Source organism: Semicossyphus pulcher, unplaced genomic scaffold, assembly GCF_022749685.1.
Source record: "Semicossyphus pulcher isolate SPU_LCO1_2020_fin unplaced genomic scaffold, fSemPul1.0.p SCAF_6, whole genome shotgun sequence".
Classification (NCBI taxonomy): domain Eukaryota; kingdom Metazoa; phylum Chordata; class Actinopteri; order Labriformes; family Labridae; genus Semicossyphus; species Semicossyphus pulcher.
The window spans coordinates 31789321-31858932 of NW_027211737.1; the positions used below are offsets into that span (position 1 = coordinate 31789321).

The 69612-nt window shown below is 44.2% G+C and overlaps 6 protein-coding genes across 7 annotated transcripts in view; 5 read left to right on the forward strand and 1 right to left on the reverse strand.

Annotated features, from left to right (window-relative positions):
• Positions 1-4014: 4014 nt before the first annotated feature.
• Positions 4015-9760, forward strand: LOC138610068 (glutamic acid-rich protein-like). The gene is made up of 4 exons (XM_069682760.1): positions 4015-4120; positions 4225-4566; positions 5861-6139; positions 7049-9760. The coding sequence occupies exons 1-4, from the start codon at positions 4015-4017 to the stop codon at positions 8728-8730; spliced, it is 2409 nt and encodes an 802-aa protein (XP_069538861.1). The 3' UTR covers positions 8731-9760.
• Positions 9761-10030: 270 nt separating this feature from the next.
• Positions 10031-18108, forward strand: LOC138610413 (glutamic acid-rich protein-like). Of its 2 annotated transcripts, XM_069683166.1 has the most exons (6): positions 10031-10074; positions 11267-11369; positions 11497-11835; positions 13571-13849; positions 13933-14100; positions 14798-18108. In XM_069683166.1, exons 2-6 carry the CDS (start codon positions 11273-11275, stop codon positions 16477-16479), a joined length of 2565 nt encoding a protein of 854 aa, XP_069539267.1. In that variant the 5' UTR covers positions 10031-10074; positions 11267-11272; the 3' UTR covers positions 16480-18108. The 2 variants fall into 2 exon arrangements, with proteins under 2 accessions (XP_069539267.1, XP_069539268.1); XM_069683167.1 differs by lacking the exon at positions 13933-14100.
• Positions 18109-20160: 2052 nt separating this feature from the next.
• sncaip (synuclein, alpha interacting protein) lies at positions 20161-37096 on the forward strand. The gene is made up of 12 exons (XM_069683165.1): positions 20161-20207; positions 24438-24525; positions 25735-25807; positions 25963-26543; positions 26757-26925; positions 27010-27293; positions 27438-27617; positions 28152-28265; positions 32860-32985; positions 33608-33777; positions 33894-33983; positions 34643-37096. Exons 2-12 carry the CDS (start codon positions 24469-24471, stop codon positions 35646-35648), a joined length of 2850 nt encoding a protein of 949 aa, XP_069539266.1. The 5' UTR covers positions 20161-20207; positions 24438-24468; the 3' UTR covers positions 35649-37096.
• LOC138609690 (keratin-associated protein 4-3-like) lies at positions 30133-31934 on the forward strand (the record flags this gene model as incomplete). The annotated part of the gene is given in 5 exon segments (XM_069682335.1): positions 30133-30198; positions 30421-30428; positions 30430-30643; positions 30950-31027; positions 31881-31934. Coding segments are annotated over 5 exon segments (420 nt in total), but the record flags the coding sequence as incomplete, so codon positions are not given.
• A 13597-nt stretch (positions 37097-50693) lies between the features above and the next one.
• On the reverse strand, positions 50694-56266 carry rnf214 (ring finger protein 214). The gene is made up of 6 exons (XM_069683119.1): positions 55975-56266; positions 53974-54203; positions 53728-53861; positions 53063-53291; positions 52712-52921; positions 50694-52472 (listed from the first exon to the last, which is right to left on the reverse strand). The coding sequence occupies exons 1-6, from the start codon at positions 56087-56089 to the stop codon at positions 51717-51719; spliced, it is 1674 nt and encodes a 557-aa protein (XP_069539220.1). The 5' UTR covers positions 56090-56266; the 3' UTR covers positions 50694-51716.
• Positions 56267-57151: 885 nt separating this feature from the next.
• snx2 (sorting nexin 2) overlaps positions 57152-69612 on the forward strand; it is a 30250-nt gene continuing 17789 nt past the window's right edge. Inside the window, exons 1-6 of the mRNA XM_069682806.1 lie at positions 57152-57346; positions 64781-64880; positions 66559-66719; positions 66843-66909; positions 68174-68217; positions 69126-69267. Coding sequence (XP_069538907.1) covers positions 57248-57346; positions 64781-64880; positions 66559-66719; positions 66843-66909; positions 68174-68217; positions 69126-69267 — 613 coding nt within the window. The 5' untranslated portion in view covers positions 57152-57247. The remainder of the gene's footprint in view (positions 57347-64780; positions 64881-66558; positions 66720-66842; positions 66910-68173; positions 68218-69125; positions 69268-69612) is intronic.

Genomic DNA, 69612 nt, shown 5'->3' on the forward strand with positions numbered 1-69612 from the left:
TGTAGTGGACACATACGTTCTGTGAGTCTACATGTCTCCCCGTGCACCCATGGGTTTCCTCCCACAGTCCAAAGACATGCTCGTCAGGTTCACTGGTGACTATTTTAAAAAATAAATTGCCCGTAGGTGTGAATGTGAGCATGAAAGGTTGTCGGTCTCAGTGTGTCAGCCCTGTGATTGACAGGCGATCAGTACAGGTGTAACCCCGCCTCTCACAAAATGACATATAACCGCTGGCTGCAAGAGAAGCCCTTAAAGCCCTTGTTGTTATTTTCATTCTGCATGAACAGCACATTTTTAAATATAGACACGACCAACAAGAAAAGACGAAGAGATTGAAATGAACACCTCTGGGGCTTGAGAAGAATCCTCATAGAAACGACAGAAGCTGTTCTTGTGCAAAGAGAGTCATACGAATGTATCGTCCTCCTTTGCAACCAAGTTGGTCCATTTTCTGTAAATATTTCCATCCACCAAGATACAGGGTCTGAAGGGATTTTATAACCTTAATCTTGAACTGACAGAAACCCTCTATTTTTGTTTTTAAGTCTTTGCCAATATTCAGGAAAAGGTAAACATGAAACTCATGTGTTGGGAAGGACACAAACGCAGATGGAGGCAGGATGACTTTAGGGATTTATGACGTACAGACGGGCAGGTTTTAGTCCATGTTCAGGTGAGAGGAGATATTTAAAGGAAGATAGCAAAAGGAAAAAAACAGCACTGAATAAAGGGAAGTGGACAGGTGTGTGTTGTAAAGAGGGAGGTGAGAACAGGAATGAGAGTCTGGTGAGACAGTCTGACGGCCTCTGGTGGTCGGCTTGAGGAGTGCAGGTGTGGAGAGTTGGAGCAGATGCAGAGGGCGAGGTATGAGAGAGAGTGGCTGCAGGAAGGGAACATTAAACGTTTGTTGTAAAGGAGCTGGAACATGACGGGGACGCTGCATGTTTACATGGTTATGTAGGAGCCTTGTTTTTGCATTAACCACAAGATGTGTTGTTCCTGTAGATGGTTCCTTATTCTGGAGAGCAAACTGTAACACACAATTAAACAGTTGGATCATTCCTGAAAGGTCGACATGTTTTATAATGCACGTCTTATATTATAGGTCACATTCTACTGTCCTCTTGTGTGGCCATCTGTAGACAAGGCCACCCTGTCACCGAGGCCTTTACCTGCAGAAGTTGTTTTGTTTTTTACAAAAAAGAGATGGAAAATAAAAAGCTTATGAATGTAACATAACATCACTTTAAAAGAAAAAGTAAAAACAGTCTGGAATTATATTTCTTGTGTTTTTTCTCAAGAGCAAGATACAGCTCTACAAAAATAAGAGACTGATCCACATGTTCCTTAAATCAGCGTCTCTCTCTACATGTCACGGTCAGCAGAATCCAGATGTGAACCATTAAAACCTCCTGAACGTGATCAAGAGGAAGACGGACGGTCACGAGCCATCGAACAAAGCCGAGCTGCTCCAAGAGCGGCCTGACGTCACCCAGCAGCTCTGTGACAGACAGGAGGAGAGCACGCAGAGCTGCATGAGAGCTGTGATTGTAAAGCAGGTTATTCACCAAACATGACCTCTGAACTCTGAACTCTGAGTTCAAACATTCTGTTGTTTAAACATGAACTTGTTTTCTTTACATTATTCAGCTCTGAAAAACATCTCTTGGTTTTTTCTTAACCCGTCGACATTTTGTACAAATTAAAGACTCAATGAGAAGATTTGATTCTGAAGCAGGAGAAAGTACAGATTACAAATTACAGTTAATAAAGATAAAGATATTACTTTTTATTACAGGTTTGGGACTTTGACCGCATGCTTCAGCAGACGACCAGTAACGACCAGCAGGTATGAAAACGCTTTGTTAATGTTTTTATGCTTGTTTTGACTTTCTATCACAAACATATGAATATTCAGGTGGCTGTGTTGTGTTTAGTCACTTTAGTCTCAGATTGGAACAATCAGAGCAGAGCTAAAACGACTGTCTGATTCTGAAGACTGTGATTCTTCCACAAACAGGACTGAGCATTGAGCTATCGATAAACGACAGGCAACTGTAACAGACCAGGTGACTTGATATGAAAATACAGATGCACCTGCATAACAAACAAAACGTCTGCAAAAAGTGTCTTTTTACTCTGTGGTTGTGTGTGTGTGCGTGCGTGCGTGTGTGTGTGTGTGTGCGTGCGTGCATGCGTGTGTGTGTGTGTGTTCTATTGGTTGAGACACCATAAAAGCAACAGAGTTCATTGTTTCATCAAAATGCAGTTATACCCTTTAGCCCATTAGCCCGTTAGCATGTCATAATGGAAATGCATAGAAATGAATGAAAACTGATGGAGCTACATTTTTGTTATTTTTGTTGTGAATGAAAGTGAAGCTAAACTTTCCAACAAGTCAACATGAGCAGTGAAGTGAACACCTGTTAATATTAATGGTGGCATTTTCATTAAATCAGATTTCAGTCTGAAGAGATTTCTTCTTCCTTTTTTAAATCTTAACATCGCCCTGGAGAACTGTAGCAGTTATTTTATGACAGTCCTCCAAAAAAAAAACATATTTAATTGATAAACCAGGGACGTAGTTGGCACATTTATATAAGATAAAAACAATCGTCACTTGCAGCTTTAATATTTGAGTTCAGTCAGACCCCTACGACCTGGATTTCTCCCTGTGTGTGCAAATATTAAGTAAAATAAAGTTAACTCACTTCAAAAGTTCATTTCAATATTATATTCCATGTTTTTCAGCTTGAGTCTCTTTGAGTCCTCAAACAGATTCGATTTTCCTGATAGACTTCTGAAAAATGGCTAAAAGAAATAAAATGTTATCACAAACTATGAAAAGTGATTTTTAAGAACAGCTGTGTTTGAAATGTCACACTACACGAGCAGTACGTACTGATTTGGCCCAAATATGCAGGATGCAAACAAAAGCAAAATGTGCAGTACGCCAAAAATAATCAGTAATGTCTTACTGATTCGGAAAAAGTCTCCAGTATGCATTGACCAGCCTACGTGGCATACTGTATCCCACAATGCAAAGCGCTGGAACGTCACAACGGCAGTTGAAATGGCAGACGGCAGCAGAAGAGCAGAAGGGGGCGCTGTAGCTGAAGAAGCAGCTTTCTGCTCTTGGTGGGCTGTTGTTGTTTACTTGTTTGCTTTCCAAAACCGAAAACTGGCGCCTGGTGCAGCATACCGCAAAATACACAGCTCCGTACTACAGACTACCGCCCAACGCAGTATGCAGTATATAGGACATACAGCGTTGTGACCAAGTCATCTTTGCTCAAGTCTCAAACAAGTCTCAAGTCATTTTTTGTGGGGCAAGTCAAGTCACAGGTTATGTCAAGTCAAGTCGAGTCCTTAGTTAAGTCAAGTCTCTTTTTTTCCGCCCAACATCCAGCACTCTGACCTGTAGTATCCGGTCTTTATAAAGAGAAAACACAAGGTGTCAGCAGCCCGTCCAATAATGACATTATTGGCCAGTTTATATAACCTGTTCAAACAGTCTGACAGTGAATTGTATCTGTGTTATCTTGGCACAGACGCAGCCATGATGATGGTCTGCTCTGAGAGCGTGTTGAGGAGTAACGAGTACGACTGATGAGGCTTCTCTTTGGGGGCTTTGATGTTGCGTGTTGCCATAGCGAGGAGTTTGACTGACAGCCAGTCATCCAATCATGACAATCACATACAGGGAGCTTTTTGAGTCGTCCAATCATGATTCCCAGTTTGCGCTGCGTACATACCTGATAGTTCGACAGAAACTTGACAACATTGAATTTTATCGTTTTATATTTAACAGCTAACATTCAAACTTATGAACACATGCAGGTCATCCGAGTCATCATGCCTCAAGTCCATGTTGAGTCTCAAGTCATTTATCTTTTGTCAAGTCAAGTCATCAAAACAGTTTGGAACACAGCCATTTAGTCAGCTTTAATTATTTTTGTATTCATGACCCAAACTTTTAATCTGGCTTTATTTCTATTTTCAGATCTCAGGATGCGTCATGTGACCGACAGACCGTCCCTTAAACTTCCCTTTGGTGCCTTCACTGACCTGCTCCTCCACACTGTTGTCTTCATCACCCTGATACACTCATGTGGAGGTGAATCACAAACGTTACAGTCTGGTTCATGTTTACATGTGAAGTTAGTCTTTACATGTTTTCTGACTTTACTGCAGGAATCACAATCACCCTGTTTGTTTCAGGTCAGTCTCGGGTGTTTGGTCAATCTCAGCCAATCGTGGCAATGGTGGGTGATGATGTCATTCTGCCGTGTCACCTGGACCCTGTCGTTAATGCTTTTGACATGCTTCTGGAGTGGGCCCGACCCGACCTGGACCCCAGGTTTATCCTCGTGCGGCGTAACGGTGTGGAACTTGAGAGTAAAAAACATCCGTCCTTTCAGGGAAGAACGTCCGTGTTCACTGAGGAGCTGAAGCACGGAAACGCTTCACTGAAACTCTCCAGAGTCAAAGTCTCTGATGAGGGCAGGTACAGATGCTTCATTCTTGGATTGCTTAAAGAATCGACTGTTCAGCTTGTTGTAGGTAAGTGGGAACATTTTGTGATAATCTGAATGTTTATTAGTCACAGCTTTAGGATTTACTTATGTTTTACAAGACACATATACACCCTGGACAGGTCGATCACTGGGCTGACACACAGAGACAGACAACCGTTCAAACTCACAATCAGCCTTATGGGCAGTTTACAGTCACAGGGAGAACATGCAGCCTGCACACAGAAAGGCCCCTGCCGGCCGGACCTGGAGTTGAACTAGGAACCCTCTTTCAGTGAGGCGTCAGTGCTAACCAGCACACCAACCTGCCCTAATTCAGTCTTGTAAACAGCATTTTAATGGAACTGCTTTTTAGGCTTGAAGCAGCTGAAAGGTTTCTGAGGCCAAAGGGGGCTGCAGCTTATAGGCAGGGGATATCTTCGAGGGGTGGAAGAAGCACTTTGAGGATCTCCTGAACCTGACAAACATGTCCTTTGTGAAAGAGGCAAAATCTGAAGACTCAGAGGAAGCCGCACTCTGTCCTTTCAGACGTAGCTGAGGTAGTGAAGAAGCTTCTCAGTGGCATGGTGCAAGTTGTGGATGAGATTCGTCCTACGATGATTACACACCTCTTGAGTGTTGCAATGACATCTGGTGCCGGTGGAGTTGCAGACAATGGTAGTTCTTCCCATTTTCAAAAAAAGGAGCACCAGGGTCGGTGCTCTATTGAGCATCTGCTCAGCCTCCATTGGGAAGTTTATTCCAATGTGTTGTAAAGGGCCTGAGATTCAGGAGGAGCGAAGCAGGGTCGGTCCTGGCCTTGGAACTGTGGACCAGCTCTTTATCCTTGAAGGGTTGGAGGAAGGGAGCTGGGAGTTTGCCCGTCCTGTCCTCATGTGGTTTGTGGACCTGAAGAAGGCTTACGACCATGTCACCTTATTTTGGTTACAAAGTGCTCCCAGTGGGTTTTGGACCCCGCCGAGGTCGTCCCTGGTCTCTGATCCTGTTTGGGATACACATGGACAGGACCTCAAAGCAAAGCCAGGGGAAGTGTCCTTTTGAGGGACCTCAGATTTGCATATCTGCTTTTTGCTGATGACCAAGTTCTGTTGGCTTTATCAGAGCGTTTCTTTCTGCACACACTGAGGCAGCTTGTTGTGATGTGGTGCTTTATAAATAAAGATTAATAGATCGATTGATTGAGCATGCTGCCACCGTGACCTGGCCCTGGACACAAATTTAAAAATGGATGAATGGTTTAAAAAGGTTAAAAGTTTCCTTGATAGAGACCTCATATAGAACATTATGATACTTTTCAGACTTCTCAAACTTCTCATCTGTAGGTGCTGTGTCCTCACCTGCTGTTCAGGTGACCAAAAACAGCAGTGAAGTGTTGTTAGAGTGTGAGTCTAAAGGCTGGTACCCAGAGCCGGAGGTGTTTTGGCTGGACAGCGAGGGAAACCTCCTCCCAGCTGCACCCACCGAGACCGTCAGAGGTCCTGATGAGCTCTATACTGTCAGCAGCAGAGTGACTGTGGAGGAGAGACACGGCAGTATCTTCACCTGTAGAGTCACTCAGAAGAAGATCAACCAGACCAGAGAGACACACCTCCATGTTCCAGGTAAATATAAGTTATAAGTTAATGATGTGATCACTGAGAGAGACAGCTGATTTGCATTTTTTGTCTGTGTTTAATCATTTCAGATCATTTCTTCATGGTCCCCGGTACCCCTGGTATCATTATAGGCACGGTTATTGGCTTTGTCTTGGGGTGTATTCCTGCAGTCATCTTTGTTGTGTGGAGATGGAGACAAAAAAAACTCAGTAAGTCACAAATTGCAAATCATACAAATGTTATAATTTAATTTTTATGCCTCAGAGACGACGACAGCAGCTTCAGGAAGCTTTCTGTTTTTCTGAGTTGTCCCAAGAAGTCTGAAGGACGACATGTCTCAGGAATGCTTGAAAGGAATTTGTTCAACTTTGGCACAAGCATCCACTTGGACTCGAGGATGAGCTGATCAGTTTCAAGGTCAAGGTCATTGTGACCTCTCAAAAAGAGATTGGCCATGCCTCAAAAATGTAACAAGAACTAATAACACCCAGAAGGTCAAAGGTTAACTATGGTTTACACTGTGACCTCATGTCCATCGCAGGCTTGTGATAATGATTTCTCTTCATTGCTTGGAAGGAGTTTCATTATATCTGGTGTATTTTTATCTTTCATTCATTCTGCTGTTGTAAGAAGAGTCACCTGAACATCACGTTGTTTCCCTCCTGTACATGATGGTGGTTCCACCTGTCTTGGTAAATGTAGGCCTACTTTTGCTGCTGTTTGTTTTAAGGGTAAAATGTTCTTTCAAATAGTTTTAGTTTACAATTATAAACACAATCTCAACCCAAAACACTACAGCTTCAAGTTGTTTAGACATTTAAATGCAATGTCATATTTATTAAATAGTTTTTAGGTTTTATACTTTAATTCTCTTTTTCAAATGTCAGCAGTTTTTCTTCTTCTCTATCCTCCCAGAAAACAAGAATAGAAGACCTGAGGATGGACCTGAACAGTCAGAGGAACAAAAGACTGTCACACCTGGAGGTGATAACACACGATTCCAGGTTGTAGTGGAAGGAGAGGAAGAAAGGGCACCACTTATGGCAGGAAGAGAAGAAGAGAAGCATGTGGACAAAAGAGGAGAGGAGGACATCACATCTCAAAGTGAACCTAAAGATCAGCTCATGACAGGTCCAGAGCCGGTAAAGGACACGGAAAGCGCAGCAGGAGGGAGTGAAACAAAGGAAACCAATCTTCTGATTCTAACAGAGAGAGAGACACAACAAACGCAGGACATGAAAGGAGGACAGGTAACAGCTGATCAGGAAGAGAGAGAACAGGAGCCGACAGTGACACCAGTTAAAGATGATTCAGGACTTCAGATGGTGTTCGTAAAACAGCCCCCAAATCTCCACACGGATCAGGAGCTACAGAAAGAAGAGGAGACACAACAAGAGCCGGTCAGTGATGTGGACGAGAAAGAGATAAAAAAGAAGAAAAAGAAGAAAAAGAATCGACAGAAAAAAGGAGGTTCTGGATGGACGGATCAGAAGAGGGAAAAGGAGAACCAGAGAGAACACATCCAACTGAAGGAAGATGCACAGAGAGAGGAGAGCATCAGGAAGCTTCAATCAGAGATAAAGAGAGAAGAAGAGAAAGATGAGGTAGAGCCAAAGAGAGGAAGCAGCAAACATCTTTTAAAAGATGAAAAACAGAAGAGGAGCAAGGCAGAGCCTGAGAAAAAGACGGAGAGAGAAGGAGAGGAAAAGCTGAGTAACAAAACTAAGAAGAGAGAAAATGTCAGGAACCAAAAGCAGCAAAGCAATCAGCAATCAGAGGAGACAGACGCAAAGAAGGATGAGAATAACTTTCCATCAGCCAGTAGGGATGGTCCAGAGAGGCCAGACCTCCAAAAACATCAAGGGACAGTGGAAAGAAAAAAACACGAGCTCCACGGGGAGAATGGACTGAAGGAAGAGAAAGAACCGGAAGAAAAAACTGAGAGAAAACAGGAAGGAACCAAAGATCAGCCAGAGGAGTCAAACAAGGGGCGACAGGTAGAGTCAAAAGATCTACAAGCAGACATTGATGAAACAATGGCTGAGGGGATGCACATGGATGAAAAGGATCGAGTCAGTGAGCAGCCAAATGAATCCATGAAGGCAGAGGGTAAAGAAAGATGGGAGGAGGGGTCAGAGAAGGACAAAGAAGCTTACAAACATGGAACTCAAAGGACGAACGAGAAGATACAAAAACTATTAAAAGGAGGAGAAGAAGAAAACCAGCAGGATGTGCAAGATTATGAGAGAGGAGTTCAGAAACCAGAGGAGCTGCAGCAGGAGCCCAGGAAGATTCTTCGACCTCGACGAAATGTTAAACAGAGAATAAAACAACAAAAACAAACACAAGAGGACGAGCTCCATGAGGATCAGCAGCAGAGAGTCAGAAAGAGGAAGCAGGTAGAAGAAGACAGTAGGCAGGAAGAAGATTATTCCCAAATGCTAAAACAGTGTCAGGAAGAACAAAATGAGGATCAGATGGAGATTGAAGAAGCACACCAAGAGTTAAATTATGAATCTCATGAAATGTTAGACTTAGAACAGGATCAAGAACATATTTGTTACAGAGAGCAAGAAGAGGTTATGATGACAGATTAAAGCTGACATCAGGAAACTCAACAGAGACGTTTAGATTCTGCTGCACTGAAGAAGGGAACACTGAAGCTTATTCATCTCTGCTCACCAAAGTCTAATGAGGCAAATGTTGAAGGGTTAATTGTCATTTAAACACACCAACAAGGGACGCACACATCTGACCCTTCAATGGTCCGTTTCCCACAATCCTTTTATTTAAAGCTAAGGTTCATGAAAATGTCTGTTCATGTGCATCTTCATAACAAAGATCACACCTCCTATTCAACCTGTACAATACTTATAGCACACACAATTCTGCTGTAGGTTTACTCGGTGTGACCAGAAGTGACCATATTTGGACGAGAGGGGGCGGAGCTGGAGTTACCTGGTCTTAGTAAACAGTTGTGTTTCCACGGCGCGAGATAGTTTTGTGGTTGTAGCTTGACTAAGTTCTGTCTTCATCACACTAAAGGAGCTGACAGAGCTTGTAGAATGTGACAGACTTGTTGCTCCCACACCTGTCAGGTTGGAGAGCGACAGGTGAATGAAACAAACTGATGGTGCAGAGTGGATGGTTCTGTCTCTGAAAAAGTAAAGCCTCAAATATTAAAACAAGTCCGATTAAAAACTTTATTCTGGAGATGAAATGAGGTGGAGCAGTGACACAAACTGCTGTGTTTTAGCTTCCTGCTTGTTGACAGGTTCATATGTATCCTGTATGTACTCTAACATCATCACAGAGATCTTCCAGTGTGGTTAAGATGAAACTATATCATAATATTGTAGATAATAAACATGAAGGAGAGCATTCTGTGTTTGCTGTTAAGATGTAGCGACCTTCTTCATCACCTTCATCCTCTCATTTCTTTAAGGTAACACTCTCACATTTTCTCTCTGTAAATCTGCACAGTTCACTTCTGCCCTCTACTTCAGCTAAACCATTGTGTCACCATTAAGACCTTTACCGACTGAAGTGTACATTATTTTCATTAAATGAAAATAAGAAACATACTTATGTTCATTAAAATCCTGTAAAAGAAAAATAAAGCTGTCATGTCCCTTAAATGGCTGGAATTAGATTTCTTTCTTTTTCTACCTGAACGTGATCAACGTGTTTTATTATAAGTGAAGTTCTTTGTAACAAACAAAATATGAATGTATGAGTTTGACTTACACAGGCATATGTAAATATAAGACACACAAAGCAGAGTAGATCTGCATTTAACGGTATGAACGGTCACGTAGTCGCATCAGGCCGCTGAAACATGAACACACCTTTTATACAGGTGACCGGAAGAAGCTCTTATCTCCTTGTTATCGGACTTTCACCGTGTAGCGCTTCAGCAGACGACCAGAAACGGTCAACAGGTATGAATATGTGTCGTTAAATGTTTGTGTTACGTGTTTGTCCTGATTTTGAACAATTGTTAAAGATTTTATTATAAATGTCTTGATTAAACGGCGGTTTAGCCTTAAACGCCGTTTGGTCTCCGTTGTGCCGCATACTCCCTCCACACGTTATAACAGCATGTCTGTGATTATGAGAACATGAATGTCCTATAAATGATTTCATCAGTCTGTAAACAAACCGGATACCTCCGACTGTTCGAGCCTGCAGGCTACTTTGACTTTATTCTTACAGCTAATGTCCGTCTGGATCACCTGAGACGTTTCTGCGAACTGTTGGCGTTAGTGATGGAAACATTTGACTGAGCCGACATAAAACTATCGTTTTATAACATTAACCTTTAACACTTTTAAAGTAGTCAGTTTTATAAAGATTTGCTTCGCATTGTTTCGTTGACTTTTTCGATCTTTTTGTCGCAAATAAAAGTGAAACTAAACTCCTGCAAAGATGTGCAGTAAAAGGACAGTAAAAGTGCTCGTTAGTATTTATACTATAAATGTCGAAATGTCGCTCAGACACACGCTTAGATTCACGATGAAGCCTGATTAAAGTCTCATGAACATATTTAGCTTCACGAGCAGCAGAGAGTGCAGTGGATCTGCTGCTGCTGCACAAGTATGAATGTTAATGTCAGACATGAAACCTTTCTGTCACCTGATCTGCAGCTGAACGTGAAAGAAATATAAAATGTTAACCTCTTAGTTTCAGTCTGTTTACGCTCTACTCAGCCAATGCAGGCTTTATGTATTATTTATGACATCTTTCAGACAATTATGGATGAAAATAATATGCAAACGTGTTGCTAACAAATATGATTGTAGTTGAGTTTTGTGCAAGTGTAACTTCCTGTCAGACCTTGTGTGAACAAAGTATTCTGAGTGCAATAAGATAAATGTAAATGTTATTAATGATTGGGGATGCAAATCAAAGACTGTCAGCTTAATGAAATAATTGTGTTTAACCGTGTTTTACAGCTTGAGTCTCTAAGACGGAGATTATTTTGTGTTCTGACTTGTGAAACATGTCATCAGTTAAAATTATGACATAAACAATTCTCATATAAGGATTGAAGAGGACGCTGAGGTCTGCATCACCCCAAACTGAGTACCAGAGTTATAATTGTTTTTCCTCTGGCTGTGTTTCTTTTTTCAGAGCGCCATGACCCGTCATGTGACCGACAGACTGTCCGTCAAACTTCCCTTTGGTGCCTTCACTGACCTGGTTGTCTTTGTCGCCCTGATACACTCATGTACAGGTGAGTTACAAACATTACAGTCTGATTAAGTTGAACACTAGATTTAATCTATAATAATGTTTGCACTTTGTTTTTATAAGTGTTTCTAGCTTTGCTGCAGGAATCACAAACATAACGTGTGTTTCAGGTCAGTCTGAGGTGATTGGTCCATCTCAGCCAATAGTGTCAATCATTGGTGATGAGGTCATTCTGCCGTGTCACCTGGACCCTGTCATGAATGCTTTTGACATGACTCTGGAGTGGGCGAGACCCGACCTGGACCCCCGGTTTGTCTTCGTGTGGCGTAGTGGTGGCGAGCTTGAGAATATAAAACATCAGAACTACAAGGGAAGAACGTCCGTGTTCACTGAGGAGCTGGAGCACGGAAACGCTTCACTGAAACTCTCCAGAGTCAAAGTCTCTGATGAGGGCAGGTACAGATGCTTCATTCCTGGATTTAAAGAATCTACTGTTCAGCTTGTTGTAGGTAAGTGGGAACATTTTGTGATATATAAACTAAAGTTGCATTAGTCATGGCTTTGCTGCGAACAAGTAAGGATTTAGTCAGAAGAGATGTGTGAGAGAAAATGTGGTCCTCGACCAGTCTTTAAGTTCAAACCGACGCCCCTTAAAGATAAACTCACAGGTAGAGTCTTTTTTTTTTTACTGAACTTGTACATCATGTTTCCTTGAAATTATCATTTGAATTTGATTTATTCATGTTTTAACATTTTCTTCACCCACGCCACATCCATGTCACACATGGGGGTTTCTTTCCCTGACTTGATGCAACATGCAGTAGTAGTGGGTAGTGAGTCTGAGCAGACATATTGTGTTGGGCAGGTTGCAGAAGTTCCAGCCTGTTATTAAATAAAGTTCAACAGAAGCAAAACAGTTGTGGGAGGAGTTCAGAGAGGCTATGGAGAAAACTTCTGGTTCGCCTCAAAGAAGTTCAGTCAAAATGTTTCATGACTAAGGAAGGGGAAGCTGGGCTGGGAGAGGAGAACGTTTGATGGAAAGAGAACAGGAGCATCAGCATCACAAGACTTTGGGGAAGCCTCACGTAAGTCCCTGACAGAGAGCACTGAGGTAGTCAAGAGGCTCCACAGCACCAAGACGCCAGATGTGGACGAGATACGCCCTGAGATGCTGAAAGCTCTGGACATGTGGGTTGTCTTAACTGACACGCCTGACAGTGCCGACTGGAGGTCTGGGACAGAACCTGTAGATTTGCTGACCAAATTAATCATATGAGGTACCTTTGCGACCAGCCATCCTTTACTTGTATAACCAAAGTCAGAGCTTTGTCCATATTCTTATGGAGCTCATGGTGCAGCCAGGTTGAGGAGAGCGTTTGGTTTTGGGGCCTCAGCATTGCGTCTTCCCTTTTTGCAGATGGTGTGCTTCGATTGAATTCATCAAAGTTTGACACTTATCACACACTTGTGCGACACCTGAGTGTGAAGGGGTTGGGTTAAGAATCAGCACCAAGTCTGAGGCCATGGTTCACTGCTAATAAACAGAATGCTTTCTACAGGTTGAAAGTGAATTACTGACCAAAGAAGAGGGGTTCAAGTCTCTAAGGATCGTGTTCATGAGCAAATGTGAAAAGGAGCATTATATCGACTGGAGAATTGGTTTGGTACCAGCTGTAATGCAGAAATCGCACCAAAGCGTTGTGCGGTTGAGGGAGCAGAGCTGCAAGGCAAAGCTTTGGATTTACTAGTCGTTCTTTGTTCCTATCCTCACCTATGGCAATGAGGTGGGAAGGGCTTTGGGAAGTGATTGAAAGAAATTGCAGATACAAGCGACCCAAATGAGTTCCCTCTGTGGGCTGGCTGGGCCCAGCCTTAGAGGTAGTGTAAGTAGCTCAGACACACAGAGAGAGCTTAACGTAGAGCCACTGATTTCATTTAAAAGGAGCCAGCTGAGGTACTTTGGGTATCTATTGAGGATGCCTCCTTGGCGCCTTCCTTTGGCAGTTTTCACGTAATATCCAAGTTGGAGACGACCCCAAGTAGACCCAGAACATGCTGGACAGATTATGTATCTCATCAGACCTGGGATGCTTCAGCATTCAGCAGGTGCTGGGCACAGTGCTTGGGTTAATTGATATTTGGAGCCCCTCACTCAGCATGCTGCCAACACAGCCTGGCCCCTTGGTTCCTAAATGAAGACCTGATTTAGTACATCATGATCTTTAATAATCTTCTCATCTGTAGGTGCTGTGTCCTCACCTGCTGTTCAGGTGACCAAAAACAGCAGTGAAGTGTTGTTAGAGTGTGAGTCTAAAGGCTGGTACCCAGAGCCGGAGGTGTTTTGGCTGGACAGCGAGGGAAACCTCCTCCCAGCTGCACCCACCGAGACCGTCAGAGGTCCTGATGAGCTCTATACTGTCAGCAGCAGAGTGACTGTGGAGGAGAGACACGGCAGTATCTTCACCTGTAGAGTCACTCAGAAGAAGATCAACCAGACCAGAGAGACACACCTCCATGTTCCAGGTAAATATAAGTTATAAGTTAATGATGTGATCACTGAGAGAGACAGCTGATTTGCATTTTTTGTTTGTGTTTAATCATTTCAGATCATTTCTTCATGGTCCCCAGTACTCCCAGTACTCCTGGTACTCCCAGTAGTCCCAGTAGTCCCAGTACTCCTGGTAGTCCTGGTATCATTATAGGCACAGTTATTGTCTTGGTGTGTATTCCTGCAGTCATCTTTGTTGTGTGGAAATGGAGACAAAACAAACTCAGTAAGTTGCAAATTGCAAATCATACAATTATTATAATTTAATTTTTATGCCTCAGAGACGACGACAGCAGGTTCAGGAAGCTTTCTGTTTTTCTGAGTTGTCCCAAGAAGTCTGAAGGACGACATGTCTCAGGAATGCTTAAAAGGAATTTGTTCAACTTTGGCACAAGCATCCACTTGGACTCGAGGATGAGCTGATCAGTTTTGGTCTTAAAAGGTCAGAGGTCAAGGTCATTGTGACCTCTCAAAAGAGATCGGCCATGACTCAAAAATGTAACAAGAACTAATAACACCCAGAAGGTCAAAGTTTAACTATGGTTTACACTGTGACCTCATGTCCATCGCAGGCTTGTGATAATGATTTCTCTTCATTGCTTGGAAGGAGTTTCATTATATCTGGTGTATTTTTATCTTTCATTCATTCTGCTGTTGTAAGAAGAGTCACCTGAACATCACGTTGTTTCCCTCCTGTACATGATGGTGGTTCCACCTGTCTTGGTAAATGTAGGCCTACTTTTGCTGCTGTTTGTTTTAAGGGTAAAATGTTCTTTCAAAACACAATCTCAACCAAAACACTACAGCTTCAAGTTGTTTAGACATTTAAATGCAATGTCATATTTATTAAATAGTTTTTAGGTTTTATACTTTAATTCTCTTTTTCAAATGTCAGCAGTTTTTCTTCTTCTTAATCCTCCCAGAAAACAAGAATAGAAGACCTGAGGATGGACCTGAACAGTCAGAGGAACAAAAGACTGTCACACCTGGAGGTGATAACACACGATTCCAGGTTGTAGTGGAAGGAGAGGAAGAAAGGGCACCACTTATGGCAGGAAGAGAAGAAGAGAAGCATGTGGACAAAAGAGGAGAGGAGGACGTCACATCTCAAAGTGAACCTAAAGATCAGCTCATGACAGGTCCAGAGCCGGTAAAGGACACGGAGAGCGCAGCAGGAGGGAGTGAAACAAAGGAAACCAATCTTCTGATTCTAACAGAGAGAGAGACACAACAAACGCAGGACATGAAAGGAGGACAGGTAACAGCTGATCAGGAAGAGAGAGAACAGGAGCCGACAGTGACACCAGTTAAAGATGATTCAGGACTTCAGATGGTGTTCGTAAAACAGCCCCCAAATCTCCACACGGATCAGGAGCTACAGAAAGAAGAGGAGACACAACAAGAGCCGGTCAGTGATGTGGACGAGAAAGAGATAAAAAAGAAGAAAAAGAAGAAAAAGAATCGACAGAAAAAAGGAGGTTCTGGATGGACGGATCAGAAGAGGGAAAAGGAGAACCAGAGAGAACACATCCAACTGAAGGAAGATGCACAGAGAGAGGAGAGCATCAGGAAGCTTCAATCAGAGATAAAGAGAGAAGAAGAGAAAGATGAGGTAGAGCCAAAGAGAGGAAGCAGCAAACATCTTTTAAAAGATGAAAAACAGAAGAGGAGCAAGGCAGAGCCTGAGAAAAAGACGGAGAGAGAAGGAGAGGAAAAGCTGAGTAACAAAACTAAGAAGAGAGAAAATGTCAGGAACCAAAAGCAGCAAAGCAATCAGCAATCAGAGGAGACAGACGCAAAGAAGGATGAGAATAACTTTCCATCAGCCAGTAGGGATGGTCCAGAGAGGCCAGACCTCCAAAAACATCAAGGGACAGTGGAAAGAAAAAAACACGAGCTCCACGGGGAGAATGGACTGAAGGAAGAGAAAGAACCGGAAGAAAAAACTGAGAGAAAACAGGAAGGAACCAAAGATCAGCCAGAGGAGTCAAACAAGGGGCGACAGGTAGAGTCAAAAGATCTAAAAGCAGACATTGATGAAACAATGGCTGAGGGGATGCACATGGATGAAAAGGATCGAGTCAGTGAGCAGCCAAATGAATCCATGAAGGCAGAGGGTAAAGAAAGATGGGAGGAGGGGTCAGAGAAGGACAAAGAAGCTTACAAACATGGAACTCAAAGGACGAACGAGAAGATACAAAAACTATTAAAAGGAGGAGAAGAAGAAAACCAGCAGGATGTGCAAGATTATGAGAGAGGAGTTCAGAGACCAGAGGAGCTGCAGCAGGAGCCCAGGAAGATTCTTCGACCTCGACGAAATGTTAAACAGAGAATAAAACAACAAAAACAAACACAAGAGGACGAGCTCCATGAGGATCAGCAGCAGAGAGTCAGAAAGAGGAAGCAGGTAGAAGAAGACGGTTGGCAGGAAGAAGATTATTCCCAAAAGCTAAAACAGTGTAAGGAAGAACAAAATGAGGATCAGATGGAGATTGAAGAAGCACACCAAGAGTTAAATTATGAATCTCATGAAATGTTAGACTTAGAACAGGATCAAGAACATATTTGTTACAGAGAGCAAGAAGAGGTTATGATGACAGATTAAAGCTGACATCAGGAAACTCAACAGAGGCGTTTAGATTCTGCTGCACTGAAGAAGGGAACACTGAAGCTTATTCATCTCTGCTCACCAAAGTCTAATGAGGCAAATGTTGAAGGAAGAATCGTCATTAAAACCATAAAGAATACAGTTAAATGTTATATTATTTAGCCCAACAAACTCGGGATGCACTGATCTGATCTCGACCCATGGTCTGGTTCACCCCAATTTGTTTATTTTCAGGTAAAGTTTATAAAATGCCTGCTCCTGTGCATCTACAAACCTCTAGTTTGATGACTGAGTTAGCTGAGGGGACACCTAGCAGACAGCTAGCAGCTCCGACCTGTCACTCAAAGAGGCCCCGCCCCTAATGCTGCATCACTCTAAGCCTTAATATAATGTAAACAGGTGAGCTGTATAAAGATTCTCCCCGTACAGTTGTCATGAAGAGAGAAATGAGCTATAGAGACCCAAACAGTTTTTTGTACCAGGCTGTAAACATGTTTATTTCTGCTGTAAAGTTTAACATGGGGCTCTATGGGGACTGACTCACTGCTGGAGACAGCCTCAAGTGGACACCAGAGGAACTGCAGCTTTTAACATTTCCATGTTGCAGCTCGGGATGACAGAGTTGTAGTCTGTCGGTTGGTTTTTCCAGGAGTCCAGACTGAAATATATCAACAACCACATAATGGATTGACAATTTTTTTTGTAATATGAGTAATGAATTGTATAAACTTTGATGTTCCTCTGACATTTTCTTTAGCGCCATCATCAGGCCAACGGTTCTGTGTGTCACATATTTTTGTTTATGACCAAATACCTGCAGATCAGATGATGTCCCCATCAGCTTTAGCATACTTCGTGTTTGTGCTTTAGCTAATGTAAGCATGCTGAAACACTAAAGTAAGAGGCTGAACCTGAAACCAGCTCAAGTCAGCACGTTAACATTGAGGTATAGTGGATCGTCCGGCGGTGCCAACGGTGTGTGAATGTGCATGAATGATTAGATTTGATTCTGAAGGGCAGCTTGGCACTTTGCACAGCAGCCTCTGCCACTCATGCATGAATGTGTGTGTGAATGGGTGAATGTGACATGTAGCAAAGACAAGAAAAGCACTTTTGAAGTGCAGTGCATTCACATTTCATGAGCAAGTTAGCGTTCCAACTTTAGCATTTAGCTCATTGCACCCATTCACCACTGAACACATTTTGAGCTTTTCTCCTTTATCAAGCTTTAACTCAGACAAAAAGCAAAACCTATCTGAATCTATATTTAGAAAAGCTCTATAAAGTTAACATTAGCTAATGTTATCAACCACAAATATGATTTCAAAAGTTTTATTTCACAGAGAAAGTGTACCACTTCTTATTGAAGTACCTTTGTTGTCAATAATATGCAGGAAGCAGCAAAGTGTCCGCGTGCATCTAAGTTCACCATCAATGGATGCAAAACCAAAACAGTGTCTCGTACGCTTTGCAACATTTTGCTAATAAGATCAGTAAAACCACTCGAACTGATCAGATTGAAAAAACTGCCTTATTAATGATGTACGCGTGCATGACCAGCCTGAGTGATATGTTGTGCAGTCACATTGCTGAATACTGTATTTTTAGTGTTGTGTGTTTTTTAAACCTGACTTTCTACAAACTGACTCCAGAGTTTTCTTTTGCCCCGACATTAAATTAAGCAATATCACACTCGAGCTGTTTTTTATCATCTACATTTATCTGTATGTTTTAATTTATCACCAACCAGTGAAATGAGTCTGCTGTGTGATTCAGTGTGCATCAATGTAGACATACACGAGTGATACACACATATACACTAAAGTATACACTCTATGTCGCCACTCATGGAATGCCTCTTGTCCAGTCAGATTACTTGGTCAGAACTAACTGTTGTATAAAAGCCTGTAGAGCCTGAAGACTCTTGATGTCTCTGCTGGCTATGTACACTCCTTACATCTGTCTCATACATGCACCTTTATCAACCTGCTCACTCAGCTGTTCAGTTTGCTGCTACTGCTGTGAAGAGACCAGTGCTGAACCTCAGAGTTCACTGTCGAAAGCATCACTGGTTTGTTTTGTTAGGCTTCCTCTGTTATTATTATTATTATTAAGTTATACAAACCTTATATACAAGTTCAAAATGTCTATCCAGTCTCAGGCGTGTTTTGGAGGAGGAGAGTTTCACTGCTTTTTAATGAGCTAAGGAATAAGACACACACACACACACACACACACACACACACTTTTATGAGTAAACTCATGTGGATCAAAATATAGGAACAGCTACAGTTAAGTTTTGGAAGTGTAACTCTCAACCTCTTTGCTGTCAGTCCAGTGAAGGTGATTTGTCATCAATAAAATAAAACCCAATTTAATGTACTAACCAGTTCAAACAGTGTTTTCCAACCACAAGGCACATAACACCATCTTTTCTTTGTTCATCCTGTTCTTTTACCTGCTATTAAAAAGGTGGCCACCTGGAGAACAACTTTAGATTTTGAGAAAACCAGTCCCAGCTCTCCTTCCCTTGCTGAGCCTGTTTTAACCTGCTGCAGTTTCAGAGTTTACCACTAGATGGCCCTGCTGAGTCCAAAATGAACTGATGAGTGTTTAACCACACTGGACCGTGCAGAGGTACACAGGCTGTTATTATGGAAACACACAGAGCACAGTTATAGACTCAGCTTCTCCCTGACACACCAAAAGTTATGTAACTGAATGTATGATGGCAAAAGTCTGATTCTCGAAGACAAATGCAGCCACGAGACACTGAATATAACTTTTCCATAGCAATACAGTATAATCTTTAAAATATTATAGAAAGGTAACAAAAAAAGAACATTTTTCTTTAACGGTGACTTACTTATATCATCATTTTCATATGTTTACTTGTCCTAGGCTTACATTAACACTCAGATATAACTAGTGGTTTGAAATAGACTTAAAATCATATTAATCATGATGATTTAATTTTTGCATTCATTTCAGGATACATACATGTTGAAAAATAAATCCTCCTCAGAGCATAGGTTTGAATGTAGTTTTATTCTAAGGATAGCGGATCGATCTAACGGTTCCACTTCCTCCGCCTGAGCGGCTGCTCTCTTCAAAGATCGTCTCTTAAAGTCATGGCTCACGAGAAGCAAAAACGAAAAACAGAAGCAGTCAGACACTGCAGCTGTACCTTTCAAAGAAATGCAAATAACACTTTTAAAGGCATCTATATGATCAAAACAGGTTCATTCAGATACCGTTCAACTAACGAATATTAACGAATATAACGAATTTCATTGTTGGTTAATGTGTTTTTTTTTTCTCCCAGAGCCCAAAGTGACATGTCGTCAAATCATGTCGAAATAAAAAAAACCATCAAATTTGTACTTAAGGGCATGACTTGTGTAAGTATACTGTCTTTGTCATTTATGATATATCATACTGTGTATACAAATAAAGCCCACTTGCATTAAAAGTAAAAGGTAGAGGTGTTTATTTCCTTCGTGCCTGATGAAAACAGTAGTCATAAATTTGCTCAGAGTGAGCCCTCGTCTTTTTCCTTCCTCTCTGTGCTGCCCATATGTCAAAGTCTTTGTGCTTTTCAAGACAGCGAGGCGACAGAAGGAAAAAAAACAGCTGGATCTGAGGATCATTCCAGCTAGCGGCTCGGCTAGCTTTATCCTCTCCCGGAGCCAGCGCTTTCTCCTCGGCTGCCTGACTTTAATAAGGTACAATACTAGGAAAATGTCCGTGAACCAGCAGAAAACGGCTCTTTAACCGGCGCCGGGGTCTTTTTACCTGAGCTTTCTGTTTTGACCTAATTTTCCAACTGCCTGGCTAGTCAGCTAGCTCCCACATTAGCTTTCATGGATGCTGATTAGCGAGCTAGCTTAATGTTAGCTAATTAGCCTCCTGCTGCTTCATGAGCAGGTATCAGTGGTTTAATTTGGCTGTGACGTGTGAGGAGAGAACAAACCACCTACTCTTACTACAAATACAGTGTTTTTAGATGTGTAAATGAGTTAGCTTTATTAGCTAGTGGAGGTCTGTGTGCGACTATTCCTTATCTATAATCCAGTAATCTAGTATAGTATCAATTCAGTACTGTGTTTAAATACAGAAACATATGCAGCGATCACCCATATGTTTGCCTAAAATGCTATTTATTTTTACTTTAATGAGCCAGCAGGTCTTTGCCTTTAATTTGTCAACATTCTTGTCACAAGACATTGGGTAAATTAACAGTTTTAGACTCTATCTTGGAAGCTATAATGATTATATAATTGTATAACTACAGCTCAAGTTAATACGGATTTACTGCCATCAGTAGTGAAGCATCCTGTCTGCATATTCTTAACTTTGTAACTGTCACATGTCAGTTTTAAGCTATTGTTTAAAGATGTAGTTTCAAATATATATTTCCATACTGATTGAGATCATGATATTGAAAATGTAAACCCAGTCAGATATATAGTATTAAAACATAAATTTTTAATGCAGTGAGTTGTATTAGACACATAGTAGTAGTAGTTTATCTACAACTACAAACAAAAAAGTCAAAACTAATTATGTAATTTAGATTTTTTTTAAATGAATAATAGAGTAATAATAAACTTTAGTTCTATGGCACCTTTCAAAACATAGACAAAGTGTTTAACAACAACAGAACAGAAACAAAATTAAATAAAGTGGCAAAATAGAAGTGTTGTAAAAAGGACCATTATGTGAAGAATAGGGTTAGGGTTAGGGCTGATATGATATGATTACAGTTAGTCCTCCGGATTTTTTGTTTAGAGCTGCATCCCTAGCAACAGTCTGTTCTTCATAGCAACGGTCTGTTATTGAGAAACAGCAGACTTCGGATTGCCCTCAATAACCAATCAGAATCAAGTATTTAACACAGCTGTGTAATAAATAAAAACAAAAACTCTTTGGTTTTGGAATATTAATTTGAAAGGCACAGTTTAATAGAATGATAAAACTCTTGAATCGTTTCCAGGGTTTCGTTTGCCAGAGTGTAAAGTCACACAGAGCCTGACTCACTTTGATCAAGATGACTAACTCATTAAATATCTGAAACTTGAAAATGAGCAGAGATGTGAAACAACGCCCGTGATCTTTTCTCCTCCTGATTCATGTTTCTTGTATTAAGTTTTTTTGTACTGACTTCTTTGTCAGAGGTGATGATGAAAACCAGCTGTCAGATAACCATGCATCATCTTATTATATCTGTTTTAAGTTAGATAAAGTTAGTTAGTAACTTATGTAAGTAAGTAAGTATATTGTTAGTAAATTGTTTAGAATTCGGGACACTGATATTGATATTTATTTTCCTAGCTGATCTATAACTGATAATGACCTTCTTTTGCTAATTTTTACCCCTGAACTTGTTGAGGAGACAGAAATGTAAGAAATGTTCTGCAAGAGCCAGAAGTTGTTTTTGTTGTTTGGATGAACTGGTGCTTTTTTGGTCAGCCTTCTAGCTCGTCATCCTGTGAGCTCAGGACTTCAGAGATACTGTGTGCTGTTACTCCCAGGTTTCTATTTGTGCTTTGTTCCATGATCGTCATGTAGCATGAAAATCAGGCTATTCAAGAGTTGTTGGATGGGGGAGTTTGTTAGATGGGGCTCGGGCCAACAGTTCCACCTGACCTCTGAGAGAAATGCAATGAAACAGATCTAATTTCATTCTTTAGGAGGAGAAATCAAATCTCTTTAAAATTCCTGCTGAAAACTCCCGTCCTTGTTTTTGACTCTCCTCCAAAAAAACATCTCGTCTCTCTGATTGTTTTTGTGCCTCGCTGCCTGGCAGGAATCGGACTCGTCAGCTGATCGTACAAACAGAGAAAGCAGACATCCTCCTCCTCATTTTGATCCAGTCTTATTCTTGATTTCTGCTCTCAGGCTTTAACTGTTGTTATCAAGGATGTTAGGCTCAACTGTTTCTCAAAGCTGCAATCAGAGGTTTTATTTGGACCCGTTCGTTTCTGCGGTGACTCCCACACAGTCTGAAAACAGCTGCACGTGTACATGAAAGCTGCACAGTCTGCTGCTTTCTGAAACATCCTGTGACAATGGATACAAGTACGTTTGTTTCTAAGCATATAGTAACGTCTTATTATATTTATTAAATGAATCTCTCTGAAAGAAGAAGAATGGCTCTTATTTTGATCACTTGTTGGCACTTTTTGAAGGACTTGACTTGACTTGAAGTGTCTTTTAAGAAAGGAACCGGACTTATCAACATATCGTTGTTGGAAGCAGCCCAAAAAAGATGATTTTGATAAGGCGTGAAGAGGATAAGGAGAAAATAGCGAGTAGTAGAGTAGTGGCTTCAGCTGTCGCAGGCAGGAAACTGTTATTTTTAAACGGCACAATTTATGACAAATAAACTCAACGTGCCTGTAATTACTGGACCTGGACAGGCAGATCTCGGGTCAACATGAATATTATTCCAAGACCAAAATAACTAAAAGCATTCACAGCACTTCTGAAGCTTGCTGTAAGAACACAACCTGATGATGTGAGAGGTCTGAGGGGTTCCTGTTATCCTGTAATGTAAAAAAGTTTATTTTATACAAATAGTGAGGTGCTGTTGATCGTAGCACTGCATGGGTTTGAAAGTTTAAAGCTTGGAGGAAGGAAACGCTTGCTAGCTCTTAATTCTAACTTAGCTAACGTCATGGCCTTAGTCATTGCAGATAACACAAACCACTGCAAGGGCAGCTGTGGCCAAAAGCTGCTCCTGATTCTGCTCCATTGTTAACTTGTTTAGTTTCACCAGGAGCAGGATGGTGGGTGTCACACTTTAGTCATTTAAACTCTTCTCGTGTATGGTAGGCGTTAGGGCTGCAACAGTTATTTTGCAGGTCCAGTGGGCTGCTGTTCCTTGGTGTTAGGTACCTCGGCATGACTAGCCAGGCGACTGCTGATCCAACAGGCTGCTAGGTTAGAGTAAAGATATTAAAACTTCTGGAACACGTTCAGATTGATAAGGAAAGAAACGGGGTGCCAGTTTAGCTCAGTCAGTAGAGCAGGCGCCCCATACAGAAGCAGATGTGTCAGCAGCAGGTTCGATTCCCACTTGCCGCCCTTCGCTGCCATCCTCACCCTCTCTTCCTCATATTTCCTGTCACTCGTCGCTGTCCTGTTGAATAAACGCAAAAGGCCAAAAGTTATCTTTAAAAAAGAAATAAAATAAATGTATGTTGGTTATTAAACTAGCCATGCTCTCATGCAGGTTTAGCTTGTGTGCTGCGTCTTTAAATCCTTGTTGCTCTGCAGTCACGCTGCTCTCTGATTAGTCCTGATAATCCTGCTGTTTGTTGCCTTTGATCACAACAGCTCAGGCACCTTGTGCAGTCGACACTTTGGGCTTTGCACCGTTTTAAAGCTCCAGTATTACTGAGGATCTGATGTTCTTCAAACGACAGTTACAGTCAGCCTCTGTGAGCCGGTAAGAGTGACCGAGTCCTCCTTGAAATAGACGTACGTTTTGTTGATTCCCCCGTTTCCTCTTTATTCACTGAGCAGCAGTTTGTCACACAAGAAAACACTTTTATCCCCGTTTTCAACACGACTGTTCTCAGTTTCCTGCAGGTACTTCCTGCGTTTTATTCCCGCTGATCAAATCACTGCAGCATTAAAGCCAACAAGTGTTTGCCTTCATTTCATTTATGGATGTGATGCTGCTACAGAAAAGAGACTAAGGAAGGCTTTTATGGCTCTAGTGACTCAAGTGTCTGCAGGGACTGATTAATTTCAAGGTTAGAAATTTCCACTAAGTGTAGACAAAAAGTGAAAGTGTTGTTCTGTCCCTGGTAAATATCTTTATTTTTCACATCTTAATGCTGTTTATTTACTTGTCTTGACAGCTGCAGGGCTGTGTTTGACCGTCTCTTCTTATTCATGCATGTGTTGCTGAAGAATCTGATTCTTATGTGTGTTTCTGTTTGCAGCTGTCTGTGCAGCTGATGATGTGGTGTGAAGATGGAGGCTCCTGAATACCTGGACCTGGATGAGATCGACTTCTCTGATGATTCAGTGGTCAGTGTGATTTAACCAGCTTACACACCTGATTAGTTATATATGTTATAGTCATATGTGTTCTCTCTGACAGCTATATTTGGTAGCGGTAGCTGTTCGAACATGATCCACTAAGTTTCAGTAACCACTGTTGAAGTCGGGATGTCACGATACCAGAAACTCAGTAGTCGATACCAATACCACTGAAACTCTTGATACCTAATCGATGCCACAGTAAAAAAGTAAAAACACACCGAATGTATTATTATTGATTGTTTTTTAATTCAAATATTTGCTTTGATTAAAACAATCTAGTAAGTTTTAGTTCTGTATTATAAGCATCTTCGAGCTGCTGTTCTCTTGAATATCTGTTTTATATTTCTGTGAAAACATCTTCAAAAAACTGGATATTATTGAAGTTTGTCGCCAAAGATGACATTTCACAAGATTGCATTTGAACACATCGCGATAACATTGTAAGTTACCTTCGCCTAATCCTCATTTTTACTGAATAGAGCTTGAACGCATCATAATGTAACTCAATGCAACCTCCGTTGTCTAGCTGTTAGCTCCGTTATTTAGCCAAGCAGGACTGTGCTGTCTGCCAGCTGCTAACAGCTAACGTCAGTAGCTCTCCTCCTGCTGATATCAACATGGACTCGTTGTTCCCAGTGTGACATCAGCAGGGAAACGTAGGGACCGGACGGCTCGAGCTCTTCCCCGGTATCTACGGTACCTGTAGAAAAATGATTACCGTCATGTTTGCATAATTTTGGCATCGACTTCGTACCGAAGTATCGGTTCTCGTGACCAGAAGAAACTCAACACAGTGACAGAGAAACACCAACTGGTGTTTGTTTGTCATTGCAGAAGGATTCAATACAAAGGTTTATATTAGGCTGAACACATTAAAGTCCTGCAGTAAACTCTTTCTGCACGATGGTTATCAGCTCCATTAGTATAAAAATGTTTGCTCCCAGCTTTGTCGAATCAGTTTGTATATAAAGTTAACATCTAAACATTCATGAAGAGTTCAGAGTGACTGCAGTCGTTCAGGAGTGAGTTTAATTACAGAGCTGCAGAACTACCTCATGTTACAATCTGTGTGTAATTAGAGCAACATGACTGCTACTGCAATTAACTAATATCTAAAAATAACTGCTTTGCACAGCTGCTGATCTGCTGTGTGCTCTCCTCTGACATGTCTTTGTGTTCTGTCTAACCCTGCAGTATTCTGTGACCTCTTTAAAAAGCATCCCTGAGTTGTCCAGGAGGAGTGATGGCCAGGCCGAGGAGAGACCAGGTAACGAAGTACTCTAACTGAAACTCTGAAGCTAAATTGCCTCCATTGGGTTTACTGTGAAATAGTCTTGGAAGTAAAGACCTCAGTGTTTTATACTGTGTGTCTGAACTTCAGCAAGACCTCGACTCAGCTCCTGTCGTCTCCTCCTCCTTTAGCTCCTGCCATCAACTGGAGTCGTGGCGTTTCCTCCCACAGCGGCGGGGGAATCAAACCCACGGGGCTCGCTGAGGTCCACAGTAAGTTCCGGCCGGTGAAGAGGGTCTCCCCTCTGAAACACCAACCAGAAACCACCGACTCTGACTCTGATGGTAAAGTCCAGGGCCAGGGGCCGGGGCAGGGGGAGCCGGGGGAGGGCAGTAAGGATGACCCCAGCTCCGAGAAACAGGCTCACGCCGCCTCCTCCTCCTCCTCCTCCTCTGATGCTCCTGGAGGGAAGGCGAAGAGCCTGAGTGGAGGAGGCGGCGGCGGCAGTGTTGTCGGAGGAAATAACCCGCAGGCTCTGTTCGGGGAGCTGGAGCACTACGATCTGGACATGGATGAGATCTTGGATGTGCCTTATATTAAGTCCAGTCAGCAGATGTCCACGCTGCCTCGTGTCCCCCACGACAAGCGCTCTGTGACGGGGAGCAACCTAGGAGGAGGCACCCTGGAGAGGAACAGGGGAGGCGGGCTGAAGAGCTCCTCTTTAGTCCACAACGAGCCTCTGAGTCTGGGCAGCAGCAGCTCACAGACGCAGGTAAAATGTTTCAGAGACGTCTCTGGTTGCAAAAAGAAAATTAACTGTGCGACTTGTGACTTCTCTCTTGATTTAATCTCTCAGTAAACATTTTCCTCATGAGTCCAAGTCTTCTTCTACACAGCGTGACGTTGGTTTAGTCAGTGAAGCCCCACTAAGAGTCAATAGATGATGCCACACGCAGGTCATGTTGTAATTCTGTGTTTCCTGCAGTACTGTGTTCTGTCTCCGGTGAAGTGGTCCGACCTGAGGAAGTCCAAGTCCATGGATCCAGACCTCCACCACCTGCACCGCTCCCCCGCTGGAGCAGGCTACCAGTCGGATCTGCTGCCCTCCGGACTCCTCAGCTGCTCCTCCTCTCTCTCGTCTTTCTCTGATGCAGGTACAACAAAAACTCCCTCAGCCTCAGTGCACAAAACACTTTGATAACATTGTTTAAATATGTGATGCCATGTTTGACTTTCAGACAAGCTGCTGTCTGCGCGGGTTTACCCCGACTCACAGAGCCAGAGGCCAGGCGTGGAGCCTTCAGGGGGCCCGGGGCACATGTTCCCTCTGCCAGGGTGCAGCGTCAGCAGACAGGACGCCACAAAGACCTGGGCTCCTGGAGCAGGAGCAGGAGGAGGAGGAGGAGGAGGCAGCAGTGGGCCGAGGGGGTTCGGAGGAGGAGCGGGAGGAGAGGTGGACGAGGAGACCAAAAAGAACCAGAACATCATTAACATCGTCAGAGAGGGACAGATCTCTCTGCTGGTGAGTGTGAGGTCAACGGAACATATGAACACCACATCTGATATTTTATCTTCCTCCTCTCTTTCCCCGTCTGCTTCTTTTTACTCCTCAAAGTGTTTTTTCCTCTCCTGACCCCACTCTGTCCTCCTCCTCCTCCTCCTGCAGCCTCACCTGGCGGCAGATAACCTGGAGCTGATCAGAGATGAAGACGGGAACAACCTGCTGCACGTCTCGGCCTCTCAGGGTCACGCCGACTGTCTGCAGCATCTCACCTCCCTGATGGGGGAGGACAGCCTCAACGAGCGCAACAACCAGCAGCTCACCCCCGCCGGTCTGGGAGTCAAGGTCAGTGAGTTTGTGTGTGTGTGTGTGTGTGTGTGTGTGTGTGTGTGTGTGTGTGTGCGTGTGTGTGTGTGTGTGTGTGTGTGTAGCCCTGATACATTTGAAAATACTCCATAATAAGCAAAAACACTAATGAAGGCAGAGGCGAACATGATGTGTAAAGATGGAGGACTCTGATACGATGATTTTTACTGTTAAATCCGCTCTGTGGGCAGCGGGTCGTTTTAAAACGAGTCTCTGGACAAAACCAGAGGAAAGTGAACTCTGTAAATACTGAGCAGGTCCTGTTTTGTCCGCCTGCAGTGGAAACCAGGCTGTTGATTGGCTGCCAGACAGGAAGTCTGTTATCTAGAGACAAGCCGGGCAGCTGAGTCCTGATTGGCTCTTATCAGCAAGCCTCTTGTTTATTCACTCTGATTAATGGCACAGCAGACTTCCAGCCACCTGGTCCTTAATGCAACATGTTAACTGTGTGTGTGTGTGTGTGTGTGTGTGTGTGTGTGTGTGTGTGTGTGTGTGTGTGTGTGTGTGTTGCAGAATGGTCATCTGGAGTGTGTGAGGTGGATGGTGAGTGAGACGGAGGCCATCGCAGAGCTGAGCTGCACCAGAGAGCATCCCAGTCTGATCCACTACGCTGCCCGCTACGGACAGGTAACAGATACAAACACGCACACATTTTAAATATATTTATTTATAATTGGAGTTTATTTTTTGGACTCTCGTGACTTTACTCAGTGAGCGGACAGTGGAAAGTGTCAGGAACAGGGGAGGAGAGATCGGGGATGACACGCAGCAAAGGGCCGAGGGTGGGAGTTGAAGGGATGCGAGATTTAACCTCTAAGCTAAACCAGCGCCCAACGCACACACACTTTGAGTACAAAAACACCACCAGTCAAAAGGTTGGACACATTTTCTCATACAAGTGAATGGGAAAGTGTGTCCACACTTTTGACTGGTGGTGAACATACCCACGTTTTAGAATATGAACTGGTCCTTAAAGTCTAGGAAATCTGAAATATTGAAGTCTACTGAAACCGAAACTGAAAGTTTACTGGTGAGATTATTTAGTAACGCATGGTGGTTATTAGGTTAATTTGCATACACAGTAACAGACACACACACACACACACACACACACACACACACACACACACACACACACACTGGTAAAGACTTCAGCAGCACTAAAAGTCATTGAGTCAGTTAAGTGACTCACTATGAAAAGTGAGAAAATGTTTAAGGCTCTGTCGACACTACCACGTTTCATTTGAAACAGTGTTTCAAACAAACATCAAAGCGAGTGTTTTGCACAATTCATCAGCGTCGTTTTTTCCAGAAGTCTCTTTTTCTGCGAACTAGAATGAAACCCTGAAGCGGTTAAAATGATCCAGGGGCAGATGTGTTGTCAAAAGTCGTGTGTAAAAGTGTCAATCAGGGCGTCAATCACTCACAAAGTCGTGGCAACCAGATAAACAACAGCAGGACCAGTTTGGTCCTCACACAGTGTTCTAACAGCAAGCGAGGGTCCGCCCCACACCGCTGACAAAACTTGCAAAACAATCGCCGGCCCTCTAGATAAAAAAACCCTCTGCCCCCGCTGCTGAAAAAATCCAAGAGGAAACCCGTCATCACAAGCTCTCATTTAAAACAAGGATCATTAACAGCTTCAGAGAATCATTCAGCAAGTTCATTGTGTTTAGGGTTGATGAAGATGCAGAAACAAGTGTGAAGTTTTCATGATGTTCATGCAAAGACCTTTAAATGTGACATATTGTATTGAATGCTACGTCGTTTAATTCTCATTAGGAGGGTATACATGTGTTTGTTTTTAATACATGCGGGATAAAAAGTCTCCCCGTGTCTCTCCACGTCTCTCTCCACGTCTCTCTCCCCGTGTCTCTCCACTTGTCTCTCCCCACGTGTCTCTCCACGTCTCTCTCCACGTGTCTCTCTCCGTCTCTCTCCACGTGTCTCTCCACGTGTCTCTCCCCGTGTCTCTCCACGTCTCTCTCCCCGTGTCTCTCCACTTGTCTCTCCCCACGTGTCTCTCCACGTGTCTCTCCACGTGTCTCTCCCCGTCTCTCTCCACGTCTCTCTCCCCGTGTCTCTCCACTTGTCTCTCCCCACGTCTCTCTCTACGTGTCTCTCCACGTCTCTCTCCACGTCTCTCTCCACGTGTCTCTCCACTTGTCTCTCCACGTCTCTCTCCACGTGTCTCTCCCCGTGTCTCTCCCCGTGTCTCTCCACGTCTCTCTCCACGTGTCTCTCCCCGTGTCTCTCCCCGTGTCTCTCCACGTCTCTCTCCACGTGTCTCTCCACGTGTCTCTCCACGTCTCTCTCCACGTCTCTCTCCACGTGTCTCTCCACGTGTCTCTCCACGTGTCTCTCCCCGTGTCTCTCCCCGTGTCTCTCCACGTGTCTCTCTCCGTCTCTCTCCCCGTGTCTCTTCACGTGTCTCTCCCCGTGTCTCTCCACGTCTCTCTCTCCGTCTCTCTCCCCGTGTCTCTTCACGTGTCTCTCCCCGTGTCTCTCCACGTGTCTCTCTCCGTCTCTCTCCCCGTGTCTCTTCACGTGTCTCTCCCCGTGTCTCTCCACGTGTCTCTCCACGTGTCTCTCCCCGTGTCTCTCCACGTCTCTCTCCCCCTGTCTCTCCCCGTGTCTCTCTCCGTCTCTCTCCCCGTGTCTCTCCACGTCTCTCTCCCCGTGTCTCTCCCCGTGTCTCTCCCCGTGTCTCTCCACGTCTCTCTCCCCGTGTCTCTCCACGTGTCTCTCCCCGTGTCTCTCCACGTGTCTCTCTCCGTCTCTCTCCGTCTCTCTCCCCGTGTCTCTCCACGTGTCTCTCCACGTGTCTCTCCCCGTGTCTCTCCACGTCTCTCTCCCCGTGTCTCTCCACTTGTCTCTCCACTTGTCTCTCCACGTGTCTCTCCCCGTGTCTCTCCACGTGTCTCTCCCCGTGTCTCTCCACGTGTCTCTCCCCGTGTCTCTCTCTGTCTCTCTCCACGTGTCTCTCCCCGTGTCTCTCCACGTGTCTCTCCCCGTGTGTCTCTCCGTCTCTCTCCGCGTGTCTCTCCACGTGTCTCTCCCCGTGTCTCTCCCCGTGTCTCTCCCCGTCTCTCTCCCCGTCTCTCTCCCCGTCTCTCTCCCCGTGTCTCTCCACGTGTCTCTCCCCGTGTCTCTCCCCGTGTCTCTCTCCGTCTCTCTCCCCGTCTCTCTCCCCGTGTCTCTCCACGTGTCTCTCCACGTCTCTCTCCACGTCTCTCTCCACGTGTCTCTCCCCGTGTCTCTCTCCGTCTCTCTCCCCGTCTCTCTCCACGTCTCACTCCACGTCTCTCTCCACGTGTCTCTCCCCGTGTCTCTCCCCGTGTCTCTCTCCGTGTCTCTCCACGTGTCTCTCCCCGTCTCTCTCCACGTGTCTCTCCACGTCTCTCTCCACGTCTCTCTCCACGTGTCTCTCCCCGTGTCTCTCTCCGTGTCTCTCCACGTGTCTCTCCCCGTCTCTCTCCCCGTCTCTCTCCACGTCTCTCTCCACGTCTCTCTCCCCGTCTCTCTCCACGTGTCTCTCCACGTCTCTCTCCCCGTGTCTCTCCACGTGTCTCTCCACGTCTCTCTCCACGTCTCTCCCCGTGTCTCTCCACGTGTCTCTCCCCGTGTCTCTCTCCGTGTCTCTCCACGTGTCTCTCCCCGTCTCTCTCCACGTGTCACTCCACGTCTCTCTCCACGTCTCTCTCCACGTGTCTCTCCCCGTGTCTCTCTCCGTGTCTCTCCACGTGTCTCTCCCCGTCTCTCTCCACGTCTCTCTCCACGTCTCTCTCCCCGTCTCTCTCCACGTCTCTCTCCCCGTGTCTCTCCACGTGTCTCTCCACGTCTCTCTCCACGTCTCTCCCCGTGTCTCTCCACGTGTCTCTCCCCGTGTCTCTCCACGTGTCTCTCCACGTGTCTCTCTCCACGTCTCTCTCCCCGTCTCTCTCCACGTCTCTCTCCACGTGTCTCTCTCCGTCTCTCTCCCCGTGTCTCTCCCCGTGTCTCTCCCCGTCTCTCTCCACGTGTCTCTCCCCGTGTCTCTCCACGTCTCTCTCCACGTGTCTCTCTCCGTCTCTCTCCCCGTCTCTCTCCCCGTCTCTCTCCACGTGTCTCTCCCCGTCTCTCTCCACGTGTCTCTCCACGTGTCTCTCCCCGTGTCTCTCCCCGTGTCTCTCCACGTGTCTCTCCCCGTGTCTCTCTCCGTCTCTCTCCACGTGTCTCTCCCCGTGTCTCTCCACGTGTCTCTCCCCGTGTGTCTCTCCGTCTCTCTCCCCGTGTCTCTCCACGTGTCTCTCCCCGTGTCTCTCCCCGTGTCTCTCCCCGTCTCTCTCCACGTGTCTCTCCACGTCTCTCTCCACGTCTCTCTCCACGTCTCTCTCCACGTGTCTCTCCCCGTGTCTCTCTCCGTCTCTCTCCCCGTCTCTCTCCACGTCTCTCTCCACGTCTCTCTCCCCGTGTCTCTCTCCGTGTCTCTCCACGTGTCTCTCCCCGTCTCTCTCCACGTGTCTCTCCACGTGTCTCTCCCCGTCTCTCTCCACGTGTCTCTCCACGTCTCTCCCCGTGTCTCTCCCCGTGTCTCTCCACGTGTCTCTCCACGTGTCTCTCCACGTGTCTCTCTCCACGTCTCTCTCCCCGTCTCTCTCCACGTCTCTCTCCACGTGTCTCTCTCCGTCTCTCTCCCCGTGTCTCTCCCCGTCTCTCTCCACGTGTCTCTCCACGTGTCTCTCCCCGTCTCTCTCCACGTGTCTCTCCACGTCTCTCCCTGTGTCTCTCCCCGTGTCTCTCCACGTGTCTCTCCACGTCTCTCTCCACGTGTCTCTCTCCACGTCTCTCTCCCCGTCTCTCTCCACGTCTCTCTCCACGTGTCTCTCTCCGTCTCTCTCCCCGTGTCTCTCCCCGTCTCTCTCCACGTGTCTCTCCCTGTGTCTCTCCACGTCTCTCTCCACGTGTCTCTCTCCGTCTCTCTCCCCGTCTCTCTCCCCGTCTCTCTCCACGTGTCTCTCCCCGTCTCTCTCCCCGTGTCTCTCCACGTGTCTCTCCCCGTGTCTCTCCACGTGTCTCTCCCCGTCTCTCTCCACGTGTCTCTCCCCGTCTCTCTCCACGTGTCTCTCCACGTGTCTCTCCCCGTGTCTCTCTCCGTCTCTCTCCCCGTCTCTCTCCCCGTCTCTCTCCCCGTGTCTCTCCCCGTCTCTCTCCACGTGTCTCTCTCCACGTGTCTCTCCAGGAGAAGGTGTTGCTGTGGTTGCTTCAGTTCATGCAGGAACAGGCGATTTCTCTGGACGAGGTCGACCAGAACGGAAACACAGCGGTCCACGTAGCAGCTCAGTACGGACACCTCACCTGCATACAGGTGTGTGCTGCTGGAAAGTTACACATGCCACCAACTCAACTATCTGTGTTACTCTGTTTCCACCCAGCCAGCATCTTCCTCTGGAACAAAAGGTCTCTGTAGGGATCCTTTCTGTAATGTTGTCACACGCTTAGAATAACAACCTGAGCCTGCAGCGGAGAAAGACTCAGACATTTTTTTAAGGAACCTCCTTCTAAACTTCTTCTGCTCCGACTTTAACTCATTTTAAAACATGTTTAAGAACCTGCAGCTCTTATTCTTACAGTGGAAGCAGAGTGTTTGTAATTCCTGTGAGGTGGCACACCCGGCTGTAAGAGAGGCGGATGTTATCAGTCTTGTCTGCTTCCTGTTGGGTCGCCAGGCCGGCAATCAAAATACTGATATTAAGTGATTTGTTTTGGATAAAATAGCTGCTTTTTCTCCACAGAAAGTTTAGTTTAGTTTAAGTTCATACTCTGAGTTGAACATTTCAGCACACAAAGGCAGAAGTCTTAAAGACGGAGCTAAAAACTGAAATGATAACGTAGACACATACGTCAACATGATAATAAATCATGCTTAGAGATGCAGCAGATCTCAGAGCCGTAACACTTACTGTGTGTGTGTGTGTGTGTGTGTCCAGACTCTGGTGGAGTACGGCTCTAACGTGACCGTCCAGAACCAGCAGGGGGAGCGGCCTTCCCAGAGTGCCGAGCGGCAGGGACACACCACCTGCGCTCGATACCTGGTGGTCGTTGAAACCTGCATGTCGCTGGCCTCGCAGGTGGTTAAACTCACCAAACAGCTCAATGAGTAAGTTCAATGCTTAGTTACACTTCACAGTCATTTACTGTGTGTTGTGCAGGTGAAGGTCTGCCACCTGGAGTTAACCCTGTGTGTGTCTGTGTGTGTGTCTGTTTGTCGTGCAGACAGGCAGCAGACAGGATGGTTCTACAGAAACAACTGCAGAGACTGATGGACCCCAACAAGGCAGAGGGGACCCCCAACAGATCCCCCAGGTACCACACACACAGGGCCCTAACTGCAAAAACTCTTGGCCTGTAGTGAAGAATTAGACAACTAGGACTATCAAAGGTATATCATCTTATTATGCTGTAAATGTAGATATTTTTTACTTCATATTACAAGAGAGTAGTTTAACAAGGTATCACCTGACCAAGAGAAGTCAAAGTGTAGCATCTAAAATGTGCAAATCAAGTGAGTGTGAAAAACGCTGGAAAGCTCTGCGTCACTCCCTGCTGGTCAAAGCACCGCACAGTTTGGGGAGTGACGCTCGAGGTGGGCTAGAGGTCGGTGGAGACATGCAGGTAATACTTTAGAAAAGTGTATTATTTTTTACAATAATTAAAATGTAAATGTTTAATACAATATTATAAGTTAATGTCTTAGCATCTTAATTGTAACAGCAGAAGCAGCAGCCGTTGGAGCATTAGAATGAATTGCAGTGTATTCAAAAAGCAGTGATAATCACAGTGTTTATAACACATAAACACCCAGTTCTTCTGTCACTAATAATAGTATCAGTATGTAGTACATGTTGTAGAATTAGCAGCAGTGAGGGCGTTTGTCTTGGCAGTAATAGTTGTAATAAACATTAAAGGCAAAAATTTCATAAGCAAAGTAAAGGATAATTTGTGTCTCCCTCTCTGGACTCCAGCTCCCATCAGCCCTCAGTGGAGGCGTGGCCAGAGATGTTGTTGACAGCAGAGGGAACTCCAGGGGATGGTCAATGGTTGGTTCGTCAGGGAGGGGCGGGTCCAGACTCAGTGCTGCGGCAGCTGTTGGGGAAGGACATGACGGACTCGCTGTGTTCCAGGGAGAGGCTGCCTCCAGCGGGCGGCCTGAGCAGGGACGGCCCCTCTGGCCCCGGGGCCCCTGGAGCCCGCAGGACGGGGCTGGTGGAGAGGAGAGAGCTCAAACTAGCGAGACTCAAACAGATCATGCAGCGCTCTCTGAGTGAATCTGACACGGACGGTTACCCACCGGAGGAAGGTAAAAATCAAGGAGCCTCGGCCTCAAACACACTCCGACCTGATAGGCCGTCACACCTGCCAATCACAGAGGAGGAGCCGGCATCAAACCACCTTAATCTGATGATGAGGAAGCACCTCCCGTCCTCCGCCCCCGCTGCCACAGCTGACAAGAAGTTGGCGTTTTCTCTCACCGGGTCAAAGTCAGTGGACAGCATTGGTTACAACCCCTCCCCCACCTCCAGCGACCCCGAGGCTGCAGACGCTAAAACACCGGACGCTTCCGCCGACCTCCACGACGCCGCCAACGGCCAGAAAGTCGCCACCAGCCCCAAGAGCGCCCTCAAGTCACCCTCGTCTCGCAGGAAGACGAGTCAAAACCTCAAACTGAGGGTCACCTTTGACGAGCAGGTCCACAAGAGCTCCAATCAGGAGGCAGAGCAGACCAAAGTGCATCATGGGAAGGAGAGGACTCCAACAGGAAGCTCTGAAAGCAAACGGCCATTCGGGGCGTTTCGCTCCATCATGGAGACGCTGAGCGGGAACACGAACCACAACAACAACAACAGTGGCGCTCAGTCAGGCTCTGCTGTGAAACTGTCCACCTGTCAGAACTCACCTGGCAGGAAGTCAGAGAGCAAAGGAAGCCCAGGGGGCGGAGCCAAGGGCAAGAACAGAACCAGTAACGTTTAACCAACAAACCAACCTGTGCCTGCTGAAGGCCAGAGAGCACATGAACACCTGCACGATACAAAGCAAATGTAAGAGGCAGAGAACATGAGAAATATGTTTTTATTTACATATCGTGTTTCTTCTTCCCACTTTCACAAATATTTTAAAACTTAACGAGCAGACATTAAGAATCAATCACTTCCAATCTTAGCTTTGACATCTTTGTCCAAAACATCCAAAAATCCACTCGGGTCTAACTTTTTAAAAATGCCTAAAGTCTCAACAAAAAGGCGAACATCCTCGGCTAAGGCTGCGACTCCATCGCAGTCCTTTATGTCCTGTTTACTGCAAACGGGCAGAGCGCTCAAACAATCTCAAGTTAGGTTCATTTAAATGCTTAAAACGTCTAAAATAAAAGTGGGTCTTCCTGGGTCTGAAAAAGGAGTTAGTGGGTTGATTTCTCCTGAAGACACTGAGTAACAATGCCATGAGCTCGTAAAAACAGGGAGTGAAAACCACACAGACGGCGCCGAGGGTTCAGGAAACGACAGCAGCATATAAAGAACAACAGAACCTCATAATTCAACAACTTAATTAGTTGTTAATTATAGAATTGGACTTCGAGAGATACAAACAAGAGCGTCACCATCATTTGAACGTAAGACGAAAGTTGTTTCTGCAGTTCTGCTTGTTGCGCTGGAAACGCTGACATCAGTCACATCAGCTGATTACAAGCGGACCAGGTCCTGTAAACAAACAGTTTGTTCATTGGACGGAGAATTTATGAGCTGTGATCCGACCAGTTCCTCCCCTTTAATACTGGAGACACCTTTTTGTTTGAAAGTGACTTTTAGACTGCACACACCGTTCGTTTGAGTACGGTAGAAAAAAGTCGACATCTGGAAGACGAAACAACCTTCAGCCGAGGGCCACAGAAACGTCTTATTGTTTATGGATCGTCACAGCCAGTGACACACAGCAGGTCCAGCTTCGTCCTTCTGCTTCGTCCGCGATGCTTCTCATGTTTTTTTGCCTCAAACTTTTGACTTTTCATGGTTTTATACATTTTAAAAACAGAAACAGTCTCAGCTGTTTCTCTTACAATGTTTCTGATGCTGTTAGAGACATGATCACTACAGAGTGGATCAGAGCACCTGTGTAAAATGAAGGAAGTGAGTCTGAGTATTAACCAGTGTCCTGCAGAAACCTCACATCTCCATCAAACAACTTCTCACGTATTTTTAGTTTTGTCACGTTTAGTTTGATTCACTGACTGTATATAAAGATGGACGCAGCGTCTCCTCCTCCTCTCATTGTCCTTATTAGAAGCCAAAATAACCAAGAGGTGGGCGATGCAGAAACGACTTCCCGCCCCCCCCCTTCCTCTACCTGACACACACCTTTACCTTGTGTCCTTGGCGTGTTGGAGCCCTCAGGTGTCCTTGCCCTGTTGGAGCCCTCAGGTGTCCTTGGCGTGTTGGAGCCCTCAGGTGTCCTTGGCGTGTTGGAGCCCTCAGGTGTCCTTGGCGTGTTGGAGCCCTCAGGTGGGCTCAGTCTGCAGCAGAACCGCTTCTTGTGTCGGTCTGAAGCAGATATTCACGCTGATGGAAAGTTCAATGACTGTAGTGTTAGTGTTAGTTACGTCTCCTCTCTCGTTCCTCCTCTACTCTGCTACTCGGGAACAGAACGCTGCAGGAGCCCCATTTGTCAACAGAGCTGTCAATCATGAGGCCACACCCCCTTTTTATAGCATCAAATAACTCATTAAAAGTAAACTTGTCAGTAAAATGAACACTGTGACATAAATCAGCATGATAAGAACTAACTATAATGACAGAAACCATGTTTGAGAAAAATGTATTTGATGTTTGATTTTATAGTTTGACTCATGTCCCATCTGTTAACATGGAGGAGGCGGGCTTTATGAGCTATACTGCAGCCAGTCAGCAGGGGGCGCTAGAGAGGTTTGAGCTGTCATGTCGGCCATCTTTTTAAACAGTCTGTAGTTTGGTTACAGAATATTCAACACAAAGGTTTTATAACTGAATGTGTCGAAGTGGAGAAGAAGAATTATTAGTATTTATGTTTATGCACACACTTATATGATTTAAAAAATGTGGTTATAATCACGCACGTGGTTAACGTGCACCAGCACAACACTTTTACAACCACTGTTTGTGTCGTAGTATTTAATTTGTTATTGTTTGTTTCACATCATATTCAACACATTGTTTTTATCTATGCAGTATTTTTGGCATGACGTAGACGTTAGTGTTGGAGACGGGAGGTTTGAGGACGCACCTTTTACAGCAGCTGACGAACAGGAACTTTCACTGAAGAAGTTTGTCACTCCAGAGATTTTGAACAGCTTCAGGAGTTTGTGAACATTTACAAACTGTGTCAAAGAAACGAGAGGAGTGAGGCTGTGATCTGATGCTCTAAAGTTTTCATTTAAAGTTCGCTTTTTGTTTGCACAAACATCGTCTACAGACTGACTCACCTTCAGTTAGAGCTAAAGTCATGCACTTACTTCAAAGCCTTTGTTTTAAGAGTTTAATAGATGAAAATAAGGTGCTCTTTGTCTGAGAGTAGTGCTGAAGGAAAGGTCGAGGGGTCACTGAAATCACCAGGATGCATCAAAAAGGGTCGATCAATCGTTTTATCCCGGGGACATTCAGGCCAAAAGCATTCAGCTCTACTTTTCACAAATCATTATGCTGTTGCTTGTGCTTCCTTTTGACTGTTTATTACAGCAACATCTGTTTGGGTTCATTCAGCTCGAGTAGAGCAGCATGAACCCAACACGTAAATTGCTGGAGGAAGTGAAACTGACACTCAGCGGAGCGTCTGTCGCTCACGTCACGTTTGATCTGAAAACACGTCTGTAAAGTTTGATCTGAAGATTTATTTCTCGCGTGTCGGTGGTCAGGCCTTGTTAGCTCTCTGTGCTACATGTGGTACCTAGCTTAGCACAAAGGCTGGAGGCAAAACATCGCAGTATTTCTACTTGCACTTTGAGTTTCTTCCTCTTTCCTCTGGTTTAAAAACAGTCCTAACACGAGCACAGGTCACAGCCTCAGCTCTCGTTTTCAGCCTTTAGTATTGAAACTTGATCCCGTCCATGTTTGTGATGCTTGTTTATGTTCATACAAACACAGATGCAGAGGAAAGTCTCTCATCCACGCCTGTAGGTTTTACATCAATCATAAATCTGTAGTTTGACTCGGAGAGATTCTGCAGTTTCCTCATCTGGTCAACAGAAACCTAACATATCGTTCAGATTGACTCTCTGCTGTTGAGTCTGCAGGTGATGATTGTGGATGTTTCTGAGGCAGTGGAGTCTGGGAGGATTTACCTGCATCCAGTCTGCTGAGGCTGACTCTTTAAAGGAGCAGTCCAACATTTTAGATGAGAAAATAGCAGCACTACAGATGCACTACGTTACAGAGCACGCTTCCTGAGCATCCTCGGAAGTTCTTCTAAAACCACAGACGTGTAAAATGACAGGTATATGTCCACGCTCCATTGCCTCAAAATATCCCCCGCTGCCAAATCAGTGTTCAGTCTGTGGGTTTGTCGTGTCGATGAGATTGTTTTTGAAATGCAGTTCATGTTATTTGAAGCGTCTTCTTCGTAGCCGCTCCTCCAGGACGAGGGAGAGGAGCTCGCGTCGTCCCTCAGAGGAGACAATCTGAACTCTTCCTGTTTGTTGTACTTTAATGAACTCTAAAGATGGACGTTGTTGCTGCATCGACTCGGATGTTTCCTCTCAATGCAAAAAAAAAAAAGATGCAATATCAGTGAATGTTGGAGTCTGATCTGAGTTTAGTGTTTTTTACTAACCAGCGTGTACAGAGACAGACGGCCGCTCGGCTGTCTGAAGACGAACTGAAATAAACCTTTTGGCAAAAACATCGTCTGTTTTTTTAACTAATACTGAAGGTTTGTGGTCAAGACAATATTTAACACTGCAAAGATTTTCGCATTAACTTGTTGATTGCCCAACACGTAACTTCCATTAAGTGCTTATGTAATTTTCCAATTTCAATTTCCAATCATTCAGTTTCCATGACAACCAACCTCTCAAATTATTCACTAGCAAATGCACCTTATATCCATCCTCGGGCAAAGGAGGTCGAATAGAAATGTTTCAAAACAGCATCTTTATCTCAAATATAACACCCCGATGAATAACCCTGTTACCACGAGTTAAAGATGCTAACCAGCTAACTAAGCGTTCCTTTCCTGCTCCATCCTCTCTCACTTCCACCTTCAAAACAATATGATCGCAGCAACTTGAGGAGTTGGTGTTGAAGACGTGTTTGTGTTCCACCTTCACCAGTCGAGTGCTGGATTATAATGTTGGAGCTGTACTTTAATAAAAGTCTGAACTTGTCTGCGTTGCTGTGACAGTAGAAGTCACCCTTAGCGTCAGAGTCCATATTGACAAGACAAATAGTTCAAAAGCAAAACGTGTTGGAACATGAAAAATCAGTTGTTTCTTCAGATCTGTGTTCAACATTAAAAAAGTCAAAGTCAAAGTTCTGCAAACCTCGGTCTCTCCGTAAAGACTGACGCTTCCTTAATGTCACTGAGACCTCCTCCACCACTGTCAGAGGCCCTCTGCAGGTCCCTGGACCCCACTTTTGACCACCTCTGATCGAGATGGATGTGGCGTGTGAATTGTGCTCCCTGGTAATTTAATGGACGATACATAACGGGGCGCGTATTTATTTGCGAGCGCTTCAGCGGCATCAAAAACAGTCACTTAACGGGGCAGGATTTATGGTGTTTGGGTAGCAAATTGGCCTTTGATGGTTCCCACGCAGGGTCGGCTGCTTCCCCACGGAGCCTAATGGGGTTTGCTCTAATAGCGTCCCTCAATCATCGCTGCGAATATGAAACATGAGCGCGCCGCCTCACAATTAGCAAAACAACACAGAGAGATAGGAGGAGGTGAAACGTGGAGAAGGCAGGATTTATCAGGATGTTCCAAACGCTGCTCGCCGGTTCATGTAACAAAAAACACGAGCGATTTGTTTTCTCCTTTCCCTCTCTCTCCTTCTCCCTCTCTCCTTCTGTCTCTCTCCTTCTGTCTCCCTCTCTCTCCTTCTCCCTCTCTCTCCTTCTCCCTCTCTCCCTCTCTTCCTCCTTTACTTTCGGGGGGGTGAAGTTAAACTGATAAATTAGACCTCATTTATTGGACAACAGTTTGAGTCGATACCCAGGGGCCTCTGCTCTGCAGCATGGACGAGGCTCCAGAGCCGCTAATTGGTTCGCTCTGTTTGGATGGAGGGGGTGTTTGCTGAAGGCGGGGGGGGCGGGTGGTGTTTAAACGGAGCGGGTGGGGCAGGCGGGATGGCCGGCACTGTTCACACACACACAAACAGGAGCTGTTGTCTCACGGCGGACGTCCTCGGCACACGCCACGAAAACGGACGAGACAAGTGCTTGATTTGACAGCCCGGGCGGAGGGGTGGAGGTGTTCGGGGGGGTGGAGGAGTCATGTATAGATTTTTGTGTCTGTTGTTTTGGCTTATTTGTGTGCTTCTTTTACTCAGTCAATCAAATTTAATTGACACCGCTGGGCTGGGGCCGGGGGCCCCGCGGCATGCTGGGATGACAGGCCTTTAATGCCAAAGAGAGGAGAGGAGGTTCTTCTGCCTGTGAAGGATGGAGGGGGGAGGAGGAGGTGAGGCCGGGGAGGGGGACACTTCCTCCGCCCGTCAACAGCATTAATTGATGTTACAACAGCGATGATGGATACTAATAAATACAACCTTTAAGAAAAAAGCTAATTAGACGGCGTCCTGGTCAAAGCGCCGCCGCCGATAAACACCATTCGTCTTGTTGGAGGCCTTCAGACGACACGCGGCGTCGTTTACAGACTCATCAAACTCTGCATTTGCATTTTGGCCTCAATGAGGAAACACGTCGTGAGCAACAAGTCGTTCAGTCTGTTTTCCTACCAAGAGCCAAACTCGGCCTTCGATGTTCTTCATCATGACCCAAAACTTAAACAACCGGAACTTCTCCGCGTCGTCATTCATCGACTGTCGTCTCTTGTGTCCAAACAGGATTTAACTGTGAAAGCGATGCAGTGATTGGAATAGATAGATGTCCAATGAGAATCCTGGATAAAGAGAGTAGCTGGTTGGAAGTGTTGGTAGGTCTGTGCTTAGGAAAACTGATAAATATGAGTCTGCATGTCACTTCATCCCTGAAAGTCAAAGAGCAGCACGTGCCCTCATTAGAAATCCAGGTGAGCTTGAGCTTCTGCACAAGCCTTTAACTAAGATCAGAACTCTGCAGCCACGTTTTCCTCCTTTGTGCGTTTGCTTTGGGTGTGAACACAGACATCAGAGAAGAGGGTTCAGCGGGTTGTTTAAGAACGATCAGTCGGAGAGTAAGGACAGAAGATCAGATTACTGTTGTGTGTGTTGCTCACTTGTGTTTGCTGCTTGTTCTGTCGCCGGAGCTGTCTCTGTAAAGCACAAACGTAAGAGTGAAGGTAAATATCGTGGTGTCACTTCCAAGATGGAAGACAACAGAGAGACTCTGATGATGCATGCTTGCCAGTGAAGTATCCTCCCGTCGGTCTCTTTTCTGCTGCGTCTCTGTCTGACGTCACAATCACGCCGGAGACAGGGTTATTAACCAGTGAAGTTGTTACGGTGGTTAGGTCTTTATTGTATCTGTTACTCATTCAGTCTGTTTGTCAAACTCGGCGCCAACAAATTTGGAACGATGTTCGAGCGCTGCTCGGACGGAGACGGACGGATTTTGTAGCTGAGATGACGAGGAGTCGCAGAAGTTACCGACGGAGCATAGCATCGCGCCGGAGAGGGGGCGGAGATTAGCGTGCCGACACAGGTTTTGTGTTCCCCTCAATGCCAATGGGAGCAGAGGGGATAATAACCTGGGTCTGAAAAAGCGGTTAGCGGGTTTCACAACTCTCAGCTAGCTAACAGTTAGCTCACATGCTCGTCATTTTACCGACTTAACAACATCAAACTAGCCGAAAATACAGTCGCGGCCAAAGCCGACAGAGAGTAACATAAACATCAGAGCAAAACTAACTCACATCTTCACGGACGCACACACGATAAAAAGAGTCCGTCTGCGATCACTGATGTCTCCGTAGTAGGTGCAGTAAACAAGTCCGGGCATGTCTCCCTCACTGCCATGTTTCAGGGGGATGCTGCATTCAGGTGCGCTCAGAAACGTGAGTGATCAGACATGTGACCTTTTGTACAACGCCTCTTCTGTCAAGCTTAAAGAAGTGTGCATGATGTCTGCAGTATGGCCGTTTTTGGCCGCTACAATAAGAGTAGGCATAATATCAATTCCACTACAGGGAGACTTGATGTTCTCTGCAATGAGGTGGAAAAAAACATGAGCTGATATCGAAATCAGCAAAAAGGGTTGGAAAATATCGACATGTCAAAAAATCAAAAGTTCCCTTCTCTATACCGGACGTGTATGTATTAATTTCCGGAAGATTGGGAAATCAATAAGTGCATTACATTTAATATTTTAAGTGCTTCCTGGATCTACTTATTTTCTAGTTGGTAGATTTTAAGGTTTTTTCTACGGTAACTGTTTATTTTACTCTTTTTATTCAATTTTAAATTTCCATTAATTCATCTTTATCTTTTTGTTATTTACTTTAATGTGCTTCTGTACTCGACTCATTGCCCCTTTAAATTAAAGCTGCCCTTTACTGACCTCTGACCTCTCTCAGTATAAATAAAGGTTGATTTAATGTTTTATTTTAATGAATATCAGCGAGAGGAAAGTGAGCACGCCTTCATTTATCACACTAACAGGTCTCAGATCTGTTGTTTGGGATTTGTTCAGCCTGTTAGTGAAGCTCAGAGTTTATATGAGGAGCGCAGTATTTATAATGCAGCTGTATTATTGGCAGGTTTAACAATAACATCAATACTCAGACATTAGAGGACCGATGATGAAAACTACCATCTGTTGTAGTCGGATTAAACGCTTCAAACTGATGAAACTCTGTGAACTCAGGAAAAATAAACCTGTTTGTCATCAACATGACAGGCGGGCAATGAGATCACGTTTTTATCCTCTGCATACATTTAAACTCTGATTAAAATGAACATCCCTCCATCTTTTATTTTAACAACCAGCTTAAATGCAAAGAATAAAACAAAGATCCATTTGTCAGCTTCACTGTACAAAAATTCACCAACATAATAAGTACAATTTTAACATCATGTTTGAATTTGCTCCAGTAGATTTCTTCAGCCGGCAGCAGTGAAACAGGCTGTAACGGCTGCAACGTGATCCTTTGGGGCAACTGCATCCATCAAAGTGCTCCATTAAAAGTTTTTGTTGTTTCCACTGACAGGCTCAGATTGTTATTCTTAGTGTGTGACAACATGACAGAAAGGATCCCTACAGAGATAGACCTTTTTGTTACAGAGGAAGATGATTGTTTTAACCACAAACAGACGTTACATCGCTCTCTGCACACACACCAGACTCCATTCATAAAAACACTGATTTTACTTTGCAGAACACAGCAGTTGCTTGTCAATCACTGCCACGATTGGTATGTTTGTTTTTATTATTGAGTAACTTTGTTGTTTTAATTGGTTGGTTTTGATCCAACACAATCTTTTTGTAACACACAATAACATAAAAAGATTAACCTCTTAAGGCAGCAGTGGAGCAACTAATACCATGTTCTGCAAGCTAAAATGACATGTTTTGTGAATGGAGTCTGGTGGCTCTGAAAAGAGCGTTGAAAAGCTGTTCCTGGTTTCAAAAAAAGTATTTCTGCAAGATTACAAAAGCTAGATTGATTTTCTAATTTACGTTATACATTTGCATTTTTGGTATACCTTTATAAGAATCACTTCCCTGGAATATTTAACTTCTTCGTTACGATGAAACACTTCTAAAAAACGTCATTATAAAATTCTTTACACAAATAAGCAAATTAAAATAAATTATATAATTAAATCAAATGGAAAACAATACATTTACTGGACCAGAACAAACAGTAAAACTAATTTCAGTTACATAAAATGGATCCAACGACAAAATCAAGTTTAAGAAGATATAATAAGTGATAAAATATAATTCAGTCAAACATTTAGGCTTCGTGGTCTGGTTGCTGCGACATGAACAGGACCACTCAAGTTTTCCTGATGTAATGTATGTTTCATGTGTCTCTGCTGCTCTGTAGTTCCTCTGCAGGGCCAGCGGGGGGCAGCATTGCCGTTTCTAACCTGCAGGAACAAACAGACCTCCAGCAGCAGCATCAGTTTTGCTCTTTAGCAGCCGTTTGGCATTTAGCTCCTCTGTCACGCAGTCGATTTGTTGATTCTGAGCATGAAAACAGCAGCGGCACCTTGTTAAAGTGTTTGTTTGGCCTTCAGACTGTTTGTCCCCGGAGGACCGACGCACTGCGAGCACACATCATGAATAACCTGCTGCAAACTGTGTCTTATTTTAATGTGCCTCTGTAATTGACAGTGGGCTCAGTTTCCCTCCGAGTGTGACCCCGGAGACGAGGCGGATTGTTGGTGATCGTCTGTAAAATGTCAGAAATACTCGAGTCTTAAACTCAAACAGATGATTGATTTTTTTCCCCACACTCATAATTTCTGAAAAGTTGTTGTTTGTGTGGAGGCGGGAGGCCGAGATGTTCTTTGATAAACTTCAGCTTGTACTCCTCAAACAAAATATCTGTGTTGTTACATCAGGGAGACGCAGTTTGAGCAACTTTCAGAGTGTGTTTTCTGTGGAGAGAGAATTTAATGTTTTATAACAGATATAATTTTAAGTGACTACATGTAAACTTAGGCTTTTCTGATATTGTTGGGTTCAAGTCTGTCTAGTTTTGAGGCTAAAATTGACACAATGTTCTGTATTTATTTTATTTTTTTTAAATGAGCATGTGATGTTTCGTTTGTTGAACGTGTAGGAGATGCAAATTTATGAACACATACATTTGTTGTCAAATGAGAGCACATCTTCCACATTTTTAAAGATTATCATTACCCTTTATTTGCATGCTGGGAAAAATTCAATCAATGAATTTAATGGTGCTGCAAATTTAAGACTAAATATAGGCTGCCGGTGTCGTGGTGGTGAAGGAGGCCTTTCGGGCTTGGTTAGAGGTGGGAACGCGTTACAAAGTAATCCATTAGAGTACTCTGATTACTTTTTTGTTGTAACGAGTAACGTAATGTGTTACTTCTGCAATTTTAGTAATCCGTTACTTTTTCATATAAAATAATCAGTTACTGGGACATTAATCTCCGTATTTCTCTTTTCCTTTTGTCTCCACAGAAACAGAAACTCCCTGAAGCTCTGTTTCTGTTTCTCTCCTCCTTCTTGGCAGGTAGCTGCGCACCTGCAGAAGGTGAACACAGCTGTGTCAGTGCGCATGTTTAGCTAGCTAACTCAGCTAGCGAGGTGTCAGAGATGAATGTTTGAAAGGGACAAGAACAACATGACGGTGAAATGTAAGCTGTGTCTGGAGGAGAAGTGCTCGTCAGCTGTGAAGAGCTCGACTTCAAACGTGAAGAAGCATCTGCAGCTAAACACAGCTCCACAACACTGGTGGGACTAAGAGCTTGTGTTGTATTGTTGTCATGGAAACAGCTGTGCCTAATACTGTATGCCTCTGCCCAGTTTCACTGTCAGACTGTTAGCATCATAAAGAGCTGTAAAGGTTATACTGTGTCTGTCAGTCCTGTTATCAGGCTGCAGAGTTACAGATTATGGGCCGTAAACGAGGCAACGCAACGACGGTAGAGTCGATACATTCAAAGGTAGACGTACAGCAGGCTACACGCCGTCCTGACTATATAACACACGTGTGGAACGAGTGGCAAAAGAGGGTTAATTCTTGGTAAAGCAAAAGTAATCTAACAGGTTACTTTCCTCAGGAGGTAACACAGCAACAAGTTACTTTTAAATGTAACGTTACCAAACACTGCTGGTTAGTCCAGGGGTCTCCAGAGGCAGCAGACAGGTACCAGGTGGCCAGCAGGGCTGTGGCCTCAGTGGTTGTGGAAGCAAAAACCCAGGAGCGGGAGGAGTTCGGGGAGGCTATGGAGAAGGACTTCCGGTTGGCCTCAAGAAAGTTCTGGCAGACCGCTGGACGACTCAGGAGAGGATTGGATCAAGCTGTTTTCAGGGATGGAGAACTGTTGGGGAGTACAGAAACTCCTGAAGCCAACCAACACGTCCTCTGATGAGGAGTTTGAAGTTCATTGGAAGCCTTTTCTATTTCCTTGGCAGAAAGAAGTGTTCGTTCCAGGAAACCGGTTTAATAATGTTCGAATTTTCTTATATTTTTAAAACTTGTTTTCCCCTCAAATACACAAAAACATGACTTGATTTAAAATATTAGTGTTGATCGTTGGACTTTTCCTTTAAATAGACTCCATAGATCACAGCGTGTAACGACTGTGTTGTAAAACTTTGGGAGTAAAGACGATAAAAGTCGACGACAGCGGAGCCTCAAACCTCTGATCGCTCATTCTCCCTCGGTCTGTTATCTCCTCCTCAATGAAATAATAGTCAAATAAAACTCCCTCATTTCGCTGAGGGGTCCCCCGGGAGCCGCTCAGGGGCCCCTTAGGGTCCCCAGACCCCACTTTGGAAGCACTCGGTCCGTCCCACGTTCACAGGCCGCGGTAATGATGCTTGTTTGTCCGGCGGTCTGTAAATCACACCGACATTAGAGCTGTCACAGGATCCACTGGAGACACAGCAGACCATCACTAATACCCCCAACCCTCGAGACCCTGCAGCCGGATCTATAACAGCAGACCCCCCCCTCCCAAAAACACACAGCACAGTGAGGCTGCAGAGGAGAGAAAAGTAGTTTTAAACCCAAACAGACCATCTTTAACAGGAGCCTCTGGAGGAACAGCAGTTAGGATTTACAGGTTAAACTGGATTAAATGTAACTCTTCTTCTACTGTTTCTGCTTCAGTCCGGCCAGCAGTCCGTCTGAGACTCGGCTGTGTCATGGATGATGTGATTTACAGTCTGACAAAGATTACAGAATCACAGGCAAACATGACCGTGTTGTAAACATGACCACAAAAAGCTTGTTGCTACCTTTAACACCTGTGTTTGTTTGAACTCTCTGCACTATATTGATTGATGTCCTAGAAGTAGTCGGCATGTTGGAAAGTTTCTTTAAAGTTCTTGGGCCACTTTCAGACTTGTTTGTAGTGTTAGGCTTCTCCTACTTCTGCTCTAACTTTAGCATGATTTACTCTTTCAAAAAAAGGTGACGACAGGCAAAACGTGAGCACTACAGCATCCAGACTAACTCAGAAATCAGATGTTTCCATGACACCAATCAGGGACACCTTCTGACCCGTGGCACCAAACTACAAAAGCAGAAAACTTATGACTGATTACAATTTCTAATAATATTGTGTTTGTAATAAGAATGGAAAGTGTTCTTTTCTCAGATCAACAAAGGTTGCCCCCTGCGTCTATTTCTTATGCTAAGCTAGGCTAACCATGTACTCATGACTTATTAGCTGTGTCCCAATCCACGGGCTGCAGCCTTCGAAGGAGGCGGTCCACGGAGGATGCTCATAGCCTGCGTAGACCGTTAAAGCCGAACTGAAACGGGGCGGTCTAGTCTACCCTTGTGTCACCAAACGCTGCAGGTAGCTAGCGGGCTAACTAGCTAGCATAACTAATGTCGCTTAAGTTAACCTATTATTTTAAAGATAATTTGCCTTTTTGTTTTCTTAAACATGTGTAACACTAGCTGTTTCGAAGAAAGCACCCGATGGATCCTTCGCAGCCGGGGAAATGGAGGACGCATTTGTCAGCCGGAACTGAAGGAGCCTTCGAATTGGGACAGCCTTTGACGCGCTTCTGTGACGCAATCGGCCTTCAAATACGGCCCTCGAAGGCTGCAGCCACTGGATTGGGACACAGCTAACGTGTGTTACAAACATATTGTGTTGGATCCAAAGTAATTTAAAAATATTAAACACCAAAGTCACACAAAAACATAAACTAACCAATCAGAGCCAGCGGTAGACCAGCAGCTCCTGCGTTCTGCACAGTAAAATCACTGTTTTTATGAATGGAGTCTGGTGTGTGTGCAGAGAGCGATGTAACGTCTGTGTGTGGTTAAAACAATCATCTTCCTCTGTAACAGAAAGGTCTCTCTCTGTAGGGATCCTTTCTGTCATGTTGTCACACACTTTTTACTGGACGCACTTTGACCCATCAAGGATGATGCTGTAGCCTTTACAGCCTGTTTCTCTGCTGCAGGATGAAACAATCTACTAGAAGAATTCAAAAACTTTTTGTACCTATTAGAAATTTAGACCCCAGAATGTGTAAAAAAAACACTGTTGGATTAAAATGACCGTGATACCTCTTTGTCAGGAACCTTTGGATTAAAATGTTCACTAATAACGTGTCTTTTGTTTTTCTCTTACAGTCACAGTGTGAGCCTCACAGTCTCTCCTTTCCTACAGCGGCCTCTCCGCCCTCAGCAGCGTTTTGTCTTTATTTTCTGCAGCTTCTTCATTCATTACAGCAGCTTTACCGGGAGAGCGGCGGCTTTTATTGGCACGGCTGCCTGTAAAATCGGTCGGAGAGACTAACCTTTAAACTGAGAGAGAGAGAGCGAGAGTTTGTTAGAGGAAAGACGGACGTTCAGACTGTAAACAGGAAACACACACACTGTCATTACTTCACACACACAGGACTGTAAATAGACACGTTTCAGCACTCTGCACTGTGTGTGTGTGTGTGTGTGTGTGTGTGTGTGTGTGTGTGTGTGTGTGTGCGTGTGTGTGTGTGCTTTGATATTTATTGGGAACCGACGGCTCCTTTAACCTCGCACATCGACCGCCCAGCGCTCCCATTAAGGCTGACTGGGATGTCCACAGGGAGAATGTGAGTGTTTGTGTGTGTGTTTAAAAGGCAATAGGTTGTTTCTCGGAGTGTTTATGGGCTGATATCTCCGTCTGACTGTTTATTTGTGACCTCAGAGTGATACGTGTACTGTGAGTGCAGCAGTCTGCAGCCATGGACTTCATGTCGCTCTTGGAAAGAGAAAACAAGGTGTTTATTCCCGACGGTCTGCGATTAGAGACGTTCTTTTATTCCCTTGCTCTCGAATCTTCGCCACAGACTGTCTATAAGAAGCGGCCGAGGCTCTGGGTCTGAAAGTGAAGCTAATGCAGAAGCGCCATTAACCTGCATTCTTCCTAACGGCCAGCGGGGGGCGACAGATTGTGAAGAACCTTATGAGAAAATGTTCCTCCTTCTCTCTTGATTTATTCCCTCAGTGAACGTTTTCCTAACGAGTTTATGTTCTCAATCAAAGTTTGCCGTCTTCCTCAGCAGAGTCACAGAGACTCTGCTGAGGAAGACAGCAGTCGAAACATGTCAAGGTAAAAAAACTAAATTATTACCTATTAATAAGAAAAGTAAATAAAAATAGATTTTACACAAACAAACCAGAGAAAAGCAGGTTCTTGCAGTGGTCTCTTAAAGCTGTAGACATGTTAATACTCTCCTGCTGAACATGTGCACACCATACGAACATGCAAACCGTACCCATGATAACATGCTGACTGTTGGTGTGCCATTGCTAGTCACTTAGCATCACATGTTTGTGTTGGAGCTATTCACATTGTTTGTATAATTTTATTATTTTACATTTTCGTCATTTATTTATTTCTTGTTATTTCATTTCAGAAGTTATAACAAGCTTGAGGCCATTTGTTTTATATTTGAGTATTTATTTAGGCTTTTATTTTGAATTGGTAGTTAGCTCCGGGTGATGTGTATATATATGGGCAGGTGGGATAGGATGGGCGGGCAGAGGGAAGGTTCATGGTTTTTACCAGGAAACGCAAGAACACGGCAGATTGTTAATCATGAGTAGAAGTTGTTAAATAAATAAAAAGAATCCTTATTTTTTGTCTGGACCTTGAATCTTGTTTTTTGATCGTGCGTACGATCCTCTCTCCCCGAGCCAAAGATTTTCAGTTTTGTTTTTTTGTTTATTGACAAATCATCACGACAGTTTGGTTAATGTGATTTTATTTATTCGATGATTATTTTTTCCTGATAAAAATCCAAACTTGTCAAAGTTTAGACGACTTTATTTTGGCATAGTTCTAGATATAAACAAATAAACACAAACATAATAAACAATAACAAACACTGATGCCTTGATAGATTGGGTTTTGGTTAACTAAAAATATATGCTCAAACTTAGGTATGAAAAAGTATCAATGATATCGAGCCTAAATGAACATGTATGTTACTGTGTTATAATTAGCACGTTGCTAGCATGGCCTGCTGTAACACGACAAATCATACGATCCTTTATTTACCAGCCTAAACAACCGAGTCTTTGACCGTTTGTTAATGAACTTTTCTAAACAGAGACATGCAGCTTCGAACCATAGACTGCATAAAAAGATGGCCGACATGACAGCTCCAAAAGCCAAACCCTCTCTGTCGCCCCCTGCTGACTGGCTGCAGTATAGCTCATAAAGCCCGCCTCCTCCATGTTAACAGATGGGACATGAGTCGAACTATAAAATCAAAATACACGTCAAATACATTTTTCTCAAACATGGTTTCTGTCATTATAGTTAGTTCTTATCATGCTGATTTATGTCCAAGTGTCAAGTGACAAGTTTATTTTTAATTAGTTATTTGATGCTGTCAAAACAATGATTGACAGCTCTGTTGACAAATTCGGCTCCTGCAGCCGATCAGTTCCGGGTGAGCAGCGCGGAGGACGATCCGCGAGTAGAAACATAATAAAACAATCACTACAGTCATTGAAGTTTCCATACCTGTGAACTTTAACCTCAGACCAACACAAGAAGCTGTTCTGCTGTTAAACACGCCGGCGTGCGGGATCCATATGACGTCACCATCGCAAGATGGCAGCGCCTATCACAGGGGCTATTTTGGCATCAATTTAGTACAATGGGAGCAGATGGAGACGCGTTGTCCATCTACATATACAGTCATTGCTTCGAACACATCAGTAATATTTGAAGGATGGCACAGATCAGAGTCTCTCCGTCACTTCCCCGAGCAGAAGGGGCAGGAGTTGTTCTTGCTGGACTGCAGCCACACCCGGATGCAGTCTTTGTGGATGGTGTGGGAGCAGCTCAGCGGGTGTCGGCTCTCGGGTTCGACAGGATTCTGACACATCAGGCAGAGTTTACGAGCCCCGCCAGCCTGCCCTCCACCTGACGAAGCTGCAGGTCTCTGGATGGGGCCTGGATGAGCGGGTCGGCTGATGGGCCCCGGGGCCGACCTCTCGTTCTGAGCCAACTTGAGGCCCACCTGCTCCGTGACCTCCTCCATAGACATGCCGGCCAGCGTGCCACGGGAGATCTTAACCTGCTGCAGCAGCGACGTCAGCTGAGCCCTGTTGCATTGTGGGAACCGAGTCCCGAGCTTCTCCAGGACCTTGTCTAGTTTGCCGGCGGGGGCGGAGGACGGGGCAGCACCAGCAGCAGAGGGAGGCGGGGAAGGAACAACAGGGTAAATGGGAGGAGACGGGGACAGACTGGGAGACGGAGTCAACCTCATTGAGGCTCTCACGTGGGGCTGGAACTGATGCTGAGGTTGGTGCTGAGGTGGGAGGGGAGGTTGGAACTGGTGCTGGGGTGGTGGGTGGTGGTAGCGGTGGCGGTACTGGGGCTGATGGGGGGGCTGTTGGTACTGCTGCTGGTAAAAATGTGGCTGTCGGTTCACTGAGTTCGGAGGAGGAGGGGGCATGAACTGGGGGCGGAGCAGAGGCTGCATCACCTGATTGAATCTCAGCTCGGCCTGTGGGTGAAAAGAAGGAAAGAGTTTAAAAGTTATTTTTACATATTTTGGGGTCTAAATTACAGCTAGGTACAGAAGTTTTGATTTGCTGAAGAAGATTCATCTAGCCAGCGGCAGCGAAACAGGCTGTAACAGCTGCAGCGTAATCCTTGGGGGCAAATGTGCTGATCAAAGTACGTCCACTACAAAACTATGAGACCAAAGTTCAAAGACAAAAATGTGTTTTTATCGGGACTCACCATGGGCACCTGCGGCAGAGACGGCACGTTGATCCTGGGGAGCGACTCTAACTCTCGACCCTGCTGCAGCTGCTGCAGGACCTCCTGGAACCGGCTCTGCAGCTCGGCCTGGCTCCTCCGGACCACTCCCTCCTTCTTCTCCCACTTCTGCCTCTCATGGGGGTACTGCTGCGGGAACTCCACCCTGAAGGCGCTCAGGTATTGTCCCACCTGAGAAAGGTGACCGACAGAATCAGAGCGGATGTATGTATTGAGTTATTAAATAGTTATTATATATATTTTGGGGGGTTAAAACATAATCACAGCCCCTGAATCACATCTCAAAGCTCTGCCTCCGGATGACATCGTTACCTCTCTCAGCCAGGCCTCGATTCGCTCCATGGCGACGTCTCTCTGCTTTTCCACAGCAGCGATCTCGTCCTGCAGGGCCTGCAGCTCGGCCTCCTTCGCCTCCTTCCTGACCCGCTCCATCTCCTGCCTCAGCTCCTCCAGCTCCTCCTGCCACCTGCGCTGCTCCTCGCTCTGCTCCTCTGTGAGAGCCGTCAGCTTCCTCTCGTTCTCCTCCAGCTCTTTGGCTAGCCTGGAGGGAAGAGGAGAGACGAGGGTGAGGGTGGGTAGAGAGACCTTCAGTTTGAACATGTGTTTTTGTCTTTCTTCTTTTTCTTTTATTTGAACATTTCACAAACCTGAAAAAGGTTTTCTAACAAACAGAGCAGAAGTTCTTAGTGTCCTTCACTTCACCTGTTTCGCTCTTACTAGCTCCTCACAGTGAGGACGTGGGAGAGAGACGTGAAAGAGACACAAGGAAGAGGATGAAAACGCCAGAGCTGCCAAAGGACAGGTCCTTGGTGCCACAGCATCGGCCTCATGCCTGTATATTCTCTCTGTGTTGAATCCACTGAGAGCCTTCGCCCTTTTGAGCGCTTACACTTGTTAGACATTAAAGAGACATGGGGTGAGGGGGGGATACAACAAAGCAAAGGTTCAAAACACTGTTTGGTTGATTTGTTCGTTACCTGTTCCTCTCCTCCTCCGCTCTGTTCTTCTCTGAGGTCATTTCCTGTTTCTTGGCTAAGAAGTTCTTCCTGGTGGCCTTTGAGTTGTTCAGCTGCAGTTTCACTCGCAGAGACTCCAGTTTGTCCAGAAGAGCCTGAAACACAGTCTGATTGTTAAATACACTTCTCTTACATTCAATCAGTGTGTATATCTGTGTGTTTGTATGTTTGTTTGTTTGTGTGTGTGTGTGTGTGTGTCAGTCTCACCTGGTGCTGCCGGATGCCCTCCTCCTTCTTCTTCTCCAGTTGTTGTTGATGTTTTTCGTTTGCCACCTCCTCCTCGTCCTGCCTCTTCATCAGACTGTCATACTGCTCCGTCAGGGTGGAGCTGTACTCCAACATGGCCGCCACCTGACTCTCCCAGTCCGGGTCTGTGTTGACCCCCAACTCATCTGTGTTGCTGTCCGTCTGCACAGCCTGAGCCCTCTGCAGGAGGTCTAAGGAAAGGAAACAAGGAGACAAAACGAGTAAACTAAAGAGAAAAAAAACTAAAAAACAAAGAGATTGAAATAAAGAGGTGATGGTCAGTAAAAAACGGGGACCAACCAAAGACCACATGAGAAAACATCCCAATAATTTAAGATTCTTCTACAAAAATCGGCCACTGAGGCACATGGGTGTCGTGGTTTTTGGAGATAAAAAAGGCAGCATCATATAGTTTGAGAGTCCAGCCGGATCACGGGCGTTTTACTGTCACAGAAATATTATTTAAAGGGCTTCAGTCCTCCTCACTGACGAGACTGAGCCTCTTTTCTTTTCAACACATGTCTAAAGCTGGTTCAGACCAAAACTCCTTCCTTGGGCAGGTTTCACTGCTGGGTCATTTGTGTTCTTTCCAATTAGAATATTTGCCCTTCCAGAATCCAGATATGTCATAAAACTAAACTCCATCCTTCCTGGCTTCATACAGTAACATATTCCATAAGTCTCACACCGCTCGGTTAATGCCTCCTCCTCCTCCTGAGCTGTGTCTGATGAACTCTCCTGCTGCTTCCAGCTCCTTGAGGCTGACCAGTGCCCAGTGTGATGAGCTGTTAGCTCGGATCAGTACCAGGATTTCTCTGATAGACACCAACTACCGGCGTTCTGTCTCGGCTGTGGAGCGCCTGTCCGTCTGTCTCTGCTGAGTGGCAGTTTCACTGTATCTAGCAAGTCACACGTGGGCTGAGATCTGTCTCACTACAGCGCGATGAAGCCAAAACAAACCGATGTTACTGAGATTTAATGACAATAAACAGGCTGAGAGGATGCTGAGAGAACTACATCAGGAGGCAGGTTTGTAGAGAGGCTGAACTCATGCCTTAGCAGGTCTGTCTGCAAGACGATAAGAAAACAACTGCTTGTTTTTTGAATGGAGTTTGGTCTGAACATTTCTGATGCAACATCAGGACGTCAGGTGAATATCAACACTGATAACCATTTGTCATGCAAATTTCACTAGAGTAGAAAAACATTCAACCTGTGTGAATTTGGGTAATTTAATTTACGTAGTTTTTCCGCTGGTTCCCTTGATACGAACACACCGAACTGTTTCTCTTATGTCATCACACTGCTAAATGCCTCAGCTGATTATTTATAAAATTGGTCTGAAAGATGGTAATGATGTTTTTGACTACTGATCGCTGGCTGAGATAATTTAATGCAATGTACATTTTTATGTGAAAATTTCACAGTATGTTTTGAACTGCGTTAAATGTATTGTGCTTTGTTGTTCATACAGTGTGTGTGATCTGGCAGGGAATTTATAAAGCTGCATGGTATAATATTCTTACATTATTATTATTATTAATAAAAAGAATTTCAATAATAGCTGTATTTTCTTCTTTTCAGCTCTTTATGTGGTGCTAACCAATATAAGGAAAAACAAGGAATAAAAGAACAGAAGTTACGACAGAAAAATACAGAAGAAAAACATTCCTGGACTTCTGAAAGTAACAGAATCGTCAACATAAACTATCATAAACTTTAAACCACTAAATGTGACTGAATTAATGTTCTATTAATTATGTAAGTGTTCAGCACCCCGTTTTCATCACAAAGCAGAAGCATCGTGTCTGCGAAATGACTGACTTCCTCTTACATTTCGAGGAATCTGAAAGCTATCTGGTCCAACTCACTTCTCATTAGCTATTAGCCTGTCTATGGTTTTCCGTTAAATTAAAAGAAAGAAGTTAAAACGGTCTCATTAAGTAATAAATCTACTGTTACCTTCCACCGTCATGTTTGCTAACGCTAGTTCCAGGTCCTTCTCCTCCTGGGTTCGATGTTTGACTTGATGCTCTTCTTCTGACGCCATGCTAGCTGTCACCCCGTTAGCTTCCATGCCAAGGTTTGGTTTTCCGTCCCGACAGAGCTAACATGCACACAGTTCATTAGCTGAACTGCTAGACAACAAGTCCATCGGTAAGTTTTGTCACAAATAACGTTTAAAATGTACCTTGGCGAAATATTTAAGCGATGTTGGCGGTTGTTTAACTTGTATTTACAGTTACCGCCAGCGATTTGCTAACGACACGGAAATGATGGCGTGTCGTCACAAAGATCGTCTATAAAGGAAGATCCTTTTTTTCTCTAAAAACTTTATTGACCGCAACATGAGGGGAATATCAAAAGACAAAAGTCAGTGTGAACCAGACGGAAAGCTGAATAATTTAACTTCCCAGTATAAAAATGAATAATTAATTGGAAAAAAAGATAAGATTTATAGATTGTTTTGCATTGTTTGAAAAAGTATCCAATCCGCTGACTAAGTACAAGTGGCAATAACACGCTAAATAAATACTTATTTAAAAATTAAATTGACCAAATAATTGTTCAAAAGAAGCACTCAGGGTATCCAAACTATGTATTAATTTCTAAAACTTGACCCTTTTTGAAATCAATTATATTTAACCTAACCTTTAACATAACCTAACTTATCATTTTAACCTTATTTATGAACAAAATTTGACTTTATTTTTCTTTACTTTTATAGTTTCATTCTTAAAAAAATACCAAGCTATTTTTTAAAACCTATAAAAGAGTGAAATTTACAGTTAAAGAAAGCTTTTGAAAAGCTAAGTTATTTTCTGTGTTTTCAGTAAAATCCCCAAAAAGACAAAAAATCAGACGTATCGAAAGCTTTCCGGGGGTGGGGTGGGGGGACAACGTGATGTTATTTGTGTACATTTGTAAACTTCTCCTAAGGTCAAGTTTTCAACCTTGAAGTAGAAGGTAAGTAAGGTAAGGTAAGGTAAGTAATCTGAATGCGGAAACGCCAAGAGAAAAGCGCTGCAGAGTGAGAACTCTTTATATTCTCCTCCTCTCTGGCTCCCATCAGGACTCCTGTTAGTCACATGACAGAGCTGGGAAAACCTCCTGACTCCCCGCTCCCCCTCTCCTCCCCTCTCCCTGTCAGTCGACTGTTTTCTCTGTCTGTCGGTGTGTGTCTGTTAGCTAGCTGTTAGCTATCATCACCATAAACCGCAGGAACGACGCAAACATGGCGGACACAGCCAGGGACCCTCCACCGCAGCACAGCGACTTCAAGGAGCTGAAGGACGGAGAGGACCTGTTCCCAAAGCCGGCCGCCACACAGGAGGTGAGGAGGAGGAGGAGGTGGTGATGAAGGGAGGCCGAGGGGAGCTGTGGCAGGCAGGGCGTGATGCTTCCAGCTGACAACAGATGTAAACTTAGAGCAGGGGGAGCAGTCAGAGGGGAGACATTTAAAAGTGTTAATTTTTGAATGAGGTTTGGTTTGTCTATGTGGAAGATTCTGTTTTATTCATCAGTGCTTTGTCATCATTCAGCAAATCAGCCGTTTAATCGCTGAATGTAACAGCACTAACGGTGGCCTTCAAAGCGACAGTTACAGGAGCCGAGGAGGGTCATATCTGTGCAGAGGAAAACGCAGAGTAGGTGTGTTTGCGCTTCGTCAGGTGACGGTCACAAAGGTGTGCGTGATGCATTCAGGGCCGACTGGAAAACGGAAAAGGAAAACAGTGAAGTTAAGCAGATTAAAGTGTCTTATTGTTGTGTTTTTGCTTTTGTGTATTTGAACCAATTAAAGGCAGTTATCGGGGTTGAATTGTTCTTTTGTAATTAACATTTTAAATCGTAATTGAATGGAAAACAGAAAAAAGCAAATACAACAACAAACTACAGATTCAAAAAGAACAACACAATAAACTGCAAAGAAAGCTGAATGGCGTTTAATCCCCTGCCTTTATTACACAGTCTGAAGTCTGACATCATGTCTGTAAGAGTCCTTGGCTTTGTAAAACTAAAAGTTCTATGAAAGTGGACAGAATAGGGCCTTCAAAATTGTCTATGTGCAGCAAACTGTGTTAATTTAATTGCCTTTCTTTTGAGGAGAGTTTGAGAACCTCCTGTGCTCAACTAAAGCTGATTCAGTTATGAAATGAACACTTTTTTTGTGCAGATTTTACTTCCTGGTACAGCCACAGATTTGTTTTTGGAGAATTGACAAGAATCAGAAACATGTTTGAGGGACAATCATGGCACCTTGTTTTAGGAACTTTTTTGCCTAAATAATCATGTTGACACAAGAAATGTGACTCGATTCTTGTGCAAGAGCAAATTAATAACATTAGACAAACAAATAGAAGAAAACTCAAACATCTGTCATAAAACACGCTGTGATAAACATGCAGGAAGTGAACACAACACTTCTCAGGTCAGGTCATCACCAAGTATAGTGCAGGAGCTCATGCTGTGTAAAGAATACTGTTATGATTAATACATTAATCGATTGAATTTTAAATTAATGACCTACATTTATGATAATCAATTCATTAGTTTGAGTTCTTTTTTTGAAGACATTTTCTGATTCCAGCATCTTAAATGAGATTGTTTTCTGGGTTCTTCCCTCTATGGGAGTTACTTGTTGTTTTTTGTTTAATTTGTGTGTTACAAAAATACTACTGGATCCAAACTAACCATTCAAAGCACCAAAATAACACAACATTACAGAGCAATCGAGGCAGCCATTGACCAGCGACTCCTGTGCTCTGTGAGCTAAAATCTGTGATTTTTTCAATAGAGTTTGGCGCTTTGGATAGAGCGATGTAACGGCTGTCTGGTTAAAAAAAATAAAAGGTCTCTTTCTGCAGGGATCCTTTCTGTGATGCTGTCAGACACTTAGAATAACAATCTGTCAGTGGAAACATCAAGAACTTTTATAGGACGTACTAAAACTAGTCCAGTACAGGTACAAAAACTACAAAACTTTGTCCGGCTGTAAAACATTTAGACTCCAAAGTAAAAATCGAGCTGGAGTTCATTATTACCAGAATTCCTCTGTTAGATATGAGGGAGGCAAACAGATTGGAGAAGGAGTGAGACCTCTGTACCACATAAAATCTGTGTATGAAAACAGTTTAGTATTTGCTGTGTTGTAACTTCAGTAACACACACACACACACACACACACACACACGCACACGCACAGAGGCCTCTTTTCCTGCTTCTGTCATGTCAGCACTCTGGATTTCATTCCTGGTGATGATTGTCTTCCTTGAGTGTCACAACAGCACTCTTCAATGACCTGTGTGTGTGTGTGTGTGTGTGTGTGTGTGTGTGTGTGTGTGTGTGTGTGTGTGTGTCATCCACTTCCCCTGTGTTTTCATGGCCCTTACGCGCTGCTTCACAAGCACCAATAAACAGATGAAGGATGTTAAACACACACACACACACACACACACACACACAGTCTGTTTAAGGTGGACTGGTGTAACCAGAGTGTTTTGTAACCTCTGACTCCTCCTCAGTTTGCAGGAAGGTGAAGCCGACTCTTAGTCTTTGAAATCATCTTGAAATGTATTCGACTTTTATCTCTACAAATTAAAACTCAAACCTTGGATGCCCCCTGATTACAGTTGCTTCTTCTTCTGTGTTTTCAGTGTCAGCATCTTTCAGCTCTGACATGGATTTCCTCCGCCGTGTCCTCATGTTCCCTTTTCACACAGTTATTTCCTGCAGAATGATTAGCCATGCTAGGCTAGCAGCTACAAAGACAGCAGTGTCTGGTTGATGGATCACTACGTCTGTCCTGACTGAAACATCTCAACAACGATTTTCTGCATTTCCATCAAATTTTACACACGCGTTCATGGTCCCCAGAGGATTATTCACACCTACTTTAGTGATTATCTCACAGGTATTGACGCCCCGCCCCTTCCTCGACCCGACACACACCTTTACCTTGTGTCCTTGGCGTGTTGGAGCCCTCAGGTGTCCTTGGCGTGTTGGAGCCCTCAGGTGTCCTTGGCGTGTTGGAGCCCTCAGGTGGGCTCAGTCTGCAGCAGAACAGCTTCTTGTGTCGGTCTGAAGCAGATATTCACGCTTATGGAAAGTTCAATGACTGTAGTGTTAGTGTTAGTTACGTCTCCTCTCGCCGTTCCTCCTCTACTCTGCTACTCGGGAACAGAACGCTGCAGGAGCCCCATTTGTCAACAGAGCTGTCAATCATGAGGTCACGCCCCCTTTTTATAGCATCAAATAACTAATTAAAAATAAACTTGTGAGAAAAATAAACACTGTGACATAAATCAGCATGATAAGAACTAACTATAATGACAGAAAAATGTATTTGACGTGTATTTTGATTTTATAGTTTGACTCATGTCCCATCTGTTAACATGGAGGAGGCGGGCTTTATGAGCTATACTGCAGCCAGTCAGCAGGGGGCGACAGAGAGGGTTTGGCTTCACTTTTGCTCGTGATGGTAGCGTCTCTTCTTCATGTTTTTTTAAAGCCAAACGCCTGCAGGTGCAAACATTGTCGTCAGTGTGCAGTTCTGTTTGCCTGAACAACATCTAACTTCAGTCACACCGAGACTCAGGCCTTTACGAATGATTGACCTGTGCCCTCTGGCTCATGGTGGTTTATTGTTTTACAGTTTATGTCTTGTATTGATCGCTCTCTATCATTGTGAAGTTTTTTGTTCTTAATGTGTATTTATTGTTTGAATTTGTGCAGTTTGTTGTGTATTTTTTGAATGAGGTTTGGTGAGTCTGTGTGGAAGCTTCTGTGTATTTTAGTTTTCATGTATTTTAAAAGAGAGGCTGGCATTGCAGTCAGGCTTTGGCCATACATGCACTGCTGTGTAGACAACATACTTGTCCCTTCACACATGAACATTAAATACAAACCTCTGTAATACTTTGGATTATACTTTGAATACCTGCAGAACATTCCCATCAGCCTCAGCTGTTCTTTATGTTTACTGCTAATTAGCAAATATTTACACGCAACTAAGCTAAACAAAGACGGTGAACAAAGTAAACATCATAGCTTGTTAGCATGCTATTAGCATTTAGCTCAAAGCACTGCTGTGGCTTAGTAAAGCCTTACGCTCTCATTTTGCTGCATTAACTCGACAGGCTTCAGTCAAATACTTCAGGTGTACTCCAGGGCCTGTCAGTGCACCGTGACATCATTGTAAAGACCTCTTACCTGGCGATGTACTTTTTTTTCATTGGAGTCCCAACATTTCTTTTTGCGGGGGTCCTTTGAACACGTCCCTCATCAAACACGGCCCTCATCAAACACGGCCCTCATCAAACACGTCCCTCATCATTTGTTCAGCAGTTTTATTTGTGAACTTTTTGTTCATCAGATCGGAGTCAGAACTTTAACTCTGTCAGGGCTGCTGTTTTGAGTGTCGACAGTTTATAAGCATGTTGGTTATGAATGAATGTGATGACTGTGTGTCTGTGTGTGTGTGTGTGTGTGTGTCTGTGTGTCTGTGTGTGTGTGTGTGTCTGTCTGTGTGTGTGTTTCCTCTGACACATCTCTGTGTGTCTGCTGAGTAAGGAGGGAGGAAGCTCCTCGTTATCATCACTCATTTCCTCTCCTTTCCCTCCACTCTCCCCCCATCCTCCTTTTTTTATCTGCTCAGCTAAAATCTCTCCATCTTTCTCCTCCTCTTCCCCTTCCTCCTCCTCCTCCTCCTCCTCCTCCTCCACCTCCTTTCCTTCCTCCTCCCCTCCAGCTGTGCTCAGATGTGTTTTTGGAGCAGCAGGTGAAGTTGTCATGTTGCTGATGACCACAGAAAACTCGCTGCCTGCAGATTCAACCAGAAAGTTGAGTTTCACAGGCGTGAAGGCCAAAGTTTCAGCCTGAAACGTTTGCAGCTCGTGTGTATTTAAAATGATGTAGCTGTCAAACAGGACACATTTAGGTCAAGGTTCAATGAATTTCTCAAACTATGATTCTGTTTTATGAACTGAAAAAGGGAACTCGTCCTTAAGCTCAGCAACCGTCCTTCAGCTGCAGAACCTTTTTATTCTGCTGCAGGGTGAACATGCAAATCACACACCAGACTGTTCCATGATGATTTAATGTGTTATTAGTTCAACGTGTTGAAAACTTGAAACACGTTTGCTTTAACTTTGTCTTCAAGCTCTAAACATTAAATATGACAGATTCACAATCTGTTTTTGTAGTTATTAATAAAAATGTAATTGACACAGATAATTAATTCATATTGTCGTCACAATTTGGTGTGGAAAGAACTTATCGCCAAAAGGAAGACCTGTAACTAAGATATGAGACGGAGTAAATATTTGGATCATTTGGGATTTTATTAATCAAAATAAGTTTTTCTTTTAGTTCCTTTCATTTATTTTCCAGGTGTGTAAAGAAAGAAAGAGAGAGCGTGTTTGGAATCAGATGAATGAAACGTTCATAGAAACAGCTGTGCTCTTGTTAGTGTTAAAAAGTTGCGACACTATTTGCACATGTGATGCAGTAACTGTCAGCGGCTGCTCTGAAGGATTCTCCTCCTTTGGTTTATAACTCGTGCGTTTCCCTTTAGGCTGATTGCTCGACCTCCCCTCGGCCCGCAGCGATACGCTGGTTTCAGGTCGATCAAATGTGTCACTCAGACATCATATCTACACGTGACCGACAAATGAAGCTGCAGTGGCACGAAGCTTACGGAGGGTCTGATAACTTTTTAATTCCTTTTGAGCCTTTTGAGACCCAGCTTGAGCAGAAGGGTATCAAATATTTAAATTAGTAGAAGTTGCAAAGAGAAAACAGGTAGTGGAAAAACATGCAAATGTGCACGGCTGGCACTAAACGTTTCCAGCTGAATCCAGGGTTTTTATTTCTCTGAGATTCACCTGTAACCTTTGGGTGCAAAACTTACAGGTGAATAAGTAAGGTTTATAGATAAAGTGACATCAGCAGACAACATTTGAAGCTCCACTCCTATTGGCCCTCATCAATACACCCGCAAAGCATGACGTCATCAGATGCACGATTCTGTGTCGGAGAGAAAACTCAAAGTGTTTGAAGTTGGATTTTTGTTTCCTTCCTGTAGAGTTTGTGTGTTCGGAGCCGGCTGTGTTTACCTGCTGGGGGGGTTGTGCCTTGCTGAAGGGCACTTTAGCAGAAGTTGTTGCAGGAGATGGAAAGTAGGATGTTTCGTTTAATTGGAATAAAACCTGCAGGCTCGCTGTGCTTCACTGAGATATCATTTTCTCTGTTTTTTATCTGTAATATTTGTGCTGCTACCTCAGAGCAATAACCCTGAACTCTCTCAGAGGTCGTTTACAAGCATCAGACACTCATAACTGATCTGAGGTGTGAGGCCGTCTGATTCCCAGGAAGTAGCAGTGACCGAGCTGCAGCTGATCCCTCGTCAGTTTTACCTTCAGTGTTTGTGGAGCAGCTGGCTTCCTCCTGGCTGGCAGGCAGGAAGCTGTGCGGTGCAGCAGGATGGATGACACACGCTGCTGGAGGCTTTTCTCTTTCTTCTTCTTTCTCTGGAATATGTTGAGTCTGCACAGATACTGTACAGATGTGGTCGCTGCTGTGCTTCCACTTTCAAGTCCGTGTTGAATTTTAACAGTGTAATTCAGGCATTTTTAGAGTCGAGGTGAAAGATCTCATCCCCGGTAATATTGTTGATCTATCTGACAATAAAGGCCCAAAAAAATACAGAAAATCCATTTCTTCGTATTCTTATATCAAAATCAGATCATCTTCCTGTAAAACAAAATATCACGTGGGTTTGTGTAAGCTAGGACCAACCAATAGTATCACGACATCCACCTGTCAATCAATCTGCAACATTTAGCCGCAGAACACCAAGAACGCTCGGTCAGTTAGCTAGCTACTGCGCTGTGGAGAACGTCTGTCTACGCCCACTTCTCAACGATCAAATCAAATCCCTCTCATGATATGTCCCGCCTGCACGTCCTGTTTCAGTCGGAAATACGTCACGATACGGAAGCTAGATACTCTCCAAATGCTGTTTCAGCTTGACCTTAAACCTGGGCCCTACTTTAGTTTACTTTGGGATCTTTATGACTGCTAAGTACAACAGAGGAAATGATCCAACTTCTTGTAAAGAGACTTTTTAAACCACAAACAGCAGTTTTGTCGCTCTCTTCAAAGCCACCAGACTCCATTGAAAAAAAGAGCAATTTTACTTCTCAGAACATGTTGGTGTTGCTCATCTACAGCCGCCTGACTGCTCGGTTATTGTGTGTTGTACAAATACTGCATTGGATCTGAGCAAACTATGTAAAGCAGCAAAGTTACACAATAATGCAAACAAACTAACAAATGTAAACAGTAGTGGACAAACAACTGTTGTGTCCCACAAGGTAGAATTGTTTTTTTATCGATGCAGTCTGGTGGTTTCGCAGAGAGCGATGTAACGTCTGTCTGTGGTTAAAACAATCACCTTCCTCTGTAACAGAAAGGTCTCTCTCTGTCGGGATCCTTTCTGTAACTAACAATTCCAAAACTTTTTGTCCCTTTTGGTAATTTATACGCAAAATATGTAAAAAAAAAAAATAAGAAAATAATATTGGAATGACCCTTCATGTAAACTTTTATATTCATGAGGGTCGTACTACCAGACCTCTAGAGATGTATGTTTGCAACATAGTCAGACATTGTAATCAGACCTTCATTCGACGAACAGAAAGTTTTTACCAGGTTAGTTTTTTTCCTGACGTGTGTGTGTGTGTGTGTGTGTGTGTGTGTGTGTTCACAGTCAGAACCAGCCAGTCTACCTGCTCTGGATATCAGCACCAACTCAAACGGACCCAAAAAGGAATCACTGTTCGATGATGATCCAGAGGACCTGTTCGCAGGTACACAGCCGCTCACCTTCACACACATGCTACCACACAGGCAGACACACACAGTCCCTCACTCACTAAGGTTGGGCCAATACGTCGTTCCTTCTGTGTATGTGAAAGAGAAACACTTCTCTTGCTGTGGAGACAGAATGAGCTTATTCTTTACTCCACTGCTTGTCTTTGCTGCAGGCTGGAAGCTCCAGGCTACATTAGCCGCTGCTAGGATAACACCCTAATCTCTGATGAGTTGCATCATCAAACGCATTGGAAAAATAAGTCATTCTGCTGCATCAGTTTGATCTAATCAGTTTTCTTACTCTCCCTGAGGGCGGCACAATTAATCGAATATTAATCCAGATCGTGATTTAGTCTTCTCACGATTAAATAAACGTGACTGACGGTGATATTGGCTTTTAAAAGGCTCCGCCCGTAGAAAACTCTGCTGCATATCAAATCAAGCGCTCACTAAACTAACAGCCCCTCCCCCACGGGGCGATGGAGAGGCTTGGGCTGAACTTTTAAGGGAGCCGGCAAGTCATGTGATGAGCGCCGACCTCTCAGAGGAAGTTTAGAGTGGAAGAGTAAACAACAGAGGCCGGTGTCTTGGTTCAACGAGTGACCATGTTAACTGGTGACTTTCAGCCAAATGTGTCTGTGGTTGTCGTGGTTACAGAGAGAACACGTAGCCGTCCTCGTGAATGCCTTTGTTGTTTTTCATTATGAGCTCAAAGTATACTTCTCTGTTACGTCTTTGAAGTGTTGTTTGTGCAGACGTGTCGTGTAGGAGACCAACGCCCAGTCGTGTTTTTTGAACGCTGCCTGTCGTTACGCTAAAACAGAGGGAGTCGCTCGTTAAACCGAAACACCGGTCCCCCGATAAATAATGTGATCATCATTGTGGCTGAGATCGTGCAGCCCTGCTCCTGATGACAGAGTTCTCTTTGAGACTAAAAGCATTACTGTAAATAATCTGCATGAAAATCCCCAAAAGGCATCAACAACACGGGTGGGAGGTTCGTTGACTGAATTAGCTGAGGTGACAGCTAGCAGCTCCCACCTGTCACAAGAGGCCACGCCCCTAATGCTGCATCACTCTAAGCCTTAATATAATGTAAACAGGTGAGTTGTATAAAGATTCTCCCCGTACAGTTGTCATGAAGAGAGAAATGAGCTATAGAGACCCAAACTGTTTTTTGTACCAGGCTGTAAACATGTTTATTTCTGCTGTAAAGTTTAACATGGGGCTCTATGGGGACTGACTCACTGCTGGAGACAGCCTCAAGTGGACACCAGAGGAACTGCAATTTTTGGCACATCCACTTTGCCTTTATTTTTCAACACCAGACGTGTCTGCTTGCTTTAAATGAAGAACATGTGGCCAAACACAGATGAGTAACATATTTTAGATTAATTAAAAAGCGCTGTGGACAAAACTACAACCGCTTATTTTAAGCGAGGCAGGAAAGACGGCAGCTGATGTTAGTTTAAATGTTTGTCGTCGTCTCTCTAACTCTAAAAAATGTGTTTCTCTCATCTTAAATCTCCTCCTGGGCGATAAATACTTCTTCCAACTAGACAGAAACACTGCCTCAGTTTACACTGCGACATTAACATCTCGTATGAAACGTTTGTGATGCATTATTTCTTGCCGACTACACACCTATCGATTCTGTCTCTGTGTTTGTTGCAGAGGCCACAGAGGAGGTGTCGTTGGACAGTCCAGAGAGAGACGTCCTGCTGTCAGACGGCCCCTCACCCGCCATCACCCCCATCACCCCGCCCATCTCCGTCATCACCCCTCGCATCGGCCACGCCCACGACGACATGTTCACACACTCCTCCTTCGACGAGGTCACTTCACTCTCACACTCACTCACTCACACACACCACTTGACTGTCGCACAGGACCCTTACAGTAACTCACCTGTTCAGGTCGTTTTGGTCTTTTTGAGTTTTTTCTTCCTGTTTCTGTAGATGGAAGAGGAGGAGGGCGGCGATTCAATCGACATGCACATATCGGTGTCTGACCCCGAGAAAGTCGGTGAGTAAAACAAAATTTCACGCTCTCTCATTCCTGGAATATCCTGGATTAATCTGGATTTCATAGTAAATTAATTTTTTCAGTAATATTTAAATATTTTCATACTTTCCTTTTCCAGATATAGACCTTCTTTTAAAAGTGAGATGCTTTTTTTAAAACCAGAAACAGCTGTTACATTGCTCCTTTCAAGGAGCTTCTTGTCCACAGCTGTCACAACCAGTTCGTTTTTTTGAGTCATTGTGTGTTAGACAAACTTAAAACACACAATAACGCAAACAAACTAACACAAACAAACTTACAAACGTTAACTGTCATGGACAAACAGCTCCTGTGTTCTGCAAGGTAAAAATACAGATTTTGTAAATGGAGTCTGGTGTGTGTGCAGAGAGCGATGTAACGTCTGTTTCTGCTTCATAATAAGCATCTTCCTCTGTAACAAAAAGGTCTATCTCTGTAGGATCCTTTCTGTAATGTTGTCATACACTGAGAATAACAATCTGAGCCTGTCAGTGGACGCGCTTTGATCAGGCACCCAATGATTTATGTTGCAGCCATTACAGCCTGTTTCACGGCTGTCGGCTGAAGCAATCTACTGGAGCAATTCTAAAACTTTACTTTTTTACAAGGGATAATGTCAGTCAGTGCTTCTTTTTCCACAAACTAAGACTACATTTCCCATCATACCCCTCTCTCTTTGTTGAAAGGGAAGATTTAAATCAGCTTTTCTGTCTTTGTAGACGATCTGTCTGCAGAAACTCTGACAGTGATGAGATAAGATGCAGAGTAGACCTGCTAAATCCAACTTGTGCTCCTGCTTCATTGATGGACTGAAGCCCTGCTAGTGCCCCCTGCAGGGTTAAATGTGACAGAACAGGACATAAAGCAAATGTAGTGTGCAGAAAAAACGGATCATTTATCTGTTTGAGCTAAAAATAATCACTAATGTGAGCTGACCGTTCAGGACTTTAACATCAGGCGCTGCAGACGTTCATGTCTTCGCCTGAGCTCAACAGTCCCTCTGTGTAAATATGAACAGGGTCATGAAGAAACACAGTAAATAAAACAGTTGAAGCGATTTGCTCCAAGAAAAAACAAGTAACCAGTTGAACCAGTTTGAGATCTGAGCCCAGTGTTTCCTCTTGCAAGCACCGGTTCTTCTATTTATCTGTTTAGAGTGTTTATACTGTTTAAACAAGGAGAAAATACACTGACTGTGTGTGTGTGTGTGTGTGTGTGTGTGTGTGTGTGTGTGTGTGTGTTCCAGGGGATGGGATGAACGCGTACATGGCCTACAAAGTCACAACAAAGGTGAGATATTTATCCATCTTTATCTGTTCGTGTTGTTGGTGTAGCAGTGTGAAAAGAAGAACATTAATTCACCAGATATTTAAGGACAAGACATGTTGGTCCTAAGACAACACAGAGTGTGTATAAAAGTGGACGTAGCCTCTTGGGTTCAAAAGTGAAGCCAGTGCTGAAGTGCCGTAAACCTGCATTCTCTCTAATGGCCAGCAGGGGGCGATGAGTCTATGAGAACATGCTCCTCCTCCTCTCCTGATGTATTCCCTCAGTAAACATGTTCCTAAAGAGTTTATGGTCTCAGTCTCTAGCTTCTTCTTCAATAGCATGATGTTCATTTAGTCACTGATGCTCCCATTTAGAGTCACACAGACCAGGAAGCAGGGGAGGGTTTAGGGGCGGGGCTACCTGTGATTGACAGGTCGCTACCAGTGCATCCTGAAATATGTATTGGTCAATTTTTCCCAACATGCATTTGGTTTAAAAGCTGTTACTGGTCCAAATTAGCATCCCTATAAGAATCATAGTTACAGGGAATTACAGACGCTACGAGCATTAGCTGATAACTCGCTAACTTCTCCAGCCCCACTCTCTCTCGTCCAGTGACTGTATATAAAGATGAATGAAACGTCTCCATCTGCTCTCATTGTACAAAAGTGAAGCCAAAATACCCCCGAGGCGGTCTTTAGAAGCCAGAGTGTGTACAGTCGAGATCGGCCGGTGGAGCTGGACAGAAACCATGTTTGAGGAAAATGTATTTGACGTGTATTTTGACTCTCTCTCCCTCTCTCTCTCTCTCTCTCTCTGTCTCTCTCCCTCTCTCTCTCTCTCTCTCTGTCTCTCTCCCTCTCTCTCTCTCTCTCTCTCTCTCTCTCTCTCTCTCTCTCTCTCTCTCTCTCTCCCTCTCTCTCGTCCAGACCTCCATGTCTTTGTTTAAGACGAATGAGTTTTCAGTAAAAAGGCGTTTCAGTGACTTTCTGGGTCTGCACAGTAAACTGGCCTCTAAATACCTGCATGTAGGCTACATCGTCCCCCCGGCACCGGAGAAAAGCATTGTGGGTAAGTAAGTCCACTGCTACACCCTCCCTCGGCTGCACGTCAGAAGTTTCAGGAACTAATACTTGTTAAGTGTTTCTTTTTATGCCAGTTACATTAACGCCCTTAGCTTGGCAGAAACTGATCGTTGAAGTCATTTTTCATGTGGACACGTTTGATTCTGTTTCCAGCTGACGGGAGGATTTGCAGCTTTTTTTTTTGCTGTGGGCGGTTGTGACACATATTTGTAAATATTTTTGGATGTTTACAATCCAAACAATTAACGGATGAACGGAGAAAATAATCAGCAGATTTATCCACAATGCACAAAATGATTAGTGGCTGTATTTAACAGAAAAGCTCAACCAG

Coding starts and splice junctions, on each gene's coding strand:
- LOC138610068 (XM_069682760.1), top strand. CDS start 4,015: ATGCGTCATGTGACCGACAGACCGTCCCTTAAACTTCCCTTTGGTGCC. Junction 4,121..4,224: donor CCTGATACACTCATGTGGAG/GTGAATCACAAA, acceptor TGTTTGTTTCAG/GTCAGTCTCGGGTGTTTGGT. Junction 6,140..7,048: donor GACACACCTCCATGTTCCAG/GTAAATATAAGT, acceptor CTATCCTCCCAG/AAAACAAGAATAGAAGACCT.
- LOC138610413 (XM_069683166.1), top strand. CDS start 11,273: ATGACCCGTCATGTGACCGACAGACTGTCCGTCAAACTTCCCTTTGGT. Junction 13,850..13,932: donor GACACACCTCCATGTTCCAG/GTAAATATAAGT, acceptor TAATCATTTCAG/ATCATTTCTTCATGGTCCCC. Junction 14,101..14,797: donor ATGGAGACAAAACAAACTCA/GTAAGTTGCAAA, acceptor TAATCCTCCCAG/AAAACAAGAATAGAAGACCT.
- sncaip (XM_069683165.1), top strand. CDS start 24,469: ATGGAGGCTCCTGAATACCTGGACCTGGATGAGATCGACTTCTCTGAT. Junction 26,544..26,756: donor GCAGCAGCTCACAGACGCAG/GTAAAATGTTTC, acceptor TGTTTCCTGCAG/TACTGTGTTCTGTCTCCGGT. Junction 33,984..34,642: donor ACCCCCAACAGATCCCCCAG/GTACCACACACA, acceptor TCTGGACTCCAG/CTCCCATCAGCCCTCAGTGG.
- rnf214 (XM_069683119.1), bottom strand. CDS start 56,089: ATGGAAGCTAACGGGGTGACAGCTAGCATGGCGTCAGAAGAAGAGCAT. Junction 52,922..53,062: donor TCGAGGCCTGGCTGAGAGAG/GTAACGATGTCA, acceptor CACCTTTCTCAG/GTGGGACAATACCTGAGCGC. Junction 52,473..52,711: donor CTCTGCCGCAGGTGCCCATG/GTGAGTCCCGAT, acceptor TTTCACCCACAG/GCCGAGCTGAGATTCAATCA.